At 37.6% G+C, this 62,867-nt stretch overlaps 12 protein-coding genes, 1 non-coding gene and 1 pseudogene across 17 annotated transcripts; 9 read left to right on the top strand and 5 right to left on the bottom strand.

Annotated features, from left to right (window-relative positions):
* The first annotated feature begins 5,256 nt into the window (after window positions 1-5,256).
* Window positions 5,257-7,301, top strand: DES-1-LIKE (fatty acid desaturase family protein). 2 transcript variants are annotated; one of them, XM_068468709.2, is made up of 2 exons: window positions 5,257-5,551; window positions 6,338-7,301. In XM_068468709.2, the coding sequence occupies exons 1-2, from the start codon at window positions 5,384-5,386 to the stop codon at window positions 7,154-7,156; spliced, it is 987 nt and encodes a 328-aa protein (XP_068324810.2). In that variant the 5' UTR covers window positions 5,257-5,383; the 3' UTR covers window positions 7,157-7,301. The 2 variants fall into 2 exon arrangements, with proteins under 2 accessions (XP_068324810.2, XP_088534888.1); XM_088678762.1 differs by having other exon boundaries at window positions 5,288-5,806.
* A 237-nt stretch (window positions 7,302-7,538) lies between these two features.
* LOC137727304 (tetraspanin-19) lies at window positions 7,539-10,084 on the bottom strand. The gene is made up of 6 exons (XM_088678763.1): window positions 9,726-10,084; window positions 9,445-9,527; window positions 9,113-9,186; window positions 8,875-8,979; window positions 7,897-8,670; window positions 7,539-7,802 (listed from the first exon to the last, which is right to left on the bottom strand). Exons 1-5 carry the CDS (start codon window positions 10,025-10,027, stop codon window positions 8,614-8,616), a joined length of 621 nt encoding a protein of 206 aa, XP_088534889.1. The 5' UTR covers window positions 10,028-10,084; the 3' UTR covers window positions 7,539-7,802; window positions 7,897-8,613.
* A 575-nt stretch (window positions 10,085-10,659) lies between these two features.
* TRNAV-UAC (transfer RNA valine (anticodon UAC)) lies at window positions 10,660-10,732 on the top strand. Its single transcript has one exon. It is a non-coding gene; the product is annotated as a tRNA-Val (tRNA).
* A 452-nt stretch (window positions 10,733-11,184) lies between these two features.
* On the bottom strand, window positions 11,185-16,876 carry LOC137729431 (general transcription and DNA repair factor IIH subunit TFB2-like). The gene is made up of 15 exons (XM_068468377.2): window positions 16,422-16,876; window positions 15,797-15,964; window positions 15,632-15,700; window positions 15,312-15,405; window positions 15,027-15,127; window positions 14,860-14,905; window positions 14,707-14,766; window positions 14,168-14,236; window positions 13,831-13,914; window positions 13,630-13,713; window positions 13,416-13,501; window positions 12,806-12,896; window positions 12,183-12,263; window positions 11,888-11,962; window positions 11,185-11,795 (listed from the first exon to the last, which is right to left on the bottom strand). Exons 1-15 carry the CDS (start codon window positions 16,532-16,534, stop codon window positions 11,652-11,654), a joined length of 1,365 nt encoding a protein of 454 aa, XP_068324478.2. The 5' UTR covers window positions 16,535-16,876; the 3' UTR covers window positions 11,185-11,651.
* Window positions 16,877-17,422: 546 nt separating this feature from the next.
* On the bottom strand, window positions 17,423-19,827 carry LOC137730302 (uncharacterized). 2 transcript variants are annotated; one of them, XM_068469368.2, is made up of 5 exons: window positions 19,668-19,827; window positions 19,010-19,063; window positions 18,540-18,643; window positions 18,066-18,104; window positions 17,423-17,977 (listed from the first exon to the last, which is right to left on the bottom strand). In XM_068469368.2, the coding sequence occupies exons 1-5, from the start codon at window positions 19,741-19,743 to the stop codon at window positions 17,825-17,827; spliced, it is 426 nt and encodes a 141-aa protein (XP_068325469.2). In that variant the 5' UTR covers window positions 19,744-19,827; the 3' UTR covers window positions 17,423-17,824. The 2 variants fall into 2 exon arrangements, with proteins under 2 accessions (XP_068325469.2, XP_088533548.1); XM_088677422.1 differs by having other exon boundaries at window positions 18,540-18,654; window positions 19,668-19,746.
* A 6,639-nt stretch (window positions 19,828-26,466) lies between these two features.
* LOC148693876 (uncharacterized) lies at window positions 26,467-27,000 on the top strand. The gene has a single exon (XM_088678129.1). The coding sequence runs from the start codon at window positions 26,467-26,469 to the stop codon at window positions 26,998-27,000; it is 534 nt and encodes a 177-aa protein (XP_088534255.1).
* An 851-nt stretch (window positions 27,001-27,851) lies between these two features.
* Window positions 27,852-33,965, top strand: LOC137728558 (allantoinase-like). Its single transcript, XM_088677385.1, has 14 exons — window positions 27,852-28,005; window positions 30,705-30,798; window positions 30,927-31,047; window positions 31,157-31,230; window positions 31,309-31,422; window positions 31,506-31,591; window positions 31,805-31,864; window positions 32,065-32,213; window positions 32,317-32,443; window positions 32,530-32,685; window positions 32,812-32,922; window positions 33,004-33,114; window positions 33,293-33,391; window positions 33,532-33,965. Exons 1-14 carry the CDS (start codon window positions 27,919-27,921, stop codon window positions 33,658-33,660), a joined length of 1,518 nt encoding a protein of 505 aa, XP_088533511.1. The 5' UTR covers window positions 27,852-27,918; the 3' UTR covers window positions 33,661-33,965.
* Window positions 33,966-34,295: 330 nt separating this feature from the next.
* Window positions 34,296-36,610, top strand: LOC137728557 (uncharacterized). Its single transcript, XM_068467311.2, has one exon. The coding sequence runs from the start codon at window positions 34,398-34,400 to the stop codon at window positions 36,342-36,344; it is 1,947 nt and encodes a 648-aa protein (XP_068323412.2). The 5' UTR covers window positions 34,296-34,397; the 3' UTR covers window positions 36,345-36,610.
* Window positions 36,611-38,594: 1,984 nt separating this feature from the next.
* Window positions 38,595-42,395, top strand: LOC137729504 (DNA mismatch repair protein MutS, type 2). Its single transcript, XM_068468467.2, has 5 exons — window positions 38,595-39,227; window positions 39,433-40,381; window positions 40,464-40,988; window positions 41,126-41,587; window positions 41,863-42,395. The coding sequence occupies exons 1-5, from the start codon at window positions 38,692-38,694 to the stop codon at window positions 42,157-42,159; spliced, it is 2,769 nt and encodes a 922-aa protein (XP_068324568.2). The 5' UTR covers window positions 38,595-38,691; the 3' UTR covers window positions 42,160-42,395.
* A 605-nt stretch (window positions 42,396-43,000) lies between these two features.
* LOC137727247 (stem-specific protein TSJT1-like) lies at window positions 43,001-44,643 on the top strand. The gene is made up of 4 exons (XM_068466103.2): window positions 43,001-43,317; window positions 43,563-43,803; window positions 43,915-44,035; window positions 44,140-44,643. Exons 1-4 carry the CDS (start codon window positions 43,115-43,117, stop codon window positions 44,352-44,354), a joined length of 780 nt encoding a protein of 259 aa, XP_068322204.2. The 5' UTR covers window positions 43,001-43,114; the 3' UTR covers window positions 44,355-44,643.
* A 4,245-nt stretch (window positions 44,644-48,888) lies between these two features.
* LOC137729846 (putative nuclear RNA export factor SDE5) lies at window positions 48,889-53,396 on the top strand. Of its 2 annotated transcripts, XM_088678798.1 has the most exons (12): window positions 48,889-49,023; window positions 49,428-50,021; window positions 50,607-50,632; window positions 50,775-50,852; window positions 51,273-51,337; window positions 51,427-51,689; window positions 51,916-51,998; window positions 52,124-52,180; window positions 52,462-52,529; window positions 52,635-52,741; window positions 52,823-52,896; window positions 52,978-53,396. In XM_088678798.1, exons 2-12 carry the CDS (start codon window positions 49,463-49,465, stop codon window positions 53,095-53,097), a joined length of 1,500 nt encoding a protein of 499 aa, XP_088534924.1. In that variant the 5' UTR covers window positions 48,889-49,023; window positions 49,428-49,462; the 3' UTR covers window positions 53,098-53,396. The 2 variants fall into 2 exon arrangements, with proteins under 2 accessions (XP_088534924.1, XP_068324991.2); XM_068468890.2 differs by lacking the exon at window positions 48,889-49,023 and having other exon boundaries at window positions 49,183-50,021.
* A 1,002-nt stretch (window positions 53,397-54,398) lies between these two features.
* Window positions 54,399-57,276, top strand: LOC137727785 (monothiol glutaredoxin-S17). Its single transcript, XM_068466600.2, has 3 exons — window positions 54,399-54,867; window positions 54,980-55,054; window positions 55,838-57,276. The coding sequence occupies exons 1-3, from the start codon at window positions 54,697-54,699 to the stop codon at window positions 57,068-57,070; spliced, it is 1,479 nt and encodes a 492-aa protein (XP_068322701.2). The 5' UTR covers window positions 54,399-54,696; the 3' UTR covers window positions 57,071-57,276.
* Window positions 57,277-57,732: 456 nt separating this feature from the next.
* On the bottom strand, window positions 57,733-59,617 carry LOC137730182 (pentatricopeptide repeat-containing protein At4g21705, mitochondrial-like; annotated as a pseudogene). Its single transcript, XR_015951940.1, has 2 exons — window positions 59,312-59,617; window positions 57,733-59,102 (listed from the first exon to the last, which is right to left on the bottom strand). The product of XR_015951940.1 is annotated as a pentatricopeptide repeat-containing protein At4g21705, mitochondrial-like (transcript).
* A 483-nt stretch (window positions 59,618-60,100) lies between these two features.
* Window positions 60,101-62,493, bottom strand: LOC137727512 (heat stress transcription factor B-4d). Its single transcript, XM_068466361.2, has 2 exons — window positions 62,069-62,493; window positions 60,101-60,648 (listed from the first exon to the last, which is right to left on the bottom strand). The coding sequence occupies exons 1-2, from the start codon at window positions 62,300-62,302 to the stop codon at window positions 60,313-60,315; spliced, it is 570 nt and encodes a 189-aa protein (XP_068322462.2). The 5' UTR covers window positions 62,303-62,493; the 3' UTR covers window positions 60,101-60,312.
* Window positions 62,494-62,867: the final 374 nt, after the last annotated feature.

The raw sequence follows: 62,867 nt of genomic DNA, 5'->3' as shown, positions 1-62,867 counted from the left end.
ATTAATATTATAGTTGATTCATACTTTTATTAAGTATATAAATTGCACTAGTGTAAATATTTTAAATTGAAGATCGAATTCATTCATTGTATTCATATAGGGTCAAGGAGTGTAGTTATAAAAAATCATCAAAATCGGAGTTAAAACAACCGTTAAATCGTGATTTTTCGTTTATAACCGTTGAAAAGCTTTGTCCCGTTACTTGATCTCTGAATGTTTTTTTTTTTGTGATTTTTTGCTGATGTGATCTCCAAGCATATACAAACAATTTTGATGGTTTGGATCGTTGAAATTAGTTTTGGAGAATTCGTAAAACGATAGATTGACTAACACTTAGAGTTTATTTATACTTTCATTAAGTATAACATAAGATTTTTTGGTATCCACTTGTGTAAATATTTTAAACTGAAGATCGAATTCATTCATTGTATTCATATAGGGTCAAGGAGTGTAGTTATAAAAAATCATCAAAATCGGAGTTAAAATAACCGTTAAATCGTGATTTTTCGTTTATAACCGTTGAAAAGCTTTGTCCCGTTACTTGATCTTTGAATGTTTTTTTTTTGTGATTTTTTGCTGATGTGATCTCCAAGCATATACAAACAATTTTGACGGTTTGGATCGTTGAAATTAGTTTTGGAGAATTCGTAAAACGATAGATTGACTAACACTTAGAGTTTATTTATACTTTTATTAAGTATAACAAAAGATTTTGTGGTATCCACTTGTGTAAATATTTTAAATTGAAGATCGAATTCATTCATTGTATTCATATAGGGTCAAGGAGTGTAGGTATAAAAAATCATCAAAATCGGAGTTAAAATAACCGTTAAATCGTGATTTTTCGTTTATAACCGTTGAAAAGCTTTGTCCCGTTACTTGATCTCTGAATGTTTTTTTTTTGTGATTTTTTGCTGATGTGATCTCCAAGCATATACAAACAATTTTGACGGTTTGGATCGTTGAAATTAGTTTTGGAGAATTCGTAAAACGATAGATTGACTAACACTTAGAGTTTATTTATACTTTCATTAAGTATAACATAAGATTTTGTGGTATCCACTTGTGTAAATATTTTAAATTGAAGATCGAATTCATTCATTGTATTCATATAGGGTCAAGGAGTGTAGTTATAAAAAATCATCAAAATCGGAGTTAAAATAACCGTTAAATCGTGATTTTTCGTTTATAACCGTTGAAAAGCTTTGTCCCGTTACTTGATCTTTGAATGTTTTTTTTTTGTGATTTTTTGCTGATGTGATCTCCAAGCATATACAAACAATTTTGACGGTTTGGATCGTTGAAATTAGTTTTGGAGAATTCGTAAAACGATAGATTGACTAACACTTAGAGTTTATTTATACTTTTATTAAGTATAACATAAGATTTTGTGGTATCCACTTGTGTAAATATTTTAAATTGAAGATCGAATTCATTCATTGTATTCATATAGGGTCAAGGAGTGTAGTTATAAAAAATCATCAAAATCGGAGTTAAAATAACCGTTAAATCGTGATTTTTCGTTTATAACCGTTGAAAAGCTTTGTCCCGTTACTTGATCTCTGAATTTTTTTTTTTTGTGATTTTTTGCTGATGTGATCTCCAAGCATATACAAACAATTTTGACGGTTTGGATCGTTGAAATTAGTTTTGGAGAATTCGTAAAACGATAGATTGACTAACACTTAGAGTTTATTTATACTTTCATTAAGTATAACATAAGATTTTTTGGTATCCACTTGTGTAAATATTTTAAACTGAAGATCGAATTCATTCATTGTATTCATATAGGGTCAAGGAGTGTAGTTATAAAAAATCATCAAAATCGGAGTTAAAATAACCGTTAAATCGTGATTTTTCGTTTATAACCGTTGAAAAGCTTTGTCCTGTTACTTGATCTTTGAATGTTTTTTTTTTGTGATTTTTTGCTGATGTGATCTCCAAGCATATACAAACAATTTTGACGGTTTGGATCGTTGAAATTAGTTTTGGAGAATTCGTAAAACGATAGATTGACTAGCACTTAGAGTTTATTTATACTTTTATTAAGTATAACAAAAGATTTTGTGGTATCCACTTGTGTAAATATTTTAAATTGAAGATCGAATTCATTTATTGTATTCATATAGGGTCAAGGAGTGTAGGTATAAAAAATCATCAAAATCGGAGTTAAAATAACCGTTAAATCGTGATTTTTCGTTTATAACCGTTGAAAAGCTTTGTCCCGTTACTTGATCTCTGAATGTTTTTTTTTTGTGATTTTTTGCTGATGTGATCTCCAAGCATATACAAACAATTTTGACGGCTTGGATCGTTGAAATTAGTTTTGGAGAATTCGTAAAACGATAGATTGACTAACACTTAGAGTTTATTTATACTTTCATTAAGTATAACATAAGATTTTGTGGTATCCACTTGTGTAAATATTTTAAATTGAAGATCGAATTCATTCATTGTATTCATATAGGGTCAAAGAGTGTAGTTATAAAAAATCATCAAAATCGGAGTTAAAATAACCGTTAAATCGTGATTTTTCGTTTATAACCGTTGAAAAGCTTTGTCCCGTTACTTGATCTTTGAATGTTTTTTTTTTGTGATTTTTTGCTGATGTGATCTCCAAGCATATACAAACAATTTTGACGGTTTGGATCGTTGAAATTAGTTTTGGAGAATTCGTAAAACGATAGATTGACTAACACTTAGAGTTTATTTATACTTTTATTAAGTATAACATAAGATTTTGTGGTATCCACTTGTGTAAATATTTTAAATTGAAGATCGAATTCATTCATTGTATTCATATAGGGTCAAGGAGTGTAGTTATAAAAAATCATCAAAATCGGAGTTAAAATAACCGTTAAATCGTGATTTTTCGTTTATAACCGTTGAAAAGCTTTGTCCCGTTACTTGATCTCTGAATGTTTTTTTTTTGTGATTTTTTGCTGATGTGATCTCCAAGCATATACAAACAATTTTGACGGTTTGGATCGTTGAAATTAGTTTTGGAGAATTCGTAAAACGATAGATTGACTAACACTTAGAGTTTATTTATATTTTCATTAAGTATAACAAAAGATTTTGTGGTATCCACTTGTGTAAATATTTTAAATTGAAGATCGAATTTATTCATTGTATTCATATAGGGTCAAGGAGTGTAGTTATAAAAAATCATCAAAATCAGAGTTAAAATAACCGTTAAATCGTGATTTTTCGTTTATAACCATTGAAAAGCTTTGTCCCGTTACTTGATCTTTGAATGTTTATTTTTTATGATTTTTTGTTGATGTGATCTCAAAGCATATACAAACAAGTTTGACGGTTGGGATCGTTGAAATTAGTTTTGGAGAATTCGTATGCCATCAATCAAGTTCCGTGTGTGTGTGTGTGTGTATATATATATTTATTAAGTAGATTTAAATCTATTTATTTTGTACGTATAAATTATAATTGACTGGTACACGGAATAGTACATACATCACGTGTCACGTGTGTCATTATAAAAATAGTGAGATATGTCATGACAGTCATGTGTGTGATAAAAAATTAATAACTTAAAAAAAAAAAAAAATTTCTCACCACTTCTATTAATTTTCATTTTTCCCTCTTTTTTTTGTTTCCTTTTCAACTTTTTCTTATCATTTTCACTTTTCCCTCCAACATCTTTCCCTAATTCCCTCACTTTTTTGTTTTATTTTCAACTTTTTCTTATCATTTTCACTTTTCCCTCCAACATCTTTCCCTAATTCCCTCACTTTTTTGTTTTATTTTCAACTTTTCTTAACATTTTCATTTTCCCTCCATTTTTTTTTTCAAAAAGGGCGGCAAGTTGGCAAATGCATGATCATGATTCATGCATATTAAATTATTAATTAATATGCATTATAGTTTTTATAAAATTTAATATATATATATATATAATTAGTATAGATAGACTTAATATTTTGGGGGTATAATTATTATAGTATATATAATAATTATAATTATTATAAATTTTATAGTTAATTTAATATATATATATATATATATTTATTATAATTTTTAGGGGTATAAAATTGTAAAATTAATGTATATAATTATTACAGTATTTTTTTAGGGTTATAAAATTATAAAAATAATATTCTGCTTATCGTGTATCGTGTTTACCCACGTGTATACCCGACCCAACCCGTTATCTTAACAGGTGCTTATCGGGTTACCCGATAAGACCCGATTCGTTATCGTGTCGACCCAAACACCTGTTAATTTCGTGTCGTGTCGTGTCGGGTTATTGGGTCGTGTCAGAAATTGCCAGGCCTAGTCCTATTGGATAAAAAATGGCCGAAGGGCCAACTGGCTGGTCATCTTCAGCCAGCTAGCCCAATTTCATTTTGTTTTTTTTGTTCTTTCCCCTTTGCCCAACCCATTTTAAGATTTAGGGCTTAGGTTTTTTTTTTTTTTTAATCCCAGCCCATTTTTTGCTTTTTTTTTTTTTTTTTTATGCCCAGGCCACTTTTTTTTTTTGGACGTTTTTTTTTTTAATTTCTAATTTTTTTCCTACACTATTTCTCACGTATTTTTTACTATTCCATACTATTTTACCTTATTTTATTTCAATTCTTCACATTCCATACTATAGTTTTTTAGCTTTTGGTTGGAGACGGTTTTTTGTGACAAGGTTAAAACGAGTCATATAGCCCTTTGAAGTAATACCCATATCTCTCTTTCTTGTACGATCCAATGTGAGCTTCAGAGTATAAGATCCGAAGAGGATCTCAATCCCATGTATACCGTCAAAAAAATTTGGACGAGGCCACCTTACAAACGGTAAGCAGCCAATAACACAATATCACATTAGTTGGTTTCCGCGTAAACTTTCACTAGCTAGCATATCAGCAGCTGCGTGATTGACGTAATAAATCAAACGACAAGCTAATAACTGTTAACATAATGCCATGCCGATCAATAATTCAATATTAAATAGTCAGACATGATATAGTCAGCTTTTTAGTTATACAACAATTTTAATACAAGAAGAACTGTTAACATAAGCGGCTTTTGGTGTCCTTGTCATATATACAAGGGAAAAACGCATAACTAAACTAAAAGCTTCAAAAGGTGAAAAGGACACAATTACTTTCCGGTTGGCAAACAAGTCCACATACCACAGAATATCTGGGGCCCCATAATTTTAGCCACTCCCCTTGCGCGGCTTTGCCAAATTTGAACAAAATCCAGCGATTTACCCAATTAATTCTAATAATTTTAAACAAATTGAAAACAGCTCACATTCAAAGAGAATCAGAGAGAGAGAGAGAGAGAGAGAGAGAGAGAGAGAGAGCCAGGAAAACAAGAGAGAAGGAAAGAAAGGGTCTTTCGAGAGAGAGAGGAGGAGGAGGAGAGAGAGATGGGAAGAGGGGGTGAGAGAGAGGCAGCAGAAGAGGAGGGTGTGATGGCTACAGACTTCTTCTGGTCCTACACGGATGAGCCTCACGCTTCTAGGCGCCGTCAGATCCTCTCTCAGTACCCTCAGATTAAGGAGCTCTTCGGTCCCGACCCATGGGCTTTCCTCAAGGTATTTCCCTCCACACTTTGTCTTTCCAGAAATTCAGTCCTCCATTTTTGTTGGGTTTTCTGTGGTTTGCCTGTTTCTGCTTGTTTTTTTCATTGGTTTTTAGATCTGCGACAATGCGGGTGATTCCAAGAACGTGGTTTGAATGTGATTTTGATTCGTTTCTGCAATTGGGTATCGAAAGCTTTCCGCTTTTCGGAATTTTGTTGCGAAATTTGGATGCGAAGCATCTTTGTTGTCCAAAACCTTCATATAAGAGTTGAGTTTCGACTTTTGAATCCCCGGATCCATTTTTCAGCTGTTATTGTTTATTTCAAGTATGTAGAACTGCACTGCTTTCTCAGATGTTAGTTTTCGCAGCGAAATATCGTGATTTAAGATGTTTTGAACAATTGGGCATATGCTATTGGGGATTTATATTGTTGTGAATGTGCTTCCTCACTTGATATATCATTCATAATTTTTCGTGTGAATCGAATCTTAGAATGAAAGAACAACCTTAATCAAAGACATTGCAATTCGATCTTTGAGAACATAGTTTAACCTATTAGTTTGTGGAGCTCTGCAATTAGTGTTGATGACTTGTGTAACGTGTTGCTATTGCTAATGTACTAGTTCTAGTTTGGTCTTTCAAATTCAGTTTCTAGAACCTAATTCAACTTGTCAATTTGCGGATTTTTTCTTGAGTTTTGTTAGTTGTCTGGTTTGAGATGAACTGAAACTTACAAGTTTTGATCAGCTGTATTATATTTTCGCGTGATGACCTTGTATTGAATCATGGTGCTGCAGATTACGGTGGTTGTGTTACTTCAGCTCGGGACTGCTACAGCCCTCCACAATGCAGGCTGGCTGAAGATAGTAGCGATAGCCTACTTTTTTGGCTCATTTCTCAACCACAACCTCTTCTTGGCCATCCATGAGCTCAGTCACAATCTCGCCTTCTCGACCCCAGTCTACAACCGTTGGCTTGGTATTTTTGCTAACCTCCCGATTGGTGTTCCCATGTCTGTCACCTTTCAAAAATATCACCTTGAGCACCACCGCTTCCAGGGAGTAGACGGCATTGATATGGACATCCCGAGCAAGGTTGAGGCTCATGTGGTGACAAATGTGGTCACGAAATCCATTTGGGTTCTCCTTCAACTCTTCTTCTATGCCCTTCGTCCTGTGTTTCTCAAACCGAAACCCCCTGGTTGTTGGGAGTTCCTCAACCTCTTCATTCAGATAGCCCTCGATGTTGCAATGGTCTGCTTTTGGGGCTGGAAATCTTTTGCTTACTTGATCCTCTCTACATTTGTCGGCGGTGGGATGCACCCAATGGCGGGTCACTTCATTTCGGAGCATTATGTCTTCAACCCTGATCAAGAGACGTATTCTTACTATGGCCCTCTCAATCTTCTAGCTTGGCACGTAGGCTACCACAACGAGCACCATGATTTCCCCAGAATTCCCGGGAGCAAGCTTCATAAGGTGAAGGACATTGCACCGGAATACTACGAGGGTTTGGAGTCGTATAAATCTTGGAGCCAAGTGATCTACATGTACATAGCGGATCGAACAGTTGGACCGTTCAGTCGAATGAAGAGAAAGGCAACAAAATCTGAATAGATTCTCTCTTCTGCATTAATTTGTTCCATTTTTTTGTATTCTTTCCTGGTTCTTAAAAGGGTTATATGTTTACGCTGTAGTATAGACCGACGAAAAGGAAGTTCTTTATTCATTAATTAGCAATTGGAAAAGACATTTTGTTTAAGCTATGAACCCTAATTATATATACGTAAACTGGGATACCAACGTAAGCCCTTGAAGGACGAGTTTTGGAGTCCACCAAGTTTGGAGAGAAATTCCATAGGGTTTGATTTATTAGTGATTGAAAGATGATTACAATAGGAGACAGTCAATTGTTTAAATAACTTGATTACAACACCCTGGGATAACTCAAAGGCCTTAAGAAATTAAATAAAAGCAAAACGACATTAATCAGACGACAAAAGAAAAGTTTGATTTTTATTACATAATTTGAAATGCAATTTTGGATGTCTAAACAGCCTCGGATGACCAAAATACATCATACGTCATAACAAAGCTATGAGTTTGAAATGAAATGGACGTCAATCTCTTTCCACAAAGGTATCATGGGTCTAAATTGGAGCTCGAATGTCAAATATGCAAATTCTCGCTGCGTCTTTTAGACTTCCGTCAGTCCATTCTCCTCTCAGTCCACCCAGCCTTTTGTTCTACATTACTTGCTTGACTAAGAAAGATTTTCAGAAACTGATGCATCAAGGGTCTCATAAAATAAAAGAAATCGAGGCAGTGAGATTGCAAGTTTAGGAGTGAATTCTTACATTCCAATTACCATTTTTGGCAGCGATAATGTATTCCGGCCGGTGACCATTAGGGTTTATGAGCGGGAGTCTTTCCGGGGGACACTCTTCATCGCCGTCGTAGCTGGATCTTCGGTTTGGCCCTGCAGACCTTAGAGCTGTGGCTAGTACGATTGACAACCCCTGCAGATTATCTATTTAGTCTCGATGACAACTGATAATATTAGTGAGCAACATTCAAAGGGCTCACTTGTGAAAAACACTTGGAAGTTTTTTTTTTAATAAATCGATATTTTTTACATTAATGAGAGGAGGAGTTCGACTAAATTACATAATGAACAACCTGTTGGAAACCTGTGTTACCTGTGTTATGTGGGACTGCCAGTCCCACATTGCCCATACACCATCTACAACAATTCTTTATAAGTGAGTTCACTCACTTATAGTTTGAATTGAATTGGATTTAGTTTTCCCGAAACAATTTCATTCAGTTTTTAATTTGAATGAACAGTTGCATTCAGTTTTCTTTTTAACAAAAACTGATAAGCATGAACGGTTGGGAAGTTCAAATGATGCCATTATATATATGGTTTGCATTACAGAAACATACATCAATTCGTATAATCATTCCTCAATTTTCCTCTGAGAACAACACAACCAATTCGCCAAGAATCCGAGTTCTAGTGCAAGAACTTGGATTAGATAGTTGTATCCTGCAAGATAGACGTCCAAGGACTGCTACACTGGTGTAGGGACGAATTTCTGTCTTAGGAGATTGCTTCTGCAAGCCTCTATCTGCAAGAAACAAGTCAGTGATTTGTGTGTTTATATATAATCTCATTAAGTGTTTATATTCTAATATATTGTGTTTGTCGTTGAGCTTTTACATTCGAAATAAAACTGTGCAAATTGTTATATAATATACACTTGACGTTTGGTTGGTTCTAACACAACCTAATTTGATATTGAAGTCGTCATAAAAAACACTTTGGAAGTTACCTGTGCTAAAATGATGAACAAACCTATCCATTGAAATATGTCTAAGTTTGACTCGAGAAAATCTTTGAAATCATTGAACTTTCCCGTCGGGTCATATGGTAAATCCTGAAAATTGAAGAACAAATTAAGCTAGAGCAAAAACAAGACGAAATTCTAAATTGCTATAATATATTAAAAAAGATCCGAAAAAGAGCGTAAAAAGGCGATCACAGTGCTTTAACCTGCTAGCTTAACCCACCTCAAATAATGCAAGTGTGGTTCCCAAGATGTTTACCTTCTCCCATTCTGAATTTAAAAGTATATCTGCAGCCACTGCAAACTCCAATAGAATCACCAAAAAGATGATCAACATGTACTAAAACTTGTTCAAGGTCAACATAAATAACGTTTTTGGGGACAACCGGGTGTATACACGGCTCCATTAGTATCTCCCGTATCACGTGACGCATAAATACTAATAGGGCGATTTACACCCTGTCACACGTTAGAATCTATCGAACATAAGATAAAATCAAGTTTGCAACAATCTTTGTACAAAATGAGAGAAGGATACAAAAGAGAGGCAACAACCATTTGCATACTTTGCAGCAACAAGACCTATGCATGTTACTATGCATAAGGTAAATCCAGCGCCAAGAGAAGTGCATATAAACCTGCCATCAGCAATGCGTCGATATCATGGTCGCCAACAAAATGGATTACTACCATTAATAGTACACGAAAATATGTCAGCAACGTGTGAAAAACTATGAAATTTGCTTTTTCGAAAATATTTATGCATAACCCTTCGTAAGGGGGATTTGGCACAGTCGCAGCTGCGACACCATATTAACAATTGGCAGGGTTCTTACCATGGAGGAAAAACATTATGATGATCAAAGGGTGAACCGTCAAAGTCCCTCAGCCAAACCCTAACCATCCAAAGACCATACAAAATCATTGCAATTCCAACCATTCCCAAAAGTGAGTTCACTGCTTTCAGCACTGACTGCAGGCAGATTCTTGCAACTGTTGCCGCCATTGTAGTAGCTAGTGACTTCCAAAGCTTCTTCAACTTGGACAAAGCAAGATTAATCCCACCAATCAAATCTCGGCTTCTGAAAATGTTTTCCGACAAATAAAAGCGCTTCAAAGTAAGAAAACTTGCAAGCATGCAACGTTTAAGTTCGATGTTTTTGGCTCCCGAATTTATGTTAATGATTAAGAGGTAGAGGTACAACTTTAATTATGTTGAAGAAACTTGGTGAGAAGTGCCGAGTAGGAAATTTCTAAGAAAGTGAGTAATGTGTCTTTTTATTATGATTTTGTGTGTGTAGATTTTGTCATTTGATACTGATATGTTGGTCTGTTCCAATCCTACGCTGCATGTTATAATGTCTATCGTGAGGTGGCAGGAATCAGTCGGTATCGGTAAAAATATTGATGTACAAATTGATGGATTATTGATAAATATATCGATACTGATATCAGTTGTCTTCGATATAAATGATGTAAATTTGCTCTTTAAGCGTGGAAATTTAAAATGAAACTTTAGGGAATATCATACGGCAGTTTGTCGATATTTAACAGATATGTCAAAAATATCGACGTAATTTGTTAATTTTAGCCGAAATTTAAGAGTTTCTACGATATGAGGTGATGCGTAGACTTCAAACCCTTTTTCCATATCTTTTTCTGATTTTTTCAAAATTTCTATGGGAATACCGATCATTGAAGAAATTTCACACACTAGTAGGACTAGAGTAATTTAAGTTATATCATACACTTCGGCTATACAATTAATAAGTTGCTGTGGTGTAGTGGTTATCACGTTAGTCTTACACACTAAAGGTCTCCAGTTCGATCCTGGGCAGCAACAAATGTCCACTTTTTTTTTAATTTTCCTTTTTTTTTTTTTTTTTTTTTTAATTTTTTTTTAATTTTTTAAGATGATTGGTCAAGACAAATGAGGATTCTCTCCATATCCACTTTTTATTTAAAATTATTTATAAACAGTACTTGACGAAAGCTGACCGCATAATATATGATGAACATATGTGATTAGAGGATCCGAAGAGGATCCTTATTCAGTCAAGACAATGTATGTCCCTTGCAGGCTTGCACACAAGTCCAAACCTCCTCCTGTATATTAAAGTAGTTTTGAGTATCACCTTATTAAATAAACAATCACATTCCGGATAGATGAATTTAATGTTTAGGTGCGCAGGACGAGAACATTGCATGCATTCGGCAACTAAACCTGGCTACAAATCATGTCATTAATACAAGGATATTGGAAGACCTCGCGTTGTGAAGAATCGAGCCTCGGACTTCCCACAAAATGGTTCGTAAACCACGTCAACTGTATATTCAGCCGAACCATGTACATTGCAATATCAAAAAAATATTTACCGGCGAAATTCAATACACAAAGTTAAAACCTTCCCAATAAATAACACATGATTTGGAAATAACTGGAAAGCAAAATTGAATGATCATAATCTGTCTGTTAATACAAGCAGGGAAATTACTTCTTTTCTCTTCCAATTTTTCAAATTTCCTCATCCGTTTTGCCCACGGCATATTCCATCTCCTAGTGTTTAGATATATTCAGCCAAAATTACCAGAATTCCGCATTCATCTTGCGATTGTTCGCTGCAACATGCCAACCATCCGATTGCAACAGAAAAGATCTCCGCCTCGTTTTCTGATAATGTTAATACTTCCGAAGGTATGACCGTGCAAGCAAGGTTCTCGAGGATATGATCGTATTGAGCTGTGCAGAACTGATAACGGACCTACCGCCTTTGACGGCTAAGATATTCTTTCATGTGCGTGTGGTTTTCTGCCTTGACCACTAAACGCATCTTTTTCGAATCTGGCTCCTCCCATAGCAGAGCATTATAGCCTCGCGCGAAGTCAGAAGTACCCTCAAGAAGATCCTGGCAGTTTTAACAGAGAAATCTTAGAAAAATCATAAAACACATAAAAATAAAAAAAATACAGACATCGATTTTGGTAAGCGGATTGTCACCCTGGTTGGAAATTCATCGTAATAATAAGCTAGAGTCATCTCAACCCTATTCAGATCTGTTTCCCACAGCCTAATCTGTCAGATGCAAGTGAATTTGAAAATGTCAGAATACCAACATGCATGGAAGTCCCTTACAACATAACATAATAATAACTATCCAATTCAAAGAGCTCGTTATGTTTATATAAGAGCATGGCCGAGCTTGATATTGGACATTTTTCTTGATCGAAGTCAAGCAAATTGAACTCTCGAATATCTTGCTGAATTCAAACATGAAGATAGAGAAGGATCAAACCTGATCTGTGACATTCTCAGGTACAGATGGTACTCTCTCCGCAACACGTGGATGTGCATTTTGCTGAAGAAAAGAAATTATCTGCCAAATAATTAAAAAAATATTAGACTTCCAGCACTCCAGAAACAGCTTCAGCAACCCTTTTCTCCCATGTGACTTGGAAGGATGTGCATGTGTGTGCATACAGAAAGAAAGGTGCTAGCAATTGAAGTCTTTTCCATAAGCACACGGGGAATATACGCTAATTAAACCTAGAACATTGAAAGCTTGAATAACCCTAAACAGCAAAGATAACTTAGCAACTAAAATGAAGGTCATCTAAAATCTTTCTGCGTAAGGAAGAATAAGAGATAAAACGGAGAAAAAAACCATGAAAGACTATTTAAGAAGAACATCTTAATTCTTAAGCTTGTGAAGCAGAACATCCCTAGAGAGGCTCCATCGTTTTACTCATTTGTCGTACAAGAATTGAGGCAGTTATCACCTGGGCAGTTATCTCAACTAAGTACACAATCGTTTTTCCACAGCTCTCAGACAACTTGAGGAGAAGGACAAAGCATAGCCAAAAATACTTAGACTTGCACTGAAAACTAAAAGTAGATTAACGAAAAGCCAATATTTGCCTGATCTGCAGTAATGCCATTTTCAAAAGCACTATACAAACTTTCTTTTGTTATTGCTCCAACAATAAGGTTTGGAAGTTGATATTCTACCCTGCACAGAGTAGAAGAAGAAATTCTAGTAAGAAAATAAATAAAAACTTAACTCAGAAGTCAGCAATTAACAAGAACAAGAAGTACTCAGATACCAACACAACCAAAACAACGACACCACCCATTGTAGCCAAATGCTACCACTCCCCCTTAATAACGGAAAGGTCCAGCCTGACCCTAGGATGAGAAAATTCAGAGGCAGGAGATCCAAAACTGAATTTATAAGTCTTTGTTCTTTGCAAAAAATGCAACCATGGAAGTGTTTTATAGATGCCTATTATTAAAACCTTATATATATACACACAAGCTTGTCTTGATTTTCTTCTGCCATCTTTCTTATATGTATCAGAAAATAAAATATACATCTCTTTGTGCTTTCAGCAATGCCTAGGCCATAATTAAACGGATAGAAAATAATATCTGAACAGCATGCAATGATTCTTTCACATGTCTCATGAGTAAAAGAAAACAGAAACTGCAAACTGTACAGGACAGTTGATCGACAAATTGGTCAGCATACCTTGAGAAAAGACGTAAAATTTCACAATGTAATTTAGATGTTGAGTAAGCATAGAGTCTGAAGTTTGTTTCTACAACAACAAATCCCTGAACAAAAAAGTGAGTAAAAAATTCGTAAGTAGCACATGACATGCACATCGGTTTTCTTGGTGATTAGGAATCAGTTGCAGAATAACCAATTAGAGACAAAGCTAGAATGAGTACAAATAACCTACCTCTTTCCTTGATGATGAGTCTGTCAAGCTAACTGAAAGATTAGTAGCTAATTTAGTAGGTATAAACCAACTGTCTTTCCTTCCCTGGATAAGTACACAAAAAGACAGCAATGTAAAACTTGAGGTTAGGACATGGTTAAACTATCATCTGGGAAATTATTAGCAAAATGTAATACCAAAAATAAATAACATAAGTATAACCTGCTGAAGTTTGATCAGCCCCAAATCTGCAAGATCCTTGACTATATTCTTCTGCCTCTCATTCAATGTATTTATTTTATATGCCTAACACACAAAAAGGAGAATAGAATCAAGAGGTGAGAGATAAATTCCAGGTAGAAACTTCCCATGTGGAAGAAAACACTTTTCTACAAAGAAATAATGAATTGAAAACTATGAAAAGTTCTTCCTTACTGCAGCACTATTTATATTCCAGTCGGAAAAAAACTAGTAGCCAGAAAAAAAAAAATGTGGAAATTCAATAAAGCATCTGTTACTGCAAGAGAGTAGTCATGTATAAAGAGCATATAACTAATACCTCGCCTGTAACATGAAAACTAAGTTCCAGCAGGAATGAAATCAAATCTGCAGAATCTAACCCACGTTCCTGCACCAAAGAAAAAAGGTGGGGAGAGACCAGATATAAGATGAAACTCAACAACACAGCTAGTGTGAAGAAAAACTTAAGTTGCACTTTCATTTCATCTCAATAAATTAGTGTAGGATAACTGTCAACATCACAGACAACAGTGACAATGTACGTTCAACTTCTAACTCAAGTGTGCAATGAAACACATTAGGTAAAATTTTCCTTATTTCATCATAGGAACACAAACAGAATAAAATAAAAATACTAAAGAAATTTGGTTTTCAATATGAATCTAAGCCCTGGAAAGATAAACCTGCAAACCAATTCTGCAACATTCGATCACATATCAGTTCTAAATTTAGCTTTTCTAGTACTTGATAAACTACTTGGAACCTTGATAGAAGGTCAGCGTACAGAGTTACAAGCAAAAAATATCAGGTTAATGGTCTGGAAAGGAACCAACAACCAACAATTTCATGAATCCATACCTCCGAGTTAGAGATATACTCTCTAATGATGTACCATAGTTGCGCATTTGTATCCATCAACTGTGGTGTTCACATAGTAGAAATAAAATCCAGTAAGAATTAAGAAAAATCAAACATACTGTGTGCAAGCAGTTGAAGCGGTTTGGTGTATACCAAGAACTGGAAACCACTTTCAGTTAATCTCGGAGCTTCTCTATCCCTGTACAAACAGATAATGGAAAACCCTGACATCAGATATGAGATACAATGTTAAACTTTTCATATGTGCAAAAGAAAGACAGGCTTGTGTAGCAGAAAAAAGTAATAACAAAAGTAAGGACCTTTGACTCAAAAGACCTCGCTGGAATGTTTTCATCATAGACGAACTGATGTTCGATGGCCTTTCAATTTGAGATGAGTTGATAAGTTGCAGCAAGAAACACTGGCATTACATGACAGCAAGTCATAAAGAAGGGCAAACGTAAATTATAAACTTCACAATACGAAATAAATGATAATATATGCAACTATCTCATAGTCACCGCAGTACACAAAAGGCAGACAAAAGATCTGAAAACACAATCATAAATTCAAAAAGGTAATAGATGCAAGGATGAATCCTGCACCTCCCATTGTTCTAGGGCAAAAGCCTCAAGATCCTCCAAGCTAGGGAGCCTCACTGTGATATTTGAAGGCATTGATTCTCTTGGCAAAACTACACTGCAGTATCCAAAAGTATGGAGTTATAATCCTAAAACTCACTCTCTGTTTCGATCACAGCTTAGAGAATAAGAAATTGTAGCTAAAGTGAACTAATGAACGGAGACCCTGAACCTTTGCATGACTGAACCCTATACATAATGCATAAACCACTATCTTGTAATTATTTTGATCCCCAAACCTCATATACACACAAATAGTAGCAAGTAGAGGACACAATACTCACCCATGTACCAAAAGCTTCTTGAGATTAATCTGAAATATAGGATTTAAGGTGTAAGTTGCTTCCCTCTTCCTGTCATAAAGTCAAAAATGAAAACAATTTAAAAAAGATGACATCACCCCGCATCAAAACGTGTTCTGGAAAACCATAAAAGAAAGCTCGGACCACCTGCCCACGGTTTCTGTAAATATTCTCAATTGAATCAGGCGATCAATTGCAACTCTATGCTTTGAGACCCCATCAGGAAGCACCCACTCCTCCATTGACTTGGCAGTCACCGGAACTTCAATGGATAGCATTTGCAAGACATATTTCTTGGCTAGCGGTGGCAGTGACCTGTAGATTGCAGTTCTATGATTAGCACTAAGCTGGTTCATATGCGCTTAATCGACAAACATAAACTCAAAAACAGCCCAAGTAAACAAGGCTAATACGTGACATTGCGAAAGCAACCCGAAACCTGAAAATTCAACCTGTATGATTATCACTAAATATTACAGGCTCGGCTCGTTCATATGCACTAATCACATAACACAAACGCAAAATAACCCAAAAACAAATCAGTAATCAAAGCTATTGTGCCACAATGCGAAAAAAAACCGAAACCCGAAAATTGCAGCTAGATGATTATTCACTCACTCACTCATCAAAGACTACAGGCTGGTTCCATATGCACTCAATCAACAAACAAAAACAAAAAATCAACCCGAAAATCGGTGAACAAATAAAGCTAATACTCGACATTGCGAAAGCGAAGAAAGATTGAAGTAAGAAAAGCGGAAAAGGTGGAGACCTGATAATTGCCTCGCAGATGAAAGCATTTTCGTAGAGCTTGTCGAGCTTCATGGAGGGCAAGGCAGCCACCATGTCCATGAAATTCTTCGCTATGATCCTCACCTGAGGCATCTTTGTTCTTCTCCGCTCTGAAATGCTAGGGTTTCTCTGAGCTTCAAGAATCAATCCCCTCCCAAATACACAAAATTCAAATAAATCGGAGTTTTGAAAATTTTGAAATAAAATTCAAGGGTACAAATTTGCAGATTGCGTTTCTTGGACTCTTCTGTGTGTTCAGTGTGAGTGTGACTGGAGGTCGACAAAATGACGTCGTATTTGTGATTTTCTCTGATGACTGAAGAGCGCCGGAGACCGTCTTGGATCACTTTCTTGTACGTTTAGTCTAGTTTTTCCGACGTGTTCGTGAGTCTGGTACCTTTTTTTATGGAGGGAGGCTAAACTCATTTTTCTTTTTCTTTTTTTTTTTTTCACCAAAATTTAGTGAAAATATTAATAAAAGAAAATGGCAAAGCTTTCATAATACCAAAATATTATTATTTAAAAAAATATTTATTAAAAAAGTGTAAATCAAATTTAAATAAAATAAAAGTATTTTAAAATTAAAAAAAAAAAAAAAAAACTAGATAGGTCAATTGCCTCACTTGTATGCGTGTGGAAAAAAGTTAGTTTAGTTTTAAAGTGTAGTGACGGGTCAAATGAGAGCCCGTTTTAACTAATACAATTATGCTCAACCAAAAGGGAACGCTATTTTATGTGCAAACCCAATGCTTCATTTTTTTTTTCATTGTGACACCGCTAACCACACCACGTTATTAATATGCCTTAACGCCTCGTTGGTTGCTACTAGCCTAGGATTGAATTAGAGTGAATAACTTGCTACATCTAATTTGAAGCAAGAAATAGAGATCCAAGTTAGAAGTAGAACGTTATAGAAGGGAGAAATTTCCTTCATGACTAATTTATTTTCTCAAACATTTTTCTGAGCACTGAACTTGCAAATGTATCGATAACAATTAAATCGTCTCCAACTCCAGTTCAACAGAATAAGAATCCAGTCTACAAATAACATTTCCAACGTGTTTTTACTGTCAAAGAATCGGGAAACCCGGATGTTAGTCGACGCGTAAGGACTATAAATAGGAAAAAGAACAAGAAATCCTGCAACTATCTAAAGTTATCCATTTTGTAGTATAGTTAGGTTTTTCTCTCCAGGAGGATCCTCTCCGGATCCTTAAATCGAGACCGTTCATCGTATATTGTACAGTCAATTTTCGACAAATACTATTTATATTTAATTTTAAATAAAAGTATTTAAAATAATTTCTAACCGCATGATGTACGATGAACGAATACGATTCGAGGATCTCAGGATCCTAGAGAATCCTCATTCTTTTTCTCTCACTATGCAGAAGTGCCAAGAATGTCTTCGGCTGTTGATATGTCTTCGGCTGTTGCCGTGGATTCAGCAGGTGGTGCGGCGGGCTTTTCAACAGGGGGAGGGTTAGCCGGCCTGTTTGGACGAACTTTATCAGCTACGTCTGGATTTTTATCAAACTGCAAGATCGAGGAACGTTATAACTTTCTAAATATTCATCCTAGATAAAATGTAACCAGAACTTTACCGGGTTGAGAACAGACTAACCTTGGAACCGCAACCAGATACACAAGCATGAAAACACTCCTGCGCATAGAATCGGATCAGCAATAACTCATCTGAAAAAATGTGCACCGAATCAGAACCATGCTTTAGGACGAGGATGATATGCAACCATATGAATCTTTCGACATACAGAGACTGTTCAATGAAGGGTGTAAATATAAACATAAGTAAAGTTTACACTCTCCTACTTTTCACCTTAAATGCAACTATAATACTCGATCAATCGGAATTATTAAAAATGTCAGTTATGACAGATTAAGTTAAAATTTTGAGAGTCCAGAGGCTACTATAGTGAATGACACTGACACTACCACCCGCAACCTTTGGACTTGATTTGATGCAAGAGGCCATATAGATTTAACAAACATGATCATGTGTTTATATTTTCACAAAATGTTACTTGCTGCTCAACGTACGCATTAGCATGCTAAGAAGAAGCTGTAGAGGGATACATACCTCTGAGTACCTGTCAACTCCGGGAGAACGGTCAATGCAAGCACTCCATTGTTGGTCCTTTAAGACAGGATCCTTATAGCATATCTCATTGCACTCTTCCAAGCCTGTATTATATCTACTCGCTATATCACTTGAATTACTTATGTTCGAAACCATACTCGTATCTAGTAGCGTACTAACTCTTTAAACCAATAGTCTACTTCCATGTCAAGTTTCAGATACAGATATCAGAAGAGCGAAGTTAACACACCAATCAAAAGTTAATGCAGATGGGAAACATCAAGGTGTCCGTAAACATCAAGTTTCAGATGGTAGCCAAAGGGTTCTTAGAAACACCATTTTCGTAATGTGTCCGTAAACATCAAGGTGACAATGGGAAATTCATAATGGAGAAAGAACAAAACCAAACATAAATTCTCATCGATGTATGTTCATATGAAAACTGAATTGAAGAACAAGTTAATACTTACATTCTTCCCAAGTTTCTCCATCCGCATCGCACCCTTTTTTGCAAAATACTCTCCCTACAAGAAAACCATACAATGATCAGGGTAATAAATCAAGGTTTTAAAGAATTGAGTTTTAATTAAACACTCCTGTTACAATTCACTTTTAACGAAAATGATATTTTTACCCTAAAAAGTCATTACTATTCACTTACAACCCATTTTTATCCTTTTGATTAAATCTCAAAATTTTCAAGCTCTTTTAATTAGTTTTGTTTTTAAAGAATCAATATTTGATCACTATTCAAACTGGAATTCCGGTGCTTGCGTGTACCTAAAGCAATCATTAATCAAACCCCAATTTACCGGGAAATTTCCGTAATAAAAAACGAAACATTCGTCAAAATTGATCGTACAAAATACAGAAATCAAAATTAGGGGTCGAAAAATTCTGCAAATCGATCAACGACGTGAATTACCCAACACCAGATTTAACATAAACAGCGCGATAATTTTGGTATCAGTATCATTTCGAGCGTGAAAACAAGCGAAATGTCCAAAATTAGAGCTAAAAAAAAATAAAAAATTAGTAAACGAAAACGAAAATAAAAAGAAACTAAGGAAATCAAAGGTCCAGGAGGAAGCAAAATGTCCGAGAGAGTGAGGAGGAAAATGGGTTTACATGGAATCTGCATAAGAGCTGCGTACTTGTGCGTGCATTGGTTGCCGCACGGAGACCCCCATTGATGCGGTATCATCTTCTTCTTTTTTTCTCTCGGTCTCCGATCAGAACCTTGCTCGGTGGAAATGGAGCGGTGGGAAAATGGGGAAAGGCAATCGAGGGCGATTTTGTAATCTACATATATAAAGTGAGAAGGCCAGGTTGGTGAAGCATTCGGAAATACCAAGAAAGCCCTTTTGTTTTCTTCACAATCCAAATCCACAAAAATCGAAAAATGGGGACAAACTGGTAAAAAATCATTACTAAAAAAAAAAAAATACTGATCTTCATTTGAAAAAAGAATTAAAAAAAAAAGTAGATAAATAGATGTAGCAAAAAAAACCAATCCAAAAAAAACGAAAACTGAAAAAAATGTTGGAAGGAAACGTGGGACTTTGGGAGATATTGCAGTTTTCAAACTGCTTTCAGTAATTGAATAAAATATAAAAAATAAAAAGAAACCTAATACGTTTACAGTTAGAACTGCTATTCTACAGTTGAAGGCTTGAACCGTGCAATGGGATTATGGGAGCGGTTCTGTGGAACGCGAACGTACATGGAAATAAAAGCGAACGTGGGATATGATCATATGAAGCAGTTTTGCGGGAAGAGCTAAATGAAACACAAAATAAAAGAGAGAATCTGACGAGAACAAATTGAAATTGTTTTGCTGGAGAAGATGAAATTGGAAAAAAACCAACAAGAACTGGTCCTTTGAAAAAGTTGGTAATAAAATTTCTTTTGTGGTTAATCTTTTGTGTTTTGTTCTTTGCTCCTTATTCCTTAATGTTAATCTTCTCATGCATTTTCACAGGATTATTGAATCGAAGTTCTTCTACCATCAATCAATTGCTGGAATTTTCATAATCGTGGAACAAACAATGAACAAGGTTTGAAATTTGTTTTCTTTGTAATCAATATTGCCAGTTTGGTGAAGCATTCAGAAATACCAAGAAAGCCCTTTTGTTTTCTTCACAATCCAAATCCACAAAAATCGGAAAATGGGGACAAACTGGTAAAAAATCATTACTAAAAAAAAAATACTGATCTTCATTTGAAAAAAGAATTAAAAAAAAAAGTAGATAAATAGATGTAGCAAAAAAAACCAATCCAAAAAAAACGAAAACTGAAAAAAATGTTGGAAGGAAACGTGGGACTTTGGGAGATATTGCAGTTTTCAAACTGCTTTCAGTAATTGAATAAAATATAAAAAATAAAAAGAAACCTAATACGTTTACAGTTAGAACTGCTATTCTACAGTTGAAGGCTTGAACCGTGCAATGGGATTATGGGAGCGGTTCTGTGGAACGCGAACGTGCATGGAAATAAAAGCGAACGTGGGATATGATCATATGAAGCAGTTTTGCGGGAAGAGCTAAATGAAACACAAAATAAAAGAGAGAATCTGAAGAGAACAAATTGAAATTGTTTTGCTGGAGAAGATGAAATTGGAAAAAAACCAACAAGAACTGGTCCTTTGAGAAAGTTGGTAATAAAATTTCTTTTGTGGTTAATCTTTTGTGTTTTGTTCTCTGCTCCTTATTCCTTAATGTTAATCTTCTCATGCATTTTCACAAGATTATTGAATCGAAGTTCTTCTACCATCAATCAATTGCTGGAATTTTCATAATCGTGGAACAAACAATGAACAAGGTTTGAAATTTGTTTTCTTTGTAATCAATATTGCCATTCTGTTTTTGCCTTGGGGAGGCTTTGGAAATGGTTAATTTTTTGTTTTCGCTTTTATCTTTTATTACAAATTATTCATTGTTTTATATAGTAGTTTTTATATTTCCAGTACTAAAGTAATTTTCATTCATCATTTTACCATCATATGTCAGACTTAATGCAAAAGACAATAAAGTATGAACGTGGCATTAGATTTCAAACTGCTATGAGCAGTTGCCATTTGATTTCACCTTTAATTAATCGTCAGTCTCTAATCGTCAGTGTCTGAGGTATTTGCTTCTTCCCTTTTCTTCCTTTTTGCCTTCTTTGGCTTTTAACTTCTATCTCTCTTTTTATTCTGCATTTTAATTTCATGTTCTGGGATAGTTTCTATTAATCCATTATCCCCAGTTTTTCCCAGTCTTTTTCCTGCTTTTTCCCATACAAAGTGTATTGCAGGAAGGCGGAGCATCATATGGTCATTTTTAAAGGTAATTCCTCGGAATCTATTGCTTAATTTATATTTTTCTTATGGGCTGTGATGGGATTTTGGAAAAACGAAACTCAAAAGTTTCTCTTTATTGTTATTACGGTACCTTAATAATTTGCCCCTTTTCTTTGAACATGTTTGTTAGTCTTGATCTGACATTGGACATATTAGTTATACATGCCATGCAATTTAAATTGATTGCAAGCTTATTTGGTTTCTCTGATGTACTTTAAATTCCTCCCTTGGCTTTGTTTGCAATCTTTTTTGGATTAATTCTTCATTTTCTCCCAAGTTTGTATCTGTTTGACGTAGGAATTGTACTTTTATGTCTATCATATGTCTTGATTGTTATTATTTCAATGTAAGTCCTTCCTGGGAGAGTCTAACATATGCTGCTCTTCTCAAGCGTCAAAAGAAAGAAATTGAGGAGCTTGGAGGCAAATTGCAGGCTAATTTTTGTATTAATTGTCGACATCCATGTATGATAATAATTATAAATATAGACTGTGTACATAAATTAAAGGAATTTAAATATTCCGCATGTTTTAGGTATCTCATTCAGAACATTGGCCAGAGGAAATCCTCAATCTGCAAAAACACGTTAATGCAGGTTTGGAATATACACTTTATGTTTATTGTAATTAGTTGAATGCAAGTGTCTGGAATATGCGTACTTTCTGTGCAGACTGAGTTAGAAGGGGAGCGTATGGCTTTGGAGTTGGAGGAAAAAAAAAACCCAAGCTGAGAAAGAGAAAGAAAGGGGTAGAGGTTGCCGTGGGTTTTCAAAAAACCGTAAAGCTCGCCCACTACAAGCACTAACTTTCCAGTTCGTATAATCCCATTTTTCCCATTCCTACTCATTCTCCCACTCCTTCTCCCCAGGCGTAAAAAGGAAATTAATCTAGGTGTAAGTTTCTTTTTTTTCACTTCTTTTTCCTGCATGGTTGTACTCATTTTACACATTTTCATGCAAGCATAATATGTAATTGTATGAATTCCCAGGTTTAGCTTCATATGGGTTCTTTTAACTTCTTCCTTTGGAATCTTCATTGTGCGTTTTTTAAAATTTCGGTCAGATTATGAGTTTCAATTTTGATTATCTTAATGTGCTATATGTGTGCTATGGTAATTTTAAAAATTATTTGTTTTCATTCTCAGGATATTTACAAGAATACCCACAAAAAATGAAGAAGGAACTACCTATTCATAAGATCCCAAACAGACGTGTCTCTATTTTTACACCTGGTTGGGAGATATCTGTTGGAGTAAAAACTACTGATCTAAGCCAACTGATTCTCAAAGAGTGGAAAAAGAAGAAGCATGAGCAGTATGTATCATAAATTATATACTAAATTTGTTACAAGGAACTTAATTATTTTATATATACCTTCAATATATAGGTGGCGCATGAAAAAGGCCGTAGAAGAATTAAAACCTTCAACAACTCCTCAAATCATACGTATTTGGAATAAAGTCCAACAAATTAGGTACAACACCATTTCTTACCTGTTTATTTTAATTGGCATTCTCTATATCATTCTACAAATTAATTATCTCAAATTATAAAATAAAATAAAACAATTTATGGGTGCAGGAAAAAGATTAACAGAGGCCAAACAACTTTTCTAAATACGGTAAGTCTTCTCTTATTTTCATACAAAAGTATACTATAAATTCAAATTGCATTCAATTTTCAAATATAAATAAAATTGCATTTTTTGTTAGTTTTACAAGCATCACACCCGTCTCAAAGTACAAAGGTTGAAGTACAAGATTAAGGTAATATTTCTTATTATTTAATTTTGTAAATATGGTTACAGTTTGTTACCTCAAACTTGACAAATATATTTATCTTTCAGTATTCTACAAGTAACTGGAGTAAAAATATTGCCATGAGAAAATTGTCAAACTTAAAGGTATTTAGATTAAGTTGCTTACAATCTTTATAGTTGGGATTGTGCATTACAGTTAGACTTCTTATTTTATCATCATTGCTTGCAGATTAACCATGAAAATCTAAAGCATCAAGTGCAAGCAAATAGGTGGCAATAATGGCTTTGATTTCACACGTAGACGCTATGTTTACATATGTACATGTTCTCCATATTTTGTTTTGCTTCATATATTAGGAGTTCATCCCTAGCTAGCCTATAACTTTGATTGAAAACTTATGAATCTAAAACATTTTGATTTAAGGACATTAAGTGTTGTCAATATGTATTTAGAAATGAAATTACATGTCATATTTTCAGAATTTTTTTATTTATAAATAGTATATGTTTTCCCATTTTATCTTCGTTGTTGTTTTAAAGAAAAAATAGTAAAAAATGTATGAGAGATTACTCACATATGTGCAAATTGGATGGAATATATGCTCCTAAATTCTTCAACAAACGTGGCAATATGACAATATGGCATACGATAACACCATTATCTCATCAACCTTTCTTCAACTCAAGCAATTGGAACTACGTAGCCTGACCCATGTTCTAATGTTGAACATCTCAGTCCCAACCCAAAATGGCACACCCATAATTATGTACTCACTCCTCTAACCGCATCAACTATCCCATTCACACAGCCATTGAACAAATGATCTGCCACTTGCTCGAATGACGCCAAATATTGCCCATAATACCTTTTTGTCCACCATAATAAAAAAAATGTTGTTGTGCACCCTTTTAATACACCCACTAATCCACATGTTACAAAATATATTGATCAGTTCATATTTTCTATACAACATTAAATAATTAATCATATTTTTTAATTTTTTATATGAGAGTTTAAGGAACCTAACTCTTGATCTTCTGTACATCTGTACAATATATAAGTGTAAAATGGTACTGATGGATATAATAGAATTCTAACTACACTGAGTAACTTAATTACCAAAGTCATAATAATGATCAAGCATAGCTCATTTCGTGAAATCAAATTCTATCAGCCAAACAAAAAAAAAAATAAAATAAAAGGTGGAATGGTTAGTGTGCAATTCATAAATTTCATTTTTTGAGTACAATGGGCAGGTGCAAAAAGACTAAGTTAGATGATTGAACATAATAAAAAATTAAAAATAATAAGAAATTGTTGTGATGGACGCAAACACATTTTATAAAATAATCACTTAAGAAATATAAGAATATCTAAAACAACACATCTTTGGGGTGCGTAGCGCCCGTGATGCAAAAATACCTCTCGCACGCACGTTAGTGCGTGCAGAGAGGCTAGTTTGAAAGGTATTCGAGGGTGATATTGTTGTTTGACTTAGACCGAAAGGGCGTGAACCGCTGAACCGGCTCAAAAAATGGCTAGGACTCAGGTACGGTGTCTAAATGGATAAGAACTTACACACAACTAAGACGCTTATGTAGCGATGCCAAGTGAATAAACTAAAACGAATAAAAGATGTGTAAAATCATCTTCAAATGAGATGTCAAATCTTAAGTGGAATGTCATGTAATCAAATTTGAAGGTAAAAGTAAGATCCAACCGATATGTCAATCTTATGTCGATTGACATATAAGTTTTCATACGTCAAATTTAACATATGAGAAAATGTGATGTCAAATCCAAACATAATGGATTTTTTGTTAATAGTCGATTGTTAAACCTAAAATCCTCGATTAATGAAATAAAGTTTTTAAAAAGATAGTTATTGACATTTCGGTAAAATCATCACGCGCTTTTTAAGGTATAATTTTTCTCTTATATTTTTGTACGGGAGAAGTGTATGAAGACTTTTTTTATATAACTCAATTGTACGAGAGTTTTTTCTATTGAAAGTTGCGAATCAAAAGACAACGAATGGAGCGTAGAAAATTTGACCCCTATTAGCAGAATTGTTTGAGCAACCAATGTACATCGTCATGAACCATAATTGAATCAAGTCATCCAACGTAGATGACATTCGTTGTTTCAAATGATGTTTTCTTATTCAGCACTGTATCATTTCTCTTTAGGATTTCTTCCAATACATAATGAAATCTTAGCTGAATTTGGTTTGTGCGTGCCAATATGTACATTCTTTAAATGTGAAAATGTTCATATATTAGTCGATATGGCAAATGCCATTGCAGACAAAAAGCTCAAGTAATCGCAATCCAAATTGAACTTGTGTAAGAACCAAAAATGCCACAATTAGATCGAAAGCCACATTTTACTACTAATCTTAAAAGATGATTCCATTCTATTTTAACACAAAGTTAACTAACAATGCCTCACGAATACTAAGAGTTTGTCTAAAAATATTTTTAAAATAGCTGAAAACACTTTTGGTGTAAATACTTTTAAAATAATTTTTAGTAAAAATGTAAGTAAATTCTGGAAAAACGCTTAAAGTGCTTCATATAAGAAGCATTTCACTGGTTATTCTTGCAGAGAAAACACTTCAAGTGCTTGTGGAACCCAAAAACATATTTTTTTAAAAACGTTTTTAGTAATTTTAAAAGTACTTCCAAACAAAACTTAACTTATTTTTATTTCAGTGAAATGTCACATATTACAAAATACAAATCCTCACGCATGCCATGCATAATGTAATGTGAAAACGCAAATTATCATGAAGTGAGAAAGAGAGAGAAATATAGTGCCCTTGTGCACATGGTGCAGCATGGACTTGGTGGTGCTGGGCAGGTTAGTTGGATGTCACCGGTTCTTTCCTTTGTAAAAATTAACGTTGATGCGAGTTGGGATGCTGCCATGGGAGAAGGTTTTGCAGGGGCAGTGGTTCGGGATTCTTTTGGCAATTTCATTGCTGCTAGAAGAACCAGGATCAGTGCGCCTAGCGTTATCGGTGCTAAAGCGATGGCTCTGTGGCGTGGATGTGAGTTGGGTTTATCGTTGGGTCTAACCCATGTTGTTATCGAATTTGATTCTAAGGAATCCATTTCTTGTATGAAGGGAAACATAGAGAATGGCAAATGGGAGGCTTTTCCAACTTTAGCGAGGTGTTTGAAGCTTGGGGTAGCCTTTCAGGATTGTTGCTGGTCTTGGATTCCAAGATTAGCCAATATGGCGGCTGACCTCTTGACGTCGCGTAGATGTGTGGAGATGTGTAATTTGTCTTGGGTTGATCGACCCTCATCTTCACTTGTGCACGTACTGAACAAAGATGGTTTACCTTGCCAGCCTTAATTTTGAGATGGTTGTGCAAGGGCTTCCAGTGTCGTCTACCCCTTGTACTTCCTGTCTGTTTGTTGGTTGTTTGCCTCGTGGTGGGCTTTCGTTGTAATTTTTGACATCTCTTGCCCTAGTTAATAATGTATATTTATGTGGACGAAAATGAAGGTAAATATATAATACCTCTTTATTAATCGGTTAATTAACAACTTTTATCTTATTTGTCTGATTAGACTAATTTGATGTTAACCATAATGTATAATACTTTGTATATGCCGTCAACAAACATTATAGAAATGGTAAGAAAATTCGTTAAAAGTGAGGCTAAACTCTCTGCCACTTGGGGGAAGTTAAAATTATAAAATATTATGTAAAAAAACATAAAACGATATAGAGTTTGTAGAAAGATTTATTTTTTAAAAAGCCTACTAAGCATTTCTCTTATTAATGTTTAACTTAAACGATAATGAATAAAAATACATCTAAGACCAAATTAATTTTGTTTTCAAATGAATCTCCCCGGTAGGGGAGAAAATTGACCGAATTAATTAAAAACATCTAAAAATGATGGATAATCGTGGTTCATCATAAATTATCCCCATTTAAAAATAAAAAAATAAACGCAGCCTGAATTGAAAAATCAGAGCAATCAAAATGATACGGGTACCCCACGCGTGCTACGACAAAGCCCACTTGTTGGAAAGGAATCAAAGATTCAGGAATCTTTCCCAGGTTCTTGAACCTTACAGGGAATCGATAACATCACCCATTACACGGACAGCCCAAAAGTGCACTCGCTCTTTTTGTATTCCAACTCTCCACGCGGACAAATCCCACTAGAGAGAGAGAGAGAGAGAGAGAGAAAGAACAGAGAAAGGAGAGAGAGAGAGAGAGAGAGTTTTGCAATCAGAGTCAGTGGAGTGAGAGATAAAAATGGAGGCGGTGCAATGGAGGATTCTGCCGCTGCTGACATTAATCGCTTCTTTCCTACTATTTTTCCATTTCCAGTATCCCTCCCAGGTCTGATGACAAAATTAACCTCCTTTTTCATGTAGTTTATTTCAATTTTTTTTCCCATTTTTCATTTGTTTATTTCGTTGGGTTGTATTTATGTATTTTTTTGCCGATTCTAATTGTGTAAAAATCTTATTAAGTTATTGGTTTTCTGTTAATACTGGAAAAGTTCGAATCAGATTAATTTTTCTTCCTTTTCTCTGCATTTTCTCGCCAACCAAACACTATTTTTATGTCGATACTTTGTTTTATTGTTTATTATTTTCTTGGGTTTATATTATTTATCTATCTAGACTAATTTTTTAATTTATGATTTATATGGTTTTTGCAACCTTCGTGGCATCGAATAAGATGGTATATATATATATATATCTTACATCATTTGCTTTCTTCGGAAACTAGAAAAATCCAAGCTAGGGACTTGAATTTTCCGTTTTTCCTTGCTCGTTTTCTCTGGATTTTCTCACCAACCAAACACTATTTTCGGTAGAGAAATCCGTTTTGATTCAGAGTTATGCTTGTTTGGTATATAATTCCAGTTGGCGTTTGTTGTTACTTTCATTTTGGTGGCGGACAAGTTGATATGAAATATTAACCAATAATTGATAAATACCGGGTGATATGAAATTGTTTTAATTAGGTAAATATTAGTTTACGTCCTAGAGTCATACCTAAATTGTTAATTTTAAGACAGTTATACATCTGTTAGTTTAACTGACAAAGTGACGTTCATGAATAATAACTGAATGCCACGTGTCACTAAGGGATTTATTTGGTAATTAAAAATTCAAAAAGAAAAAAAAAAACCAAAACTTCAAAATTCAAAATTTAGAATGGAACAGTTAAAAGTGAAAAAGCAAACAACCCTCATCGCCAGCCACCCTCCAATCCAACCCCATCGCCACCCCCCGCTCCCATCCAACCCCTTCCTCCCTTCTCTCCTCTACGCCCGCCAAACCCTCACTCCCATCCAACCCGTCCTATCTCCCTCTCCTCCACCCTCTTCACCACCCCTCCATTATCTCTGCTCCACCCTTTGCAAAAACCCTAACTCCCAAAATATTTTGAGTTTTCAAAAAAATTGAGCAAAACCAGCATGAAATCCCTGATCCCCAAAATCTTTCCGACCCGTTTGAATTCGACTTCGATTTCGTCAAACACAGAATGAAAGCACAAAAAGACTTCGAATTCGTAAAGCAGCAGAAGCAGGTCGTGGTGCCGCTGAGGAAATCGAAGTCGAAGTCCTTTTCAGAAGAGAGAAGGGAGGAAATCGGCTTCAAACTCACATACAGAAGAAGTCAGAGTCGAAGGGAGGGAGGGTTCGGCGCTGAGCAAAACCCATTGCTACTATGGTTCCTTCTTTGAGGACTGAGAGGTTGTAGAGGAGAAAGGTTGAGTGATTCTCAGGATCCGATGACGACGTGGAGTTTGGTTCAAGTAAATAGTGGGTGGCGATGGGGTTGGATTGGAGGGTGGCTGGCGGTGAGGGTGGATTGCAGGATGTGTGGATGGGGATTGAAAGCGTGGCTGCGGATTGGAGTGTATTTCTAAGGGTTTTTTTTATTTATTTTTTATTTTTTATATAAATATTTTTTTAATATCTCAATGATTGTTTACGACTACGTCATCAGTTAACAATTGATTTAATAGCAACTTTAATAGATGTATGAAAATGTTTAAGATTATGATTACTTTAGGTACCACACTGAGATGAAAAAAGTTTTATGTACTAAATGTTAAAAATCATAAAACTTCAGTATAGTAAACTGAAATTAACACGTTTTAATTTTTTTTTTTTTTGAAACACTTTAACACGTTTTAATTTATCAAATAATAGATGAACGCTCTCCCACATTATAACCACTTAGAATATTCCACTAAGAAATTTTGCTGACATCACTTCCTTTTTTTGACATGAAAACGATATAGACAATAGGAATTTTCACAGCCATCCATCACAGTGGTTAGGTAGAAATATCGACGTGATATATGATATTGAAACGTGATGTATGATATTGAAAGCTATGGGTGGCGATGGTGGTGTTTGAGTTTATTTATTTAGGTCGTTTGGATGTACTTTTAATACGACTGAAAATGTTTTTAGAAAAAATATTTTTGGATTTCAAAAACACTTAAAAATGTTTTCTGCAAAAAGCACCAGTTATGTGTTTCTTCCAGGAAACATTTTAAAGGCTTTTTCAAGATTTACTTGCATCTTTACTAATGATTGGTTCTAAAAATATTTTAACCAAAAGCGTTTTCAGTTATTTCAAAAGCACATTCAAACGAGCTCTTATATTTATGTTATGTTCGTGTCATACTGTTCATCGTATAAATGAGAAAAATTATCATGTTCGTGATGTGAAATTAGTTAAACAGTGTCAAGTATGTATACGGACTCGTTTTTAATTGTTTTTAAAATGATTAAAAGAGCTTTTAAATAACATGTTTTTGGATTCCAAAAACACTTTTAAGGGTTTATTTTTAAGAGTTTACTTGCACTTTTAGTAAGGATTTGTTTAAAAACATTTTCACTGAAAACGGTTTTTTCAACCATTTTAAAAGCACTTATAAACGATCTCGTTTTTGAGTCGCGTGACACAAAATATTTCATCTTTGGTTATGCATTGAACTTTTAGTGCCGTAATCGAGTGAGAAGTTAAATGCCATGCTAATGGAGTTCGATCGTTCTTTCTATTTTACAGCAATATCAGAAAAGTTGCAGCCTGCTTCCTTTCCAACATTATTGGATCGCCAGCAAGCGCATTGTGACACCTCAAGGGGTCATTTCCGGAGCAGGTAAGACGATATTCTAAATTATACTAATTTATGGGGAAGGGAATTCAACTCGTGTGGAAGGAGGCGAGCACGCAATATGACACCAAATTATAATTTAGTTTTCGTTTACGAAATGTGTGAATGAACAGTTGAGATAAAGGATGGGAAGATTGCCTCCATTGTTAAAGAAGACGAAAATCATGGGAAAATCAAGCTGGAGAATGTGATGGATTATGGAGAGGCTGTTGTCATGCCTGGCTTGATTGATGTGTAAGTTATGATACAATTAATTTCGTCTTCTCGATCTATTTCTTCATCGTCGCAAAGGTTAATTAGGGTTTTTGATTGGAGCTTAAACGCGTCGATTGCATTGATTCAGGCACGCACATCTCGACGATCCTGGAAGAGCTGAATGGGAAGGATTTCCATCAGGAACAAAAGCTGCTGCTGCTGGTTTGCCTTTATAATTCTGCTCCGTTCTTGTGTTTTCGTGGATTGTTTGAAATCGATAATAGATTACTTTTCTTGCAGGCGGGATAACAACATTGGTTGACATGCCTCTAAATAGTGAGCCATCAACCGTCTCTAGAGAGACTTTGGAACTCAAGATTAAGGCAGCGAAGAGCAGAATTTACGTTGACGTTGGTAACAACTTGAAGCTATGTGTTGGGGATACAATTATACTAAATATTTTAGAACTGGTATAGATTTACATACATTGTGAACAGGTTTTTGGGGAGGTCTTGTTCCTGAAAATGCTTTCAATGCATCTGCTCTCGGGGATCTCTTAGATGCCGGTGTTCTTGGTCTAAAGGTAACTGTTCAAGTAGTGAAATCTGTGCGTATAGAGATATCTGTTCCATTATATTTCTTGTGTTACAAGTAAGGCTCTTAGAAATTTCTGAGTTTGATAATTGGTTTGTGTCGATCGAATGTGGACCAGTTTTTCTGTTTTCCTGCATTAGGAAACAGTGTTCTATCCGCAAATTGTCTCGTCTGATGAATTTTTCGATGTCTGTTCTTGTAGTCTTTCGTGTATCCATCCGGGATTAATGACTTTCCTATGACAAATGCCACTCACATTAAGGTTTGTTCCATGAGATTCATCCCTTCCACTATCACATAAAACATCTAATTTACCTTGCAGTTAAATTAAAATCAAATAATTGTCGTGTTATTTGTTTATTGTATCGCTGCATCTGTTGGCTTCATGAGATGAAATGTTGTTTGCGCAGTTCTAATGTCTTTTTAAAAAATCTGCGTTCTTTTCAATTACTTGTTCCTTAGGAGGGACTATCTGTACTAGCGAAATACAGAAGGCCTTTACTTGTACATGCAGAGAAAGTACAAGATCTCGAAAGCGACTTGGGAGTTGAAGGTGGTAGTAACGATCCTCGTTCTTATCTAACATATCTCAAGACCAGGCCACCTTCTTGGTAAGATATCGGTCGCTCCAATGGCTTGAATTTCAAATTCCAAATCCTTTTTTATATTACAGTTCTCACTAAAATTGTTCTTTTTCCTCTGTTTTGGAATCAGGGAAGAGGCAGCAATTAGGGATCTCTTGACCTTGACAAAGGACACGAGAATTGGTGGCCCGGCAGAAGGAGCTCATCTTCATATTGTTCACTTGTCAGACTCACGCTTTTCGTTAGATCTTATTAAGGTATAGTCTTTTCCAAGTGTGGTTATCTAGTGTCTTAATCCTCTCTAGGTTAAGCAATGCAACTGCCTTTTTCTGCATTATCACAGGAAGCGAAAAGTGGTGGCGATAGTCTAACTATTGAGACGTGCCCCCACTACTTAGCTTTCTCAGCAGAAGAGATTCGCGATGGAGATACACGTTTCAAGTGTTCTCCACCCATCCGCGATGCAGCCAACAAGGAAAAACTGTGGGAGGCTTTGTTGGTATGTAATCATGTTCTGTTTCCCTGCCCCCTTACAAAGCGATTTTCCAAACTACTCTAATTTAAGCAAGCAGATTGCTATCTACCGTCAAATTGATTTGATTTGGTTTTCAATGTTTTGTTTCAGGACGGACACATTGACATGCTAAGCTCTGATCACTCACCAACTGTGCCAGAACTTAAGCTTCTCAACGACGGAGACTTTTTGAGGGCTTGGGGTGGCATATCATCTTTGCAGGTTAGTATATTTTTGCCTTAAATGTAACAAGTTGCATTGTTTCAGAACTAACTGACATTGTTTTTGGGGGGACACCTGGAGTTTGTTCTTCCTGTGACATGGTCATACGGCAAGAAATATGGAGTGACATTACAACAGTTAGCTTTATGGTGGAGCGAAAGGCCGGCCAGGCTTGCTGGACAAAAATTGAAGGTGAAATTACCATCAGTTTTTCCTGCTCAAATCTGAAGTTTGGTTTTACAGCATAGGAAAAATTGCTTTGTTTTAGCCAACTTTCGTGCAGACGCGTGTATTTTCATATATGCATCAAGAAAAACTAGAATTTCAAAGCTGATTTATGTCTCGTCACCAATTGAATTCCAATTTTCAGGGGGCAATTGCAGTTGGGAACCATGCAGATATCGCAGTATGGGATCCGGATGTGGAGTTTGACCTCGATGATGAATTTCCCACCCATGTTAAACATCCGGTACATACAATTTTCCTTGATCACATTTTTAAGAACCTCTATGCATTCAACTTAATCTATCAAACCAGTTATGTCTGTTATCGGAGTTCATTGCGTTGAGCAAGTATTTTACTCTCTCGTGTTACCTTTTCCATGTATAGGGCATCTCAGCATACTTGGGGACCAAGTTATCTGGAAGAGTTGCAGCCACATTTGTAAGAGGAAAACTTGTCTTCAAAGATGGGAAGCATGCTCCTGCGCTCTGCGGCATTCCAATTCTGGCGAACTGAGAACGGAAAAAGAACTGCCGATTGACGGGCAAAATCGCACACTCTCTCGTGTATATATGCTTGTATGATCAAATCTCATTCACGTATGGCTCTGCCACCGTTAAGCACTGTTCATGGCATTCATCTCTAGGGTTTAAGTGTACATAGCCAGTTGCTTCCCAGATCTGTAATATTACAATTTGCAAGACATGTCAATGTAACTACTGAGGATTTCCACAATAGTTTATGCGAGTTCGATTGTATATACGGCTCAAATTTTTCGGCTCATTGTCTGAGTAATTTCAAGTTTGGTTTCTTCATCCAAATAGAGACATGATTCCAAGTGATGCAAATACAAATCAATTTGCCGCATGTCGTGGTTAATAGACTTTAGTCTTCAACGAACTACACACTTTCCAAACGTGACATCAGTCAATAATTTTATTTTCATAGATTAAAGTAGTTTAAAAAACAACTTTATGAAAACGAAACAAAATCTCAAATGATCTTTTTTGTAAATCTCAAATGATTTTTTTGCGATTCTTTCTAAAACCCAGCTGGCAATATTACTGTATCCCAAACACCTAAGAAATTACTTGGTGCCTAAGTAATAATTTCCCTATAAAAAGACGGCTTAACTGTATCCCAAACACCTAAGAAATTACTTGGTGCCTAAGTAACAATTTCCCTATAAAAAAAAGGGCATATCAAAAACCCTAACTTCGTGCCTAAGTAACAAATTCCTGATCACCAAGTCAATGGCTCCTCCAAGTCTTCTTCTTGGTCCTCCGGAGCTCAAAAATTCCCCCAAATCCGATTCCAGCTATCCAGTGGATGCCGATTACTACGGCGGCGAAGCCACCACCGGCAGACCCCCGATGGGCTTCACCGAGAACGGCGCACCCACCTTCGTCTCCTCAGGCAACCCCTGCCTCGATCTCTTCTTCCACGTCGTGCCCGACACCCCGGCATCCTACCTCAATCAACAGCTCCCGCTGGCTTGGTCCCACGACGCCCTAACCACCCTCAAACTAATCTGCAACCTCCGCGGCGTGCGCGGCACCGGAAAGTCTGACAAGCAGAACTTCTACATGGCTGCGATTTGGCTCCACAACCACCACCCCAGAACCCTGGCTTGCAATCTCTTCTCTTTCGCGGAGTTTGGGTACTTTAAGGACCTCCCGGAGATTCTTTACCGGCTTCTAGAAGGTCCGAACGTGAGGGCGATCCAGAAGAGCCAGTGGTTGGAGAGGAAGAGCAGCGTGGTGGTTGTACTGAGCAGGGGGAGGTTTAAGCGCACAAAGACCGAGAAGCCCAAGGAGTCTCGGGTACCGAAAGTGAAAAAATTGACCGGAGCGGAGAGGGCACAATTGGAAAAGGAGAATGTGAGGGCTTCGAGGAAGAAGAAGTTTCTGGCCATGGCGAAGAAGGCGGTTGAGAGGTACCAGCGCGACCCGGATTACCAATTCTTGCACGAAAGGGTTTCGGATCTCTTCGCGGAGTGCTTGAAATCCGACATTGAGCACTTGAACTCGGATAAACAGCCCAAGAAGATCAGCCTTGCCGCGAAGTGGTGCCCTTCAATTGACTCCTCGTTCGATCGGGCAACTCTTATCTGCGAATGCATCGCGAAGAAGGTTTTCCCGCTAGAATCTTACATTGAGTATCAGGAATTGGAGGAGGAGCATTACGCGTACAGGGTTCGTGATAGGCTGAGAAAGGAGGTGTTGGTGCCCTTGAGGAAGGCGTTGGAGTTGCCGGAGGTTTATATGTCCGCCACTCAATGGGCGTTGATTCCCTACAATCGGGTGGCTTCCGTGGCCATGAAGCTTTACAAGGACAAGTTCTTGAAGCATGATCAAGAGCGGTTCGGAAAGTATTTGGCCGATGTGAAAGCTGGTAAGTCCACCATTGCGGCGGGTGCTCTGCTTCCGCACGAGATCATAGCCTCTCTGAATATTGACAGTTATATGGTGTATAGATACATGGATAGCGATGATGAGGATCGGGTTCAAGACGATGGGGGGTGTCAAGTGGCTGAGCTTCAGTGGAAGAGAATGGTGGATGACTTGTTGAAGCAGGGGAAGTTGAGGGATTCCTTGGCGGTTTGTGATGTCTCCGGAAGCATGAATGGAGACCCGATGGACGTGTCTGTGGCTTTGGGGCTTCTGTTGTCGGAATTGAGTGCAGATCCATGGAAAGGAAAGGTTATCACTTTCAGCGCGTCGCCTAAGCTGCATTTGATCGAAGGCGATGATCTCCGGGCCAAGTGTGCGTTCATGAGAGACATGGATTGGGGGGACAACACCAATTTCCAAAAGGTGTTTGATTTGCTTCTCGAGGTGGCCGTGAAGGGGAACTTGAAGCCGGAGGACATGATAAAAAGGGTGTTTGTGTTCAGCGACATGGAGTTTGATGAATCCTCGGCTGCAGGGAACGATTGGGAGACCGATTACGAGGCAATTAAAAGGAAGTTTGAAGAGAAAGGGTATGGGAACGCGGTGCCACAGATAGTGTTTTGGAATCTGAGGCACTCGGAGGCTACGCCTGCGCCTTCGAACCAACCTGGGGTGGCATTCTTGAGCGGATTCTCCAAGAACTTGATCAAGATGTTCATGGATAATGATGGGGAAATCCGCCCGGATCGCATCATGGAAGCAGCCATCTCCGGTGAAGAGTATCAGAGATTGGTTCTGGTGGACTGATTGCTTGCAATGCTAGTGATTAAAAAAGAAAACAAGTGAAATGAAACTCAAGTTATACCCTTTTTGATCCATTGCTGTAGTCAAATCATATGTTTATGGATTTTCTAACAACATCAGACTAACAAACGATTCGAATTCCTGTCTCAAGAAACTGAATTCTGTTTGCCGGCGGCCAACCGCGATCGGAAATCTTCTGTATCATGTTCTTACCTTCAAATGAACAATGAGTTTTGTTTCGGAATACAACCGGCATTGTTTTCGTGGCATTTGCAGTTTATAAACGGGCACTATTACCCGCGGGTACAATTTAACCCTTCTTTTTGTTTGCAAACGGGTACCTATTTCACTCTTTTTTGCTTTTGCGTGCTCTTCTGTCGACCAATGAAAATAGATTCTCTTCAAATCGATCAATGAAAAGAGATCATTTTCGAATCTCTCTCTTCAAAATTTAGAGCCTTTAAAATTTAATTCAACGATTAAAAACAAAAAAGGTTAATAAAAACTTTTAAATATTATAATAATTTTTTATCGTTGAATCAAATTTTAAAAACTTTAATCACTTGATCCTAGACGATCCGGAAAGGATCTCTTTCCTCGACCAACGACAACACTGCTGAAGCGAGGTTTGACTTGACTTTTAATTTTTTATCAGCAGGCTCTTCATTAAACAAATCCTTCCTGCAACATGCTTTTTCTCAGAACAGCAATAAATTAATTGTTTTGATGTTCTGAGTAGTAGTTAATTATTATATGTTCGTGACTTGGATTACAATAAACAAACTTGAGCAAAATCTATATATACACCCTCACAGGTTTCAATCGGTTTTGTAAATTTGTACATAAATCACCGTTTAATCTACTTATTTTCACCTTTATTTCATTGTAAAGTTTTGAAAATTAAGGTGAGACTTTCTGTTGAGATTCTTGACTGTAGAACCCCATTTGACAATGTTCTAGGACTCACTACTATAGTTTTTCAATTTCCCTTTATTTCTTTAGTTTATGGCTCAAATATTCTATTAATATACATTTGTTGCTTAATAAACCATAAAACTGCTTCCAAATTACTTATAAAGTTTAACTTAATGGTCAGAAAAAAATATTTTGCAAAAATAAAAAATTTGCATTTTTGTCAGAAAACATGAGTGTTAGGCAGGCTCGACGCACGCGAAACGAGGCAGACTCAGTTCACACAGAACGAGGCGAACCGTGGCACACAAAACAAGGGAAGTTCTGCTTATGAAAAAACGGAACGGGCTTTAGGCACGCAAAATGGGGTGAGCTCCGTGAATAGAAAAAAAGACAGAATACGTCGCACAAATAGAGGTCAACCCTGCGCATGAAAAACGAGGCTAGCTCCAGGCACACCAAAACGACGCGGATTCCGTGCACGCAAAAAAGGCGGCGTTCTGGCACAGAAAACAAGGTGAGCTCTAGGCACGGAAAACGAGGTTGGCTCGGGGCATGCCAAAACGATGCGAGTTTCATGAAAGCAAAAAGAACGTGCTCTTGGGTGCTTAGAAAACGAGTCGGGCTCCATGTACGGAAAAATATATTGTGAATAACATGAATATGATAGTTTGTTGTGGTGGTATGAGAAATAAAAGAAAAATGTACAAAATGATTCAAATTCTTGAAAGTGCTAGAAAGTCACACATAACTTTGTTAGAACCAATCAAATATCAATTATATAATAAGTGAGTGAACTCACTTATGAAGGGGAATTAGATAAAGTGTATGGGCAATGTGGGACAATAATCCCTCATAAGTTCCAACAGACTCTAGTAGGAAGAGAAAAAGAATCTCAATTGTTTGGCACCGATTAGATGAAAAAAAGTTTCGTGGGGAAGGTGAAAGCTGTGTGTGACATTATAAAACTAGGCTAGCATCGGGCTCCAATCTTGGTTCTTCATCTTTATGTTCACATGTCAGAACATGTCCTGTATTGAAGACAAAGAAAAAGAGTTTAATGAATATGAGTTAATCGGTTATGAGTATGAGTATATTATTTATGTAATTACCAAACATGTAAATGGTGATGTTAATAAAAACTTAAGCGGTTATGAATAAATCAACCATAACCGTTGCTCATCCCAAAATGCAATGTGAAAAAATTAAAACTTACGACTCATTTTGAAAATCAAACTTGCCCCAAGTTGAATGCCAAAAATGAAGAGGGAAAAACGACATGTAGTTGGGAAAGGCGGAACGACCAAGCGACGTGCTTAAAAACTGGCGCCACGCCGCTGCCAGAAGAGTCTGAATGATACCGTTTCTTTCCCTCCACAGTTTTCTTCTGAGCGGATAAAATGCAAAAACCCATCGCCTCAAACCCACCAATTCCGCCATGTTCAACTCACTGAGTCAACTCGTTCCCTCGCTCGCTCCTCCACTGCAACTCACCGCCAACCTGTTCCTGGCCCGAGCCCTCAAACCCACCGCCGCCGCCGCCACTACCTCCTTCTCGCTCTCCAACTCGGCCGAGTCGCACTCCAGCCGACTCAGCCTCGCGCATTCCCTCCAATCCGAAACCCTAGAAACCCTAGAATGGGCCTCGGTCTGCAAGCAGCTCTCGGCGCTGGCGTCCACAGCCATGGGGTTCTCGACCGCGCAGAAGGCCCGGGTTCCACTCGGCCGGTCCAAGGAGGAGAGCCAGAAGCTTCTCGATCAGACGGCTGCCGCTGTGGATGCCATCGCGGCCATCGGTTCTCCACCCTCGGATTTCTCGGCCATCGAGAACGTCTCGGATATCGTGAGCTCCGCCGTCTCAGGCAAATTGCTTACCATTAACGAGCTCTGCGCTGTGCGCAGGACGCTGACTGCCGCGAAGGGATTGTTCGAAAAAGTGAAGGGCTTGGATTTGGGTGCAGATTGTACGGACAGGTATCGGTTCTATTGAGCTTTCCTTGTTTATTATTTAAAGTAATTAATTATTTTATTTTCGTTTTTATGAATATATTTGGGTTGAATTTTGAACACTGATTACATTGGGTTTAGTGAAGTACTTAATTTTAGTGATAAATTGATAAAAATGTTAAGACAACTCAAATTTTTATGATTTATTTTTTGTTAAGTTGTACTTGAACAGGTACTTGCCCCTGATTGAAATACTCAAGGATTGTGATTTCCTAGTAGAGTTAGAGAAAACGATAGGAGTATGTATAGATTGCAAGCTTTCGATAATACTTGACACAGCTAGCGAAGACTTAGAGATCATTAGGTCAGAGAGGAAGAGGAACATGGAAAATCTGGATTCTTTGCTGAAGGAAGTGTCAACCCAGATTTTTAAATCGAGCGGCATTGATAGCCCTTTGGTGACTATGCGGAGGGCTAGGATGTGCGTCGGCGTTAGGGCCACGCACAAACATTTGCTTCCAGGTTGCATAGTTTTGGATGCTAGTAGTTCCGGTGCAACATACTTTGTGGAACCTAAAGAGGCGGTGGAGTTGAACAACATGGAAGTGAGGCTTTCGAATGCTGAGAGAGCTGAGGAAATCGGCATTTTGAGCTTCCTTACATCTGAAATTGCGAAATCAGAAGTACTGATAATGTATTTGTTAGATAAAGTTTTGGAAGTGGATCTTGCTTTTGCTAGAGCTGCTTTTGCTCTGCGGATGAATGGGGTGTGTCCAATTTTTAGTTCCAATGACTTGTATTCTGGTGGAACCAGTTTTGTGGCGGCTGTAGATATAGAAGGGCTGCAACATCCATTGCTCCTCGAGTCATCCTTAAAAAATTTGTCTGATGCTTTTGCATCGAAAAATCCACTTTCCTCCAACAACGGAAATGGTGTAAAAATGAATTCTGGAAGTTTATCTGGTCGTGCATCTGATTTTCCAGTGCCAATAGATATCAAAATTGGATGTGGAACCAGAGTGGTTGTAATCTCAGGACCTAATACTGGGGGGAAAACAGCTTCCATGAAAACTTTGGGCTTGGCATCTCTCATGTCGAAGGCTGGCATGTATCTGCCTGCTAAAAACCACCCAAAGCTTCCGTGGTTTGATCTTGTTCTGGCGGACATTGGAGATCATCAGGTAGTTGTTTACCTTAATTATGGCAGAAACTCCTAGGTTCTTTAAGTTTTCATTTGTCTGACTATGGTTTTTTCGATTGAAGTCTCTGGAGCAAAATCTCTCAACTTTTAGTGGGCACATTTCGCGGATTCGTAATATATTGAAAGTGGCCTCAAAAGAATCACTTGTCCTCATTGACGAAATTGGCAGTGGAACCGATCCTTCAGAAGGTGTGGCTCTTTCCGCCAGCATCTTGCTATATCTCAAAGATCGTGTTGACTTAGCCGTTGTGACTACTCATTATGCGGATTTAAGTCGCCTGAAAGAAAAGGATAATCAATTTGAAAATGCAGCCATGGAATTTTCTCCAGAAACCTTACAACCTACTTACCGGATCCTCTGGGGAAGTACCGGTGATTCAAATGCATTGAGCATTGCTAAATCCATTGGTTTCAATCAACACGTAATTGAACATGCACAGAAATGGGTGGAGAGGTTAATGCCTGAAAAGCAACAAGAGCGAAAAGGTTTGCTATATCAGTCGTTAGTAGAGGAAAGGAACAGACTCGAAGCTCAGGCCAAAATGGCTGCATCTCTTCATTCAGATATCCTGGATATTTATCGTGAGGTAAATTAAAGATCCATGATGAGGCTCCTTATTTTCTTGCAATTTTCCTGCTGCTACCTTTTTTTTCTTTTTTGTTTTCTTGTTTTCTTGTTTCTGCATGGCTCTTTATGTCCTTATTTGCTTTTGTTAAATTGAAGATCCACGATGAGGCAGAAGATCTTGAGTTGCGCAAGAGAGCTCTTATGGCAAAGGAAACGCTACAGGTTCAGCAAGAAGTGCAGGCTGCAAAATCCCAAATGGAGACTGTACTGAAGGAGTTTGATAACCGACTCAAAATTGCTGCTGCTGATCAATTGAATTTGCTGATTAGGAAATCAGAAGCTGCAATTGCATCAGTCGTTGAAGCTCACTCCCCTGAGGATGATCTGTTGGTTAGTGAGACATCTGCTACTTCATACACACCGCAATTTGGAGAGCAAGTTTATTTGAAGCGACTGGGAGATAAGATAGCTACTGTAGTTGAAGCACCTGGAGATGATGGGACAGTCCTTGTACAATATGGTAAAATAAAGGTTCGCTTGAAGAAGAGCGACATTAGAGCTATCCCTAGCGCTGATAAGAATGCCACGCGTAGTTCTGTCCCACGTTTGAAGCAGCAGGTATATATCCCTTCTAATTGTTCCACATGCATGATTACAACTCGTCCCTGCCTGTATCTGTTTTGACTCCTCACACAAGTTCTAGACAAATTATTTGTTATGAATTGGTAATATTTGCTTGTGCATACACAAATGTATACTCCTGTACAAAACTGTACTTGGACATAACAGATGTGAGATGCTATTTTAGCGCAGACGAATGTCTATTACTGCGCTTCTGAGGGATACCATCAAACCCACTGATAGAATCTGATCATTTTGATTTGACGTTGTAGGTTGGGCGGAGTCGTAATGGGGAAACCGGAAGTGGGGAGCTATCCTGTGGTCCAGCGGTACAAACGTCAAAGAACACAGTGGATCTCCGCGGCATGAGGGCGGAGGAAGCTTCTTACCTCCTGGACATGGTCCTCTCTGCTAGAGAGTCCCAATCAGTTATCTTTGTCATACATGGAATGGGCACAGGGGTTGTTAAAGAGAGGGCACTTGAGATTTTGAAAAAACATCCCCGAGTTGCTAAGTACGAACCGGAGAGCTCAACGAATTACGGTTGTACAGTTGCTTACATCAAGTAAAAATGACGGTCAATGTTTCATACCGGGTTGAAGTGCTCTCACAATTTTGTAAGATCAAGATGATTGCAGAAGCATCATCTTGAACATGAGACTCCGGCTTATATTTTCCGGTCGGTTCGTGGGGGATTTGATTCATTTCTGTTGGTCGACTCTTTCCCACAATCTTCAACCATAAAACACAAAAAGCACGCATGTTAAGGGACGTTTAATAACCATTTTGATTTCTTTTGGTTTAAGTTCTCATTTTAAATCGATCCATCTTTATGCGTGCAAAACATTATGGACCTTAACCAAGTCGTTTATTTAGTACGAAGAATTTTTGTGTTTGACAGTTTGATCATATTTCTGATCCACTCACAAAAGAGTAAGATTTTTTATGAATTATTTGCCATCTCATGTTTTTAGTACAATATTTTATAATGTTGGTAGAAAATTAACGTTAAACTGTTAGATGTCAGAGTCTCATTTTGAAAAATTCTCGTTAGCATTTCCACGTAGAAAACTCATTTCTTTTTTTTTTTTTGCAAAGGGATCCAACAATTCACATGGACTGACGGTCCACCACAAGAGTCACTGCTTTGGTGAACAAGAGAGAAAATTAAAAATTTAATTTGACGCAAATCTCAAACTCCATGCAGAAGATGCTGAAGCCTGAAAGCATCAATTATTTTCTATTAGTTTTTATAGGAATTTGCAATTTAACCATGAAAGATTGTAACGTCGTCCACCACCTTTAAGTAGATGCCAAAATATTTTTGGCAATAATATGACTTGCCTTCTGCAGCATCCTCCACGTCTAAACCCTTAAAGCTGCCACATACATACTCCCACACAACACACGCACCAATCTTGGAAGCTAGCAAACTTGCTTTCTTCAGAATCTCAGATAAGCATTTGGGAAAAATAAACTAAGATTCATATATAGCTCTGTGTCGTTGGAGGTTTAGCCGGAAAAATGTTGACGGCTTTTGAGAAAGCGGTCGGAAAACCACCCGAGGAGCTGAGGGTTCCTTCGAATGTGGTGGAGAAGGCAAAGACCAGAGAGGAGATTTTGGAGATTTTCCAGTCGTCGTGTCCCGAGTCCACTGTTTACCACCTTTCTAATGGAAGTTTCATGGCTTTGTCACAGGACAATGAGAGTGTTCAGCCACACCCAAGGTATTAAGGGCTTGTTTGTTATGATTAAAAGCACTTTTTTGACAACTAAAAGCATTTATGGCATCGTTTTTTGCACTTGTTTAGCTTCCACATGGATTTTGATCAAGATCTGCAGGAAATGTCCGAGTTCTCACATCATATGATCCAGTCGTCTAGATCTTTTCTTGCACCAAGGTCTGCACGCAATATTGAAGCTCGAATTTCGCTACTTGATCAGTTTGTGTTACTTTTTTCTGTATTTGCAGATGCATTGTTGTCCTAGACGATGTCTTCTGCATTTTTATAGGCACTTTGGAAAACACTTCTGACCTGAGACGACACTACGGCCTTCCAAGACAAGCAACAGAAGCTATGGTCGTTGTTGAAGCCTATAAAGTCCTAAGAGATCGCGCACCCTACCCTCCGGATCAAGTCATCAAAGATCTACAAGGAAAATTCGCATTTATTCTCTTCGATACTAGAACTGATGCACTTTTTGCTGCCAGGGTGAGTTGTTTCCGAAATTACGTAGTATTGAAACGTATGATTCGATCGTTTGACATGATAAGGAAAACTTTAACGTTGTTTCTTCCACAATGCAACTTTTGCAAATGTTAGGACCGAGATGGAAGCGTGGAGCTTCACTGGGGAATGGCAGGTGATGGATCCCTAGTCTGCTCACACAATCTTGACATCATCATCGAGGCTTGTGGAAAATTTTGTTCACCTTTCCCTCCAGGTTAGTCCCAAAATCCGAATTGGGGACCCTCGTTTACATTTCCCTGCCTGAATTTGCGGTAACTTGACCTGAAGCTAAGTAAATGGTTTTAAATGGTCTAACAGGTTGCATATTCACAAGTGGAAGTGGGTTGATGAGCTTTGTTCATCCAATGCACAAGGTAAGGGCAATTAGGCTCGAAGACGACAATGGACAAGTTCGTGGAGTAACGTTTCAGGTGGATCTGTACACGCGAATTCCCAGCATTCCTCGCACTGGTAGTGCTTCAAATTGGGCCGACATAACTCTTGTCGAGGAGGAGAATAACATTCATCCCTGAGACTCTGCCTGCTAGCTACAATAAGTTGTATTTTCTAATTAACCGGTGAGTTTTAAACTAGACTGTATAATAAAAATAGAACAAGTTTAGTGGCTGTGCCATTATGTGGTCCTATTGCCCTTTAGAGGTCTTGAATGCTTCTATTTTTAAGGTCAAATGCATTGTTCGTCACTATGCGTAGACGCAGCTCACATTTGATCACTTTGTTTCACTCTGAAATTTCAGTCCAATTTCTAAGTTCCGTCAATAGAATTCGCGGTTCAAGGCCTTACACCTGTAGGCCGAAACACATTTTTCGTCACAAGTTTTGGGGTTGTTTTATTGAGCTTTTGTGAAACATAGTACACAATGATGCTTATATACACCAGATACACACACACACACACACACACACACACAGAGCATATTATTATATACATAGTTGAAGATCCTGGTCTGCCTAGCCTGATTGTGGAGCCACGGCAATGGCATCCATAACTTGTGGCACCATGGCCATGGCATCCGGAACTTGCACTCGAGAAGATTTGGAATTGCGGTTGCTTTTATCAGTTAGCGTCTTCCATTGTTCGTGTTTGTCCTCAATTTCATGGTTGGTATTTTGTTCATGGCTTTTGCTTGCCTCCATGTACATATTTGAGGTTGTAACTGTGGACATTGGAATCAGGAGTGGACGGGATCTAAGAATCAGCCAACTCCTTTTTGAAGGTGGCTGCATGTAGGGCGATGAACTTGTGGGCATAATTGACCTCCATTATCACCACCTAAAACGAAATCAACAAATGGAAAACCATCACCCGTTCCAGCATCCCTTCCTCCAGCCTTTATACGAAGGCAACTAGCTCCTCGGCGATCCTGTTCCTGTTCACCACCCAACCTTCTAGTCCTTCAGATTGGTCCGCCAAGGCGTTCTCCTCCTGTTTGTCCGAAGCCGGGCAAGGGTATCTGGTTTTTCAACTAGTGCTCTGTCCTTGCCAATCATGACCCTATGAGTATGGGCAGAACTTACTCCCCAGCCCAAGCCAAGTAATAGCAAATACAAATAGGCTATGCATATGCTTCCCCATTTTTTTGTGTTTTTGCCGCCTACTACTTTCTTTTGCCTATGTAGTACGTACCTCCTCCTTCTCCTCCTCCTCCTCCTCCTCCTTCTCCTCCTCCTCCTCCTACGTAGTACGTACCAACAACAAGAACGAGAATTGGAATCATTTGGATTCTTTATTTTTATGCATTTACTAATACAAATGAAATTGAAGAAGGTGCGATTTCCACCTTAAAATCCATAATCCAATGCTTGAAATTAGGGGGATAGTTGATCTGAATGCCTTTCACTACTTCTATAGACTGGACTTCATATATTTGAATCTAGTGTTGCTAGGTTTCTTCTCGTGGCTACATGGTTTAATTTGAGCCACCAAGTTCAAACACTTGAAAAATAACCAAAGTTGTTTATAGTATCTTTAAATTTGTCTATCCCAATAGTCCATGGTAGCTTTGTATACAGTTCCGCCCTTGCACAAGGAGTAGTCTCGTTCTTAGAGCGTTTTTAGATGTAAATGTTATGCAAACACTTACATAATAGGAAATGTAAATGTTGATGTTGCTCTAACCGATGAGAAAGACTTATATAACATGAGTATACTGTCACGATGTACTCGTGTCATGTAAGTTGTTCTCCTAATTAATGAATGTAAATGAGAGAATATAGATTTCAAAATTCATGTATATGCGTTTTCAGTCACTTTTGAACTCCGTGTGCAATCTCAGTCCAATTTCTAAGAGGCCTTAGGGCAAAACACACTTCTAGTCGCAAGTTTTGGGGGATTTTTATTGAACTTCTGTGAAACACAGTATTACACCAGAGATAATATATTTATAGAAGATCCTGGTCTGCCTAGCCTGATTGTGGGGCCATGGCAATGGCGTCCAGAACTTGTGGAGGTATGGCATCGATAGCATGCGCTTGACGCGATTCAGAATTGCGGTTGCTTTCATCTGTTGGCGTCTTCCATTGTTCATGTCCGTCTTCAATTTCATATGGTTGCCATTTTGTTCATGGCTTTTGCTTACCTCCCTGGATACATAGGCCGTTTTGAGATTGTTATGGTGAACAGTGGAATTAGCATCACTGCCTTGGCTGCCATAATGACCACCGCCTTCCCCCCCCCCCCCCCCCCCCCCCCGGGGTCACTTTCACCACCTTCGCCGCCACAATTGCTACCTCCATAGCTTCCACCACATCCACTGCCTTGGTAACCACAGCTACCACCACCGTCTCTGCATCCATATCCACCGCCCTGGTCAACACAATTACCACCACCTTCTCCGCATCCATATACACCATCTTGGCCACCGCCTTCACCACCACTATATCCACGCCCACCACAATTCCCCTCACCTCCGCCACCAAAACCTGGATTGAAACTAATACCAACTCCAATAATCCCACCTCGTATCTGTCCACCAAGTCCTCCTCCAATTATTTCTCCAAGCCCTCCCCCGATTTGTCCACCCAGCCCTCCTCCCATTTGTCCGCCAACTCCTCCTCCCATCTGTCCTCCACCAATGCCTCCTCCAATTTGCCCTCCAAGCCCTCCCCTCATTAGTCCGCCAAGCCCTCCTCCCATTTGTCCGCCAAGCCCTCCTCCTATTTGCCCTCCAAGCCCTCCTCCCATCTGTCCGCCGACCCCCCCTCCCATCTGCCCATCAAGCCCCCCTCCCATTTGTCCGCCAAGCCCTCCTCCAATTTGTCAGAAGCCAAGGGAATCTGGTTTATCAACTAGTAAAGCTTTATCCTTGCCAATATTAATTGCCCTGTGAGCAGAGCTCACTCCCCAGCTAAGTAACAGAAAATAAGCTACGGATGCCCTTTTTTTTGGTGTTGTCATCTTTAGCAACTTATTTTCTTTTGCCTATGATCTTCTAGTTCTTCTTGTTTAGGGTTTATATATAGTCAAGTCTGCATGCAGATCAGTATGTCTCTGTGAAAATGGCATAAAAAAGCAGTTTGTTGAGCAAAGCTACGGGAAGCAAGCAAATGAAGATGTATTTGGTTAGGGAAACCAGGGCAGATCAGAGAATTTGTAACTGTTTTGAACTAATAATATTTAGGTAATGCTAGAAAGACTAAGTTTGGACTAAATTTGCAAACTAAATGATGTGTCACCAATAGTAGTAAGTACGTTTATCAACGTTTAAATAATAAACCAATTATCAACTTTCATATCCTTTAGTTTTCAAAACTTTGTCTACAAATTTAATCTCCCTAGCATTACCCATAATATTTAACAATAAAAATAAAATAAAAACTGCAAATTTGAGTACGACGATCAAGTTGGCTAGAACGGTGTTATTTTTCTCTATACTCAAGTTCAAATTTACTTTTTTATTGTTTAGAGTAAATTAGAATATGTTGGAATAAAGAAAAAAAACCGAATTTATTTGATAATTTCTGCATGCAAGTAGGGTTTATGCGTAACGGTGGAAGTAAGAAAGCCTAGAAATGGCCTAATTAAAACCTAATTGAAATTAACGAGCTGCTTACATTGATAATTACCAATCAAATAATTCAGTAGGTAGTTTAACTATCTAATGAGTAGAAGAATTAACGGAGTAATTCACACTGTTTCACCTATCTTTGCACTAATTCAAACCGATTGCATGAATGAATCGATATGAGCCATCCATTTAATGACCGTTAAAGAAGAATTGAAATCAAAAGAAAAGAAAATTTGGTCGCGTCGACAGTTTTTTAGCAAATTAGGAGGGTGTTTTAGATGCCCCTTAGCCCCATCTCTTCTTCATTATTTGTGAGTTTGGTTTTTATTTTTTAAATTTTTTTTTGCTCGGGTTTGTGATTGTGGTTTGAAATTTTTGCGTTGCAATGCCTTCGTCGAATACAATGCATAGTTGATTTTCTTAGGGCAGCAACCCTTGTGTGGGGCCCATTATACAGATAATGTTTAGGTACTTACTAGTGAGTACACTAAGTACTCACTTTTTTTTATTATAGTCTAATGATATTTTAATACATGTTTTATTTCTATAATACTAATACTATTGCTGCATTAGATACTAGAATGAGTCATAACTAATATAGTCTTTAAAGAAAACATCCGTGGCATAAACTTTTATGTGTACTTGAAACATAATACGGTATATCACATGTTATAATATTATGACACGTGATGTACTACGTTGTGTTCCAGAAATATTAAAAAATCTCTCGTCAACCAAATGACATAACACACATATAAATCTTCTTATATTTCTTGATTTGGTATCGGGTATCAACTTAGATATAAAAATTTAATAAACATACCAAACATTCTCTCAATTTAATATCAAACAAGAAACTAATTTATCAAAACGGTTTGGTATAGTCTCCGTTAAGTCACTTTCACCCATTGATGCATATAAATCCATATATATCAACGACCACATATTACTTATGCGCGCATAAACGACTCTCCCTAACATCACATAATTTAGGCGATCAAATCCATGTATATTTGGTTGGTAATTAACCAGGTAGGCAATCACCAATCAGTACTTAAACTCTGAGACTTGACCACTCAATCTCAATCACTCAGTGGGCCAAAAAATTCAGTGTCTTTGGGAGTTCCTCAACAACTTCCATCGGAAGGAACGTGCTTTGGAAGGGAGAGAGCGAGTAAGCAAACAGCGAAGGCGCCAAAAGCATGCTGCTTTCTTCTGTTTCTTTGTTTTTGTTTTTCTAGTTTACTTTATTCTCTATTTTTTTTTTTTATATATACAAAATATTCTTCAATCCACTCACCCTCATAACTTCACTCGCATTCAGATTTTGTTCAAACCATTCAATTCAATATTATCACTGCTGTTGGATTTTTGAAAAAAGAAGAAAACAACAGCGTCTTTGAGTACCAAAAGCTTCAAACTTTGAGTCTACGAGTCCGAAATTCCGATTAATTCTTATGAATTTTAAATTTTCGTTCAAATGGGGTTGATTGTTTTGCATTCCTGATTCAAACCCAGAATTTTGTTTAGGGAAGAATCCACCTCTGTTGTTCTAATCAGTCTCGTCGTCTTCCCCAGAATCCATTTTTGTGTTACGTCGAGTTTCTGGGAAAATGGAGGCCTCTGGTTCGAACGGCGCGTCGAGTCTCGCTGACGATATGGCGCTGAGGGGTTTGCTGGAGGTGTTTGGGGCTGTGTTTTCTCTCGATCAAATCACTTCTGCGTATTGCAAGGCGGGGAAGAATGCTGACGACGCCGCCGAAGCTCTGGCTACCTCTGCACCCAATGGCGGAGAAACTTCCGGATTACCTGTCAATAGTATCTATAAGAAGCCGCCGTATCAAGAAAATGGGAATGGGAATAGGAACGGGAATGGGAATCCCAGAGCTTCAAAGCCGAAATATCGGCCGGTTTCGGTTGGTAGCGTTTCGAGCATTATTGGGAAGCAGTATGTGAAGGAAACGGCTCCGGCGCCGGCAAATGGGTCTAATGAAGCAACCAAGCCCTTGAAGCTGGACTCCAGTGTGTTGCCGATGTCGGGAATTTGGGTCGAAAACGATGAGTCTAGTTCCTCAAGGGATGAACGGCTCCACCAGGGCATCGAGGATTTTCTGTTCAGTATGCTTGGAGTTGGGTTCAAGCTAGAGAGGGATCAGATTCGGCAAGTTCTTGGTAAAGTTCGATCCTTATTGCTCTGTTTTGAGATTTTCAGTTTGTCTTGTTCTTTGGTTTATAAATTTACATGAAGGTTAGTCTTTACGAGTATGAAATGGTTGTTGAAATTGTTAAGGATGATTTGAATTTTCTCTAGCATAATGTGGTTTATTAGTTTTGATGAATTCGCTCGTGTAGGATTTCTCAAATGGAAATGATATAATGCTTTTACAGTTAGACGCTCTCACTCACTCACTTGAAGTATCGTACACACTCATGGTTATCGGAGTTGGGAGTGAAGAGTGGGAAGAAAGAACATTGAAGTGTAGAGGGCAAGAGTGAGTTGGTTTAGAGAAGGAAGACGAGAGTAAAAGTAAGAAAATGATTAAGTTGGGGCAATGTATGATCCTTATACCGTAATTAAAAGAAAGACTTAGTGCATGAACTGAGTGTTGAAAGTTTTGATTGCAATCTGTTTGATGGTTGTAGATTTAAGATGACTACTTTGGATCCAATTGATGGATGTTAGTGGTGTATTTAAGCGTTGTTTGTTCAATGACCTTAATGTATGAACGCTAATCCTGGTTTATTTGGAATATGCAGATAGTTGTAGATATGATATGGAAAAGGTACACTAAACGCTTTTTACTTTTCGAAACCTGAAGGGCAGTTTCTTTACAACTGTCGTAGCCTTTTCGTTACTATGTGATGTATGTGTAAAATAATTTTCCCATTTGCTGATGTTATACAATTCCTTTTAATACCATTCAGAGCATGGAAAAACTGATTAATCTGCCAGCATCAACTTCCGAGAAAAGGAACGAACTCGTCAGAAAATCCAGTGAGAAGGTTAGTAACACTTCCAAAACGGGATTTGTGTGCCTTCTGATTTCTAAACAATAACATGTCAAGCTGCATCACTAATGTACATCCCAATCAGTTCTTCAGAAAAGTTAATTCAATTATAATATAATTTGTTTAAGCTTTTGGATTTCTTAACTTCATATAAGGAGGTAAAGACGAAGAGAGCTCACACTTCATGTAAGTGGATGTACTCATGCAGTTTTGTGCAGCTGTTGTAATCAATATTTGAAAGTAAAAATGTCTTTATTGCTTTGTCATAGTTTTGATGGACAGGGTGGCTCATTTTGTGTAGCATTTAGGTTTTAGGTACTGTAAGATCTAGTCCATGAAATCGGTTCGGCATGCTTAGTAAATTGTACTTTGGTATTTATCTCCCTTTCCGTCTTATTTGAGATTATTGTCCAGTCTGCAGATTTGTCACTGAAATATGAAGTATCATCCGACAGAAATTCCAAAAACTCCACCGAAGTGTATGCATTTTCAATACTTTAGTTATAGTTCATTAGTTCCTAGTTTATTATAACAACCACTCTGATTTGTCTGTACTCGTCTCATGCAGTAACAGAGATAGTGCTTCAAATACAAACGGAGCAGAATTTACTGGACAGCAAAAGGAGAGAAATGATCTCGAGAAGGATATTCTGGCTTCTCTGTTTTGTGCTTCCGAGAGAACCGAGGAGAGACCAGTGGAGAGACCAAGAAGAACAATAAAGTCAGGGAGTGGATATGGAGCATATGGACAACTAGTTGCTGAACCTCCGAACGATTTCATTTCAGAGTACAAGTCAGCTGTTGTGTATCAACATCATCATGGCGAGGATGGTATGCACCCTTTTCTATATATGGGGGAAACTTCATTTCCCTAATATCCTTTGTGGAGGGAATGGTGCCCTTAAGAATTTATTCAATTCCTATGAAGTCCAGATTAATCCAAAAGACATATTGAGGCCGTAGCTAATTTCCATGTGTGTTGCTCGTGTCAATTTGTCTGTCAAATTCATTTTATGCTTGTATTTTCCTTTATAATTAAAGTGTGCTAGAACTACAGATGCAGATGACGAAGATAGCTACCAGGTTCTCCGTAGATCTGTGAAGGAGTATCGGAGTACAATGAAGGACTATTACCAGGCTGTATGTATCTTTTTATGGCTTATCTTATGTGCAATTGTTTGATATATAAAACATGGAGGGTGGTGTCTCTTAGTAGCCTTCAATTTTTACACACTATTGAGTAAGGATATCATTTCGTTTGTTAGGCTGTAGCCGCGTTTGCTAAGGAGGATCATGATCGAGCTTACAAACTTCTAGAACAAGTAACGTTTCCATCTTTATGTTATGAAGTGATTGGATATGATTTGTATTTTTTTCATACAAATAAAAGAAAAAGAACTAGATTCTGTAACAAAGAATGACAGCATCTTGTGACTGTGCTTCAAAAATTGAACGAGGCGTAGTTTGATACAGAACCTGACCTGCTCATGCATCTAAGCTCAAATTATAAGATATCAAATTTTCAAGTGTAGAACAACACCCTCATTAGTAATTTTCTTTGCGTCGAGAAAATTAATTTATGACTTCTATTGTGCTACTGCAGGGACATTTTTTCCTCAAAAAGGCGCGTGAAGCAGAGGATGAGTCGAATGAAGTGATTCTGAAAACTAGGTTAGAATCCATTTTCTCATAAGTTCTGTCATCTGTTGCTTTGTATTCCTTGTCAGAAATGCTAATTATTATCTTCTTTTTTTCGTTTATTTTGTTACTTGTCAGAAATGTTGAGACTCAAGGTGAAATAGTGCTTGACTTGCAAGAACGCAGTGCCAAGGAGGCAATACGTCTTTTGAAGTGTCAAATTTCCTCATTTTCTGGTATCTCATGTAAGTAATTGTTCTTGTGTTCCTATTTTTCTTTTAGCTTCTTTTCATGTTTATTGAAATCGTCTCTTATCTTCGAGTCAGCAATCAAGTATCTGAAGGTCATATGCGATACAAAAGAGGAAGATATCTCAAAAGGATCTCGAAGACGATCATTGGTAAGACTGATTCATAATTATTTGCTGCATCTGTTTAGCAAATGCTTCATTATTTGAATTTTGTATTTCGAATTGACACAGGTTCTGAAGCTACTGGAGGAAGAATCGATTAAGTGGACCGAAGGAGAAAATGCTGGAACAATACTAATCCAATTAGACAGTGTTAATCGAAAGCAATTAACATTTCTCACAAAGAAATGAATTCAAGTGCTTTCTCGAAAAGGTGCTTATGAGATTGAGATTTAGGGATGATCGACGACCAAATCGTTGGAGGAGAAAGTAACAAAATTTTGCGAAATGTGATTAAGATTTTGAAAGGAGCTGGAACTGATGATGTATACTTTCTTTTGAGCAGTGAAAATCTCCACTTACCAAAGAAAAAAGAAGAGGCATTTGCAATGTATTGGCTTGGGACTAAACTTTTATTTTATCTTTTGTTTGAAATCTTGGATTGAATGTTTCAGATTTACTCACACGGGTAATGTTCTTTTATCTTGTTAGATTGTGAATTTAAGCCATGCATTAAAGTAATAATTAACCAAATGCATCGTTTATATTTACAATTCGATAACATAACGTGTCAAGATTCAAGCATTGCAAGAAAATGTTTTCTATCGTCACCTGTCGGACGCTCTAAAAATAATTTAAAATTAATTAAAATTTCATTTATACATCCATCCATACAAAAGTTAAAAGCAAACAACTTAGAGATTATTTCTAATGTTCAAACTTGCAAAGTTGAAATTAAATTACAAGACGTATACCAAAACTTCAACAACAACAAAAAATAAAAAAAATAAAAATAGTGCTATCATTCTTTATCCATAAAAACCCGATAACAAGCTTCAAGTATAGTTATTCCAAAATATATATATGATATAATAATATGAAGTGAGATTGGTAGTATGTGCATGGGCAAATTTTGCTCGAAATTGAGTTAGATTTAGATTGACATGGACGGGCAAGGCATTAAATCAACACAACTCAACCTAATAAAAGATTTAATTGAGGTCGGGTTGAGTTTAAGAGGGTTATTAAATTGAGTTAGACACAATCGAATTCAAGTTGATCCAACTTAAGTTGCACCCCTACAGTAGAGTTAGCGGAGGCACATGCCCAACTAAAACTCACTGGATGAGGATACTCTCTAGATCCTCTTTGTGGAATCTGGAGATCAATCAACCGTGTCCGTTTATTGTACAATGTGCGATTATTTTTTGTTAAGTAATATTTATATTTAATTTTAAATTCAAAATAATTTATAACCGCACGATATAAGATAAACGAACGCGATTGATTGATCATCTGAATCCCCACAAAGAGGATCCGGAAAGGATCATTTTCCAGGAATTGGATCCTCTCCTGAGCAGAAGATCAGGATCCTCCTGATCCACTAACATGGGCCGTTGGATTTTGATCCAACAGCTACAATTATTAAAATTTTTAGAGAAACTCTCTGTTTGTAGCCGTTGGATCAAAATCTAACGACTTGTGTTAATGAGTCAGGAGGATCCTAATCTCCTGCTGAGGAGAGGATCCAATTCCCTTTTCCAAACTCACCAAGCAATATCGTGAGGATAGGACTCACACCTACACGATAGAGGAATCAATCCCAAGAGAAATCAACGGCGAGAGATGATCCATCGCATACCTCCACGATTCGTCAGCTGAAAGAATACGCTCGCAAAAGCCCATGGTCATTCTGCTCTGATATAATAAGCAGCTTCAAAACCCTCACACACTCTCTCTCTCTCGCGCTTTTGGTTTTGGGGTTTCCGAATTCAGCAGACTCCATTCTCGATGGGTGGCTCAGTGAAGGATGTGCAGTCGAAGAAGGAGCTCGATAGCTTGGTTCACGGCGGCGCGCCGGTGGTTCTGCACTTCTGGGCGTCGTGGTGTGAAGCTTCCAAGCACATGGACGAGGTTTTCGCCCATCTGTCCACCGATTTCCCTCACGCCCATTTCTTAAGGGTAACGTTTTATCCTCTGCTCTAAAGGTTTTTGCTTTTTCTGCTGTGTGTGTGTGTGTGTGTGTGTATTTCTTAATTTAAATTTTAATCTACTTTTGGTTGTAAACTTGTAGGTTGAAGCTGAGGAACAGCCGGAGATATCCGAGGCCTATTCGGTTTCTGCTGTGCCGTTTTTCGCCTTTGTGAAGGTATGCTTATTGGTTTATAGGTGTTTTCTTGGTGATTGTGATGCTGCCTGTGTGATTTTTGAATAAGCATGATTAGGTTGTTCAATTTCGAATGCGAAAACAGGTTTTACATTTGGTTAATCAGGTTGTGTGAATGTGGTGGGGTATTTAATTTGCATCTGGTGGCAGGTGGTTTACAATTGAGTTAGGGGTTTATTGTTTTTGTTAATTATAGGATAATAGCGGCGGTATGATTGTTTCTAAAGAGAATTAAGTATTAATACGCTCCGTTTATGATGCCAAACTCCAAATTTGAGAGAGGGTGGTAGAAGTTCAATTGGAACACTTTGTTAGTGTGTGTGACTGGAGAAGGACTAGGATCTGAGGATGGTAACATGGATTGCGATGTGTATATCAGATATTAAAAGAAGCCTTATGTTACACCTTACCAATTTGAATCGCTATCCGCCCCGAAGAATTACTAGATGTGAGAGAATTTTGGATGGTGATTTGGTTTGTTATACTTCGACTTGAGACGTGCTCTGTCAAGATAACCAGGCCTGCTACTTTCAAGTTATTTGTCGCAGGATGATTTATGACTCAAGAGTTTGGAAGATGAAGTAGTGCAAGCTTAGTTGTCACATGCAATATAGTGATACTCATTCTAATCGGATAAGTGATAAAGCGTGTAAAGTTTGAATTTACTTAGATAATCCCATATGAACGCTGTTAATGAGCTTTAGTAATTAATTCTGTGTATTTTTCTTCTCATGGTCATTTTCTGTTTGTGTTTTCATTTGTCAGGACGGAAAGGTTGACGATACATTAGAAGGCGCAGATCCATCCAGTTTGGCCAATAAAGTTGCTAGGATTGCGGGATCAATTAACCCTGGAGAACCTGCTGCTCCTGCAAGCCTTGGGATGGCTGCTGGACCGACCATACTCGAAACAGTCCAAGAGTTAGCAAGAGAAAATGGTTCTTCCCAGGTGAAAACTCAAGTGCAAAATGGCCCTGCTGATGCCTTGAAAAGGCGGTTGCAGCAGCTGATTGACTCCAATCCAGTCATGCTTTTCATGAAAGGTAGCCCTGAGGCGCCCCAATGTGGATTCAGCCAAAAAGTTGTTGACATTTTGAAGGAAGATAATGTCAAATATGGAAGTTTCGATATTCTTTCGGACAGTGAAGTCAGGGAGGGGTTGAAGAAGTATTCTAACTGGCCAACATTTCCGCAGCTTTACTGCAAAGGCGAGCTTCTTGGTGGGTGTGACATAGCAATTTCAATGCATGAGAGTGGTGAATTAAAGGAAGTTTTCAGAGACCATGGAATTGATACTACTGATTCTGCTGGGGCAAAAGTAACTGAAGCTGGAAGCGGAAAGGGTGGAATCTCAGCATCTACTGGTGTGAGTGAAACTCTTAACTCTCGACTCGAAAGCCTGATTAATAAAAGCCCTGTTGTGCTGTTTATGAAGGGAAAACCAGATGAACCTAAGTGTGGTTTCAGCCGAAAGGTGGTCGATATCCTTGTGCAAGAAAAGGTGGACTTTGAGAGTTTTGATATTCTCTCTGATGAAGAAGTCCGTCAAGGGCTTAAGGTTTATTCAAACTGGTCCAGTTATCCTCAACTGTACATCAAAGGTGAACTAATTGGTGGATCAGATATTGTGTTGGAGATGCAAAAGAGTGGTGAGCTCAAGAAGGTTTTGGCAGAGAAAGGGATTGTTCCGAAAGATACACTTGAAGATCGTTTAAAGAAATTGATTACTTCTTCACCAGTGATGGTCTTCATCAAGGGCACACCCGATGCACCCAGATGCGGTTTTAGTTCCAAGGTCGTGAATGCCCTTAGAGAAGAGGGTGTGAGTTTTGGGTCCTTTGATATTTTATCCGACGAGGATGTGAGGCAGGGACTCAAAGTCTTCTCCAACTGGCCAACGTATCCTCAGCTATATTACAAAGGTGAGCTGATCGGAGGTTGTGATATCGTGATGGAGCTGAAAAGCAACGGAGAGCTTAAAGCTACTCTGACAGAGTGAAGCGCTGTCTCGTTTTATCAAATAATCCCGGCAAAGCAATTTTTATTCTGATGTTATGCAGTGTCTGCTGACATTATACACATTCCAAAAGTTTGCTTGAGATGCTGTCTTATTAAACGCTTTCATATGTTTTCCTGTGTAATCGACGATTGCAAATTTGGGGTTATTTGGCATAGTTCTAAGCAAGATCATCAAGTTTATCGGTTGCTGCTTTTGCTTTTTGCTCAAATTTTAGTTGTTGCCATATGGTACCTTTGGACGTTTTGCATGCTTCGGCTGAATTTTGTCCCATAATTTTATGTTGATTTGTTCATCTAATTGCTAAAATTAAAAGGCAGTGGAGGAAATGAGATTTCTTAAATGATTTAGAGATTGTTTGGAATTGCTTTTTAAATCGCTAGAAGGGCTTTTGTGAAAACACTTTTGGAATCAATTTTTAGTAAACATGCAAGGAAATTTTGAAAAAAACACTTAAATGCTTCCTGCAAGAAGCATAAACTGGTGCTTCGTGCAGAAAATACTTTGAAATCAAGAAACATTTTTTTCTACAACACGCTTTTCAGTCATTTTAATAACACTTTCTGAAGGAGCTCTAAATAGTTGTCTTGTGTGATAGATTTTCTGTTTCTCAGCTTGAAAATTCTAAAACAACTGATAGGGTCCGATGAATGGTAAGAATGCTTTTATGGCATATAACATTTTTCTCACAGCACTCGGCAAAATCTTACGAAATCTCAACAATCGCATTTTTCACATAAATTGTTAGGGTTTTTAATCGCGAAACTCCACAAAAACCGTCTTAAAATCTGTTTTCGCAGAACTTTCGCCACGCCCTAAGATTCCACAGATGTTCTAATCTGCGGAGATGTGTTATTTTTTTCTCTAGTGGCAAAGAAGTTCTCTGTTTCTTCGTCATCAACATCAATTTCATCAGCTTCCATACGATCCGTAACACTACTTACTTCTTTACCCTCTCTGACACATGCCTAAGCATGATACATGTGCTTGTTCACTGGGATGACATTACTCAACGCCCCAACAAAAGCTTCCGTATCTTCGGCACTGCCTTCATCACCAAGCCAACTCAATACGGTTGTCACAACTCGAAGGTTAGGTTTCCACCGTTTCTCGGAAGACAGACAGAGAGCCGCCTTCATGCACTCGAAAGCCTTCTCCGTCTCACTCCTATTTGCATACCCGGCAGCCACTATTTCCCAACTTCTCACGGTGGTTGCTTTTCCCTTCTCCATCAAGTCTTCAAGCAGAGCTTCTTCTCTCCCATACAATCCCTTTACCGTGTAGCCTATAACGAGAGTTTGTGGCAGCCGAAAATCATAACAGTTTCCGGACAATTCCCACTCCTCCATCACCTTCTCTTACAAGCACTATTCCCAACACCCCATAATCTCAAAACTTCACCCTTATTCCCCATACTCGCGAGCGAAATCAGATGATTGTAGCCAAGTCCGTCTTTGCTTTCCAGCCTCTCTTCTGACTTCTTTAAAGCATCCATTGCCTTGTCGGTTTGGCCTTCTTTTATATAGAAATTGGCAACGACAGCATATGTGTTCCAGTCCACAACGATGTGAGGCTGGCTTTCCATCACTTTAAAAACCTTCTCCATTCCTTCAAGATCAGACCTCACACCATACGAATTGATGCAGAATCTATAGCTGAAGTTGTCGGGGAGGGATATTGTTCTCCTTCATCTCAGCTAGAACGCACGGGACCTTCTCATGCTGGCCAACATTCGTATACAAACACATGATGTCGTTGTAGGTTCGAGGTGAAGAAACAAATACCATCTCCTTCATTTTGCGCAAATGAGCAAGGGACTTATCCACTTGGCGCTGCCAGACATAGCAATTCAAAAGAGCACCATAAGTCTTGAAGTTCTTATCTTCCTCCCTCAACTTATCGAAATATTCTTCGCGGAAACAAACCCGCGCACCTTCCCAATCTAATCCAGCTGCACGGCATGCTCAACCGGCGAAAATATGCATATCCCCTTCTGATTCAGCCACTCCGAAATCTGCAACCTATAACACATTACTACAAAAGCAGAGGACTTTCCAATTACTTTTAATACAAACAAACACATTATCCAACCAAAATCCTAATTCCCACTCTCACTCACTTTCTTTAACTAATATTAGTTACCTTGATGCTTGTTTCAATTTTCTTCCATTTTCTGAGCAACCAAACAGGGGATAACGCAAATTGCAAGGGAAGAGAGAAAACCTGGAGGGCTTGTGAGAAGCGTTTCCGCTTGCGGAGGTCGTGAATGATGCGCTGAAGCTCCGAGACTCGGACCTTGTTGCCATTGAAGACCCAGTCGTCGAGCTCCGGAACCACGTTCAGGCTAGGGTTTCCGAGCGGACTGATTTTGTTGTATTGGGTCGGCTTCTTGGTCCTGCTCGTGTAGTAGGACCTGCTCGCCATCGCATTTTGGATTAGGGTTTTGGCGAAGAGCTTCGGATCCATGGTTTAGAGTTTAGGGTTTTTGGAGTTGGGGGAGAAGAACCAGAGTAATGAAAATGAAGGGGGCTTTTAGAGAAAAAAGGCTAAAATGTTTCAGAAATTGGGCCTCGTAGTTGGGCTGGTCTAGTTAAATATGGGCTAGTGGGTTTATGCAGAAAAGGTAAATAATTTTCCTAGAAAAAGTTAAATATATTTATGAGAAATAACCATGTGAGGTTCAATAGTGGGTGAATTTAATGGTGTTTAAAATGTGGTGTTATGGATCCATCCTCTTTACTGTAATACTTACATCCACCCTCTAGATTGATTTTGAATCCCATTATGATAAACTTTCTTTATTTAATCGAACAATAAAAATAATCAGAATCATTTGTTTTTTTATTTAATTCAAGTTGATTTGAAGTCCGTTTAGTTATTTAACTTGTCCACCAACAATTAGTATTCTCGTGATGAATTGCCAATTTCTTTTATTCATACAAATGGCTAAAACGGTTGTCCACTCGAATGAAATTGTTTAGAGATATCGTTTCAATTACGACACATGTCCAGTGAAATAATGTCACGTTAGTCCAATAACAGTTATATGATTAGATTGGTAATTTTACATAACATTGTCACGGTCACACCCAAAAGCTTCTCGTGAATTCGGCTTAGCTCGATGGTTATTTCATAATTTGACAAAACCTTGATACCAAAACCAAGAAGACCCTGCAGAAGGGCAGCATAGATTCCATAAAGCCAAACTAATTTGTAGTGTGCCATCAGCATCGTACATTGTTCTGATGGTCGTCCATGCACTGAGCAACGCAGTCCAACAGCTTACTTTCAAGTGTTTTGAACTGAGCTATTTGCACCTGCAGCTCCAACTTCTGCTTTCTCAGGTTCTTATTCTCCTCCATTAATAGGAGGCAGTTGTTTTCTTCTGCTGCTGCCACTGCAGTGCTTGTGCTCCCACTCTCTTCTGAAGCCTTTAGATACACTGGAAAAGCACTTGGTTCGCATTTCTTCCTGGTGATCTCCACTAGCATCTCCCTGCAGCCCTTCTGGAATTTCTCATGCTTAAATTCCCACTCTTTTCGTGATGTTTTTTTGAATCCCTGCTTTAGGGTTTGAGGGTTAGGATCACAAGTTAAAATAGCTAAACTTCTGACTAATGTTGGGGCTGCTTTTATAGGAAGCACTTTTGCTCATAAGCAAGCACAAACCAAGCCTATGATTTGAGTGTGTTGTAACCCATTCGAATTACGGGATAAAAAAATAACCTAGGATATATGTAGCTCATCGTTCATGATCATAAGCTCTTTTACTAGAAGCACAACCAAATTTTCACCAAGAACGCAAGTGCTTCTTTAAGACTTCAAAAAGTACTAAAAAATAGGATTGTAATTGAAAAAGCTTAATTATTTTTACCAAATATTGTAAAAAAAAAAATAAATAAAGACGTCTTTAACTATTTTAAAAGCGCTCACAAACCAAGCATACACATCTTTTACCTAAAATTCTTGTCGTTGGACTAAGAAAACAATTTTGTTTTGGGAGGATGGTATTAGACAAAATTGAAGAGGCCAAATTCCTGCAAAAGGATAAAAGGGTACCTACTACGATTAGACTTGTTTATTCCAAAACCAAATTTAGCCATTGAACCGCTAATGATTGCTAATTAGACTACAAACAGACGGATGCGCATGGATTTGAAAATAATTGATTGAAAATAATTAAGATAAGGGACAATAAGATTTTACCTTAGCTAAAATAGTTGAGGGGTCCAGGGAAATACTGTGATCAAAAGGAAAATAGGTAAAAATGGATTTATTTTGGAAATTCTAGTGTGAAACTGAGAAATTCTCTCTTTTTTTTCCTCTCTCACGTTACGTCAAATTAAGTAACATGAGAATTATAGAAAACATGTTAAGATGAGATAAATCTGCAGTTACACCAGGTATTTCTCATAGTGAGTATAAGTTTATGGTTTATTATCCAATAATTATATTTTCTTGTTGTTTGACTACTGTTGTACAGGGAGAGGTATAAGTTGGAGAAAAGTTAGGGTTACAATTATAAAACTAATTGGCAATATAAGAAATAGTTCAATTTCTTATAAGCATCAGCAAGGTCCCTCTCAATACTCATTCTCACGTGTGGCAAATTTTCAAGCTTAAAACAATACAAATCGATGATGCGAAGCATATGTGTCTGTTGGACTTCACACGAAGGACAACCTACTCTAACCAAATAGAAAACCATCGTCCTCAATCCAAGCAATCTTTTAATGAGTAGACCAGTAAATGGTTCAAACCCTGATTTTATTCTCTAATCTATGAAATACTGGGTTTTTAATCAAGTGATAAGAAATAACCAAAGATAACATTCTTAACTTTCTAAACCTTCGATAAGATACATATATTTTCCATAAATGTATTATTTGTATAAAGATAGAATGCTAAATCTAGCCGATGAAATTTTGAGTTCAAGTCTAATAGACCGAAATTGTTGAGATAGAAAGAAAAGGCGACTCACATAGGTATTAAGCTGGCGAATGAAGCTGGAGAAATTGCTGTGCTTGAAATATTTAGGCAACAAGAGCTCTGAGAAATCATCAGGAGACCATACTATAAATCCAGTGCCCTCTACATTCCATGACACAATATTTCTCTTCCCACCACCATCTCCTCCGTCATTTTCTTCTAGCAAATCGAACGTCTTCGACAGAAACGGAGCGGTGCTTCTTGTCCGGGAAGATTTTGTAGCCATGGATGGCTGGCTAGCTAGCTAGCTTTTGAATCTTTTGTTTCCTAGTACGGCCTCTTCTTCATACCATGCTCTTCACCCTCTAGCTTTTGGAAACTATTAGCCAATGGCGTAGAAGGTGGACTGCTTCCTTTGGCTTTCTTTTTCTTTGCCCTTTCTTTAAGTTTCTTAGTTCATGCAACTTTCCCAAAAGCCTAATTTATAGCATGGATATTATATCATTTTTGGAAAATGCATGGTGATGTGAGTAGATGGAGGCATAGAACTTTCATTATTCTCTCCTTGGACAATGGCACGTGGAGGATCTATAAGGAGTACTCGTTGAGTGTAAGCCAAGGCCACACTTAATTAGTAGTTGTCCTTAACTACACGCCTCAGTATTTTGGAGGCATTTTTTCTTTATAGTACTCGTGATCGATGAGAATACTAAAGGAACGTTGGACAATTTTATGTTTAACAAATAACAATAATAAAAGCAAGAGCGATTGCATATACTGATACTTTCGTGAATCTATTAGTGTTGAAACTTATTTATCTTTATTTTAGATGAATAATGAAATATATGGTC

The sequence above is a fragment of the Pyrus communis genome, chromosome 10 (assembly GCF_041283825.1).
Source record: "Pyrus communis isolate YQ-2024b chromosome 10, ASM4128382v1, whole genome shotgun sequence".
Classification (NCBI taxonomy): Eukaryota; Viridiplantae; Streptophyta; class Magnoliopsida; order Rosales; family Rosaceae; genus Pyrus; species Pyrus communis.
This window is presented reverse-complemented; position numbering and strand designations above follow the sequence as displayed.

Bases quoted from the DNA above. Each gene is read 5' to 3' on its own strand.
- DES-1-LIKE (XM_068468709.2), top strand. From the start codon at position 5,384: ATGGGAAGAGGGGGTGAGAGAGAGGCAGCAGAAGAGGAGGGTGTGATG. The intron at 5,552-6,337 runs GTATTTCCCTCC...ATGGTGCTGCAG, and splicing joins ACCCATGGGCTTTCCTCAAG to ATTACGGTGGTTGTGTTACT.
- LOC137727304 (XM_088678763.1), bottom strand. From the start codon at position 10,027: ATGCTTGCAAGTTTTCTTACTTTGAAGCGCTTTTATTTGTCGGAAAAC. The intron at 8,980-9,112 runs GTGGGTTAAGCT...TTCAATTTTCAG, and splicing joins CCACACTTGCATTATTTGAG to GATTTACCATATGACCCGAC. The intron at 8,671-8,874 runs GTAACTTCCAAA...TGTTTCTTGCAG, and splicing joins TGTTCATCATTTTAGCACAG to ATAGAGGCTTGCAGAAGCAA.
- LOC137729431 (XM_068468377.2), bottom strand. From the start codon at position 16,534: ATGCCTCAGGTGAGGATCATAGCGAAGAATTTCATGGACATGGTGGCT. The intron at 15,701-15,796 runs GTGGTCCGAGCT...ACTTTATGACAG, and splicing joins TTTACAGAAACCGTGGGCAG to GAAGAGGGAAGCAACTTACA. The intron at 14,237-14,706 runs GTATGGATTCAT...TCTTTGGTGCAG, and splicing joins AGTATATCTCTAACTCGGAG to GAACGTGGGTTAGATTCTGC.
- LOC137730302 (XM_068469368.2), bottom strand. From the start codon at position 19,743: ATGATACCGCATCAATGGGGGTCTCCGTGCGGCAACCAATGCACGCAC. The intron at 19,064-19,667 runs GTAAACCCATTT...GTTTTCTTGTAG, and splicing joins AGCTCTTATGCAGATTCCAT to GGAGAGTATTTTGCAAAAAA. The intron at 18,644-19,009 runs GTAAGTATTAAC...GATATAATACAG, and splicing joins TGGAGAAACTTGGGAAGAAT to GCTTGGAAGAGTGCAATGAG.
- LOC148693876 (XM_088678129.1), top strand. From the start codon at position 26,467: ATGGTGCAGCATGGACTTGGTGGTGCTGGGCAGGTTAGTTGGATGTCA.
- LOC137728558 (XM_088677385.1), top strand. From the start codon at position 27,919: ATGGAGGCGGTGCAATGGAGGATTCTGCCGCTGCTGACATTAATCGCT. The intron at 31,592-31,804 runs GTAACTGTTCAA...CTGTTCTTGTAG, and splicing joins CCGGTGTTCTTGGTCTAAAG to TCTTTCGTGTATCCATCCGG. The intron at 32,923-33,003 runs GTTAGTATATTT...GGACACCTGGAG, and splicing joins GTGGCATATCATCTTTGCAG to TTTGTTCTTCCTGTGACATG.
- LOC137728557 (XM_068467311.2), top strand. From the start codon at position 34,398: ATGGCTCCTCCAAGTCTTCTTCTTGGTCCTCCGGAGCTCAAAAATTCC.
- LOC137729504 (XM_068468467.2), top strand. From the start codon at position 38,692: ATGTTCAACTCACTGAGTCAACTCGTTCCCTCGCTCGCTCCTCCACTG. The intron at 40,382-40,463 runs GTAGTTGTTTAC...TTTCGATTGAAG, and splicing joins CGGACATTGGAGATCATCAG to TCTCTGGAGCAAAATCTCTC. The intron at 41,588-41,862 runs GTATATATCCCT...TTGACGTTGTAG, and splicing joins TCCCACGTTTGAAGCAGCAG to GTTGGGCGGAGTCGTAATGG.
- LOC137727247 (XM_068466103.2), top strand. From the start codon at position 43,115: ATGTTGACGGCTTTTGAGAAAGCGGTCGGAAAACCACCCGAGGAGCTG. The intron at 43,804-43,914 runs GTGAGTTGTTTC...TGCAAATGTTAG, and splicing joins ATGCACTTTTTGCTGCCAGG to GACCGAGATGGAAGCGTGGA. The intron at 44,036-44,139 runs GTTAGTCCCAAA...ATGGTCTAACAG, and splicing joins TTGTTCACCTTTCCCTCCAG to GTTGCATATTCACAAGTGGA.
- LOC137729846 (XM_088678798.1), top strand. From the start codon at position 49,463: ATGGAGGCCTCTGGTTCGAACGGCGCGTCGAGTCTCGCTGACGATATG. The intron at 52,530-52,634 runs GTTAGAATCCAT...GTTACTTGTCAG, and splicing joins GAAGTGATTCTGAAAACTAG to AAATGTTGAGACTCAAGGTG. The intron at 52,897-52,977 runs GTAAGACTGATT...GAATTGACACAG, and splicing joins GATCTCGAAGACGATCATTG to GTTCTGAAGCTACTGGAGGA.
- LOC137727785 (XM_068466600.2), top strand. From the start codon at position 54,697: ATGGGTGGCTCAGTGAAGGATGTGCAGTCGAAGAAGGAGCTCGATAGC. The intron at 54,868-54,979 runs GTAACGTTTTAT...GTAAACTTGTAG, and splicing joins CTCACGCCCATTTCTTAAGG to GTTGAAGCTGAGGAACAGCC. The intron at 55,055-55,837 runs GTATGCTTATTG...TTCATTTGTCAG, and splicing joins CGTTTTTCGCCTTTGTGAAG to GACGGAAAGGTTGACGATAC.
- LOC137727512 (XM_068466361.2), bottom strand. From the start codon at position 62,302: ATGGCTACAAAATCTTCCCGGACAAGAAGCACCGCTCCGTTTCTGTCG. The intron at 60,649-62,068 runs GTGAGTCGCCTT...ACCCTAAAGCAG, and splicing joins TTCGCCAGCTTAATACCTAT to GGATTCAAAAAAACATCACG.